At 40.8% G+C, this 72089-nt stretch overlaps 2 protein-coding genes across 2 annotated transcripts; one reads left to right on the forward strand and one right to left on the reverse strand.

The window, feature by feature from the left end:
* The first annotated feature begins 29415 nt into the window (after nucleotides 1-29415).
* On the forward strand, nucleotides 29416-32235 carry LOC130034101 (melanoma antigen preferentially expressed in tumors-like). Its single transcript, XM_056125677.1, has 3 exons — nucleotides 29416-29705; nucleotides 30466-30750; nucleotides 31722-32235. The coding sequence occupies exons 1-3, from the start codon at nucleotides 29416-29418 to the stop codon at nucleotides 32233-32235; spliced, it is 1089 nt and encodes a 362-aa protein (XP_055981652.1).
* Nucleotides 32236-41614: 9379 nt separating this feature from the next.
* LOC130034271 (protein LLP homolog) lies at nucleotides 41615-42103 on the reverse strand. The gene has a single exon (XM_056125830.1). It carries the CDS (start codon nucleotides 42101-42103, stop codon nucleotides 41786-41788), a length of 318 nt encoding a protein of 105 aa, XP_055981805.1. The 3' UTR covers nucleotides 41615-41785.
* Between the last annotated feature and the right edge of the window lie 29986 nt (nucleotides 42104-72089).

Below are 72089 nucleotides of genomic sequence, written 5' to 3' on the forward strand. Positions count from 1 at the left end.
GTTTATTTCTGCTGAATTTGCAGGTGTTAATCCTGGTTCAGTAGAATTTTTCTGGTAATGAGGGATCTTATTACTCACCAGGCCTGAGACCTGACACCTAATGGATGATTAACCCAATGGCAGAAATCTCATGACAAGGAGTTCCTGCATACCCTGTTCAATCTTGAACATGTGTTTCCCGACCAGTGTTTTAAACCACCAGAGAATAACCTTGGGGACATAGCAGTAGTACAGTGGATAGGGCATTTGCTTGCATGCAGTCTACCTGGGTTCTATCTCCAGCACCCCAGAACTGCCAGGAGTAATTCCTGAATACAGAGCCAGGAGTAACCCTTGATCATGTCCGAATGTGACCCAAAAAGTCAATTTTTTTAAAAAAGAGAATAACCCTGAAGGATGAGTTCGCAAACCAAGGGTGATTGCCCTTGCCCTTCTTGGGGGAGCTATAGATAGACATGGAAACCTTTTGAACCACCCTCTGTCAGTTTGCTACAGCAAACTCCCAAGTAAAAGAAGTATCATAGTAAGCAAGTGTCTCACCTCTCAACTGCTCTGAGAAGTAAACTCTTTGGGTGGAGCTAGAGCTGTCTTTAGGCAGTGGAGCCCCAAATGTTGCATCACCTGAGGCATGTGGAACATGGATGTTGTCACAGCCCAATATACATGCATGTTGGGTAACAGTTTTCCCTAACGGTGCCTGGACACGTTGCACACTGGGTCCAGGCTGATGTGAGGTAAAGGGTGATGGGCAAGCAGAGAAACACTCCCTAAGAGCAGCTGATGGCTGTTAACATTACTGCCAAATACACACATATTTTATAGAGGGTATTGGCTTGCAAGAAAGTACAAACACATGAAGTTCAGCATTATTGACCTATTATCTCTCCAACTCTGATTTGCCCTGGTCCAATAACAATCAAGGCTAGATGCTACAGTTAAGATGACTTGCTAAGCATACGTGACAGTTTCTGTGTCTAGGGCTCATGTGACTAGGAGGTTGAGTGAGGCTCAAAGCCAAACACCTGGTGTTGGCTGAAACCCTGTTCTTGCCAACTTTGCCCAGATACTCCCTCTTGTGAAGCTTTGCTTCTGGTCCTCTTTGCAAGTTAACATCTTATCTTCACCATTGTCTGTCGCCATGCTCCACACACGTGTTCAGAAAGCCATTGTTGCCTGGGGCAAATAGGGTTAGGGGGCCTAAATGTCCAAGCTCAGAGCAGTGAAACTGCACAAAGCCAGAAGAAGCTATTCCCTTTTTGTGATGGAAGAATCAAAAGTAAGCATCCCTTGAACAGAACCTGAAAGCTTTAACTTATTTTGCTAGGTTAGAACAATTTTCACATCCTGTGTGAGAGTGAAGTCTAAAATTATCCTCAGTTGTAGCACTGTGGAACTTAAGTCTTTGTCCCTTGAACCAAGGTGGCAGCCACTGTTGACCCCTATTGTGTCAGGGTTGAGCCTATATTTGTCCTTCCCTGTGCCATGATGGAGCCTAAAGCCTTTATCTTTTGCACTACGATGAAACCCGTGGCTGACTTCCATTCAAATAGGGTAGTAATAAAAGTCCTTACCACTTGTCTAATGTTAGAGCCATCTACAGTTGATCCACACTGCACTGCACCAGATTAATGCCCAAACCCCATGCCCACAGTTGACCCTACAGTGTCATGATGGAGTCTTTCTATACACAGTGATGCTGAGAACCCTTACCTATGTACTTATACACGGAACAATAGGTCCTTTCTTATTACTCGAAATACCATCATTTGCAGGTCTGTTTCCAAGGGACGTGACATACAGAATCAGAATTATCAAGCTCAGTAGCATAGGTAGAGTTGGTTTTTGGTTGTTTTGTTTTGTTTTGCTTTTTTATTTTGGGTCACACCCGGCGATGCACAGGGATTACTCCTGGCTCTGCACTCAGGAATCACTCTTACAGGTGCTGAGGGTACCATATGGGATGATGGGAATCGAATCTGGGTTGGCGGTGTGCAAGGCAAATGCCCTACCCACTCTGCTATTGCTCCAGCCCCAGTATAGGTATAGTTGATGCTTAACTAATCATTCTTCTCCATGGGTTTGGTGGATAACTAGGCAGTCATGAGAATTTACTTACAAGAAAGGGAGTATTCAAACTTCTCTACTAATCAAGCCCTGGGGTTGAAACTGAAGTTGTGGGTACTCATCTAACATATAGAGTGAACTTTTAGTCCTTGAGTGAGGGAGGAGGTCAAGCTGCATACTAATAACTCACTGGTAAACATCTACGGGAAGGTTAAAAAGAGACTTTCTCATGAGCAGAACACTTAGATATATATTCATAGTCTGGAGTGAGAGGTATGGCCCAGTATTGAGGTTTTATGGATAAACATTCTAAGACTGGACCAAGAAAGTATGCTCAAGAATGTGACACTTCATCCCAGATTCATATTTTGGAGAGAGTGTTACTGCCAAATATTGAGGCTTTATTATTTTTTATGGTTTTTTAAAACATATATATTTTATTGAATCACCATGAGATAAGCATTAGCCTTTATTATTAAGCACCTGCACTGACTTAGATGGAGTCCGGGGTCTGTCTTTTAACAGGTATAGAGGCACAGGAAATAATTAAGACAGTTTTTCTGGTCCCTTAGGAGAAGGAGTGCTGGTATGGACAAAGAAATACGGAAGTAAAGAGAAAGTGTGTGAAGTGATGGAAGGCCTCTATCCCACAGGTATTGTCTGATTTTATGCTGGACTCTGTTAGCCTTGAGTCCAGGTATGACATGGGATTGGATATATAACCCCAGAAGCTCAATAACCACCCATTTTGCCAGATTCTGCAAGTCCATCATGACAAACTCAGGGGGAAAACTTTCGTTAAAGCAGTTTCACTGAAAGAAAGTAGTAGGTGGGGATAGACAAACAGAGAGAGAGTTATGAAAAGAGTGTGATGAAATGGATGTCATCTATCCTGCAGGGACTTCAACTTTGTGTCCAAATAATGCAGTCTTGGGTGTTTAGCCGCAGAATCTCAATGGCCACCACATAAAACAAGATTACTCAGAATGATTGGTAGAGTCCCAAAAACAAAGCTTCCCTGATGTTTATCCATGAGTTGATTCCATTCCTACCTGGTCCCCGATTTTGTAACAGTAGTTAGAAATATGCTCTATATTCTTGTGTATGGAATGTGAGATTACAGAGTGAGAGAGAGAGAGAAGTAAAATACCCGCCATAGAGACATATGAAAAGAGAGCCAGTGGAAGAATGGGAGGGATAGGTGTTGGAACAGTGTATGACTGAAATCCAATCACGAACAGTCTTGTAACTGTAGATCACATGGTTATTCAATTAAAAATAGGAGCTGGAGTGATAGTACAGCGGGTAGGGCAGTTGTCTTGCACCCAGCCGACCCAGGTTGGATTCCCAGAATCCCATATGGTCCCCTGAGCACCGTCAGGAGTAATTCCCAAATGCAGAGCCAGGAGTAACCTCTGTGCATAACCGAGTGTGACTCAAAAAGCTAAAAATATAGGCTAAAAAGGTGCCAGTGTTTGTCCAATTGGAGTTTACAGTCATTTAGAAAGTAGGTGCCTTTAGTGGAGAATTATCTTATGCTATAGTATTAATTCACATCTCCACGGAATTGTTACAGTAGTTCACACTGCAAGAGTATTTTGCTATTGTAATTTCCCCAAGGTTTATATAAAAAATGGGAACCTTGTCACAAGGACACAACAGAATTGACCAATATCTCAGCCCCATCTTCACAAAATAAGTGAACCAGTTCCACCATTGATTGTATTGTGCACACAGTTTTTTTTTGTTCACTTCATATTTTCCATAAACCCTTATAGTAATTACTGTTGTGTACATTTTAAATATTAATAATCTCATGTTGAAAAGATAACAGTGACAGTCCTAGGGTTATAAATCTGTAAATTTAATAAATCTCTAGAGCCTTTGTCATTAAACTTGTTGTAAACATTGCTTTACTTTTGTTAAAGTTGTTTTACTTTAGATTTTTAGGTAGCTATAACTCTGTTCACTGCCCTGCTCTAATATTTCTTTCTTTGAATAATGTTTCCTTTCTTTCTTTATAGGGCCCAGCAACCTCAATTGGATATACTGATTATACCTTTCTGTGACCTTCCTAATAGAGATCTCACTGTTCTCAGGTCATCCACTTAAAGCACCTAAGCCAGAGTAACTACCGGATATTTTGGCAGCTTATAGGATGTTACAGATGCTGCTGGAGAGGGTCTAAGGGACCCTCCAGTATCCAGAGTTAAGCAGTTGCCAAATAATTGATTATATTCCCTGTAAATCTCTCAAATCTGAACTTCTGTACCCACCTGCATGTCTTTAACTTTGCCTTCAGTCCTATCACAATACCTGCAATCCTGAACTTTGTGCAACACTGAATAGTCTTGATGAAGCTGAGGTATGTAATTTATTCTGTTCCTGTCCATTGGTACACACAATGGAATTTTAATGTTATTTTAGCAACAGAAATTTGCTGCAATGGAGACCCAAAGATGTTGATGCTAAAAGTGACACAGTGGGATGACACAAACTGGTCAGCTACTCCTGAGTGTTTTCACGTTACTATTACTTGCCTCAACACTCATTTACAATCATTAACATGCTGCTGTTGGCTTGTAACAGGAGGGATCACTTGAATATAGGTTAATTAACACAAGTTGAAGCCCCAGAGTCAACCTGGTCAAGCATCATTAATGGGCCTGAGTGAATACATAGCAAATAGAGTCCATGCCGTGTACATGTTGAACCCTGTTTGAGGTTTAATCCTCAGAACTCCATCCATGGTCTCTCAAGCCTCACCAGAAGAGAGCCCCGAGTGCATAGGAAGAAGTAAAAGATGAGCACCTCTGGGTGTGACCCAGAATTTTTTTTAAAAATGTAAGCATTCATTGTTTTTCCTGAATCCAGTCTGAAGAACATTCTACTCTTTATAAAAATTGAACTATATTTTGAAAAAGGTACATAAAATGTAATGGGGAAAAAGTGAATGGTTTTGGAATGTCTTTCCTATTCCTTGCTAGTTACATTTTCTGGTTGCCAACCATAGTGTTGAAAATGTACCATACATTATCCGTGCATAACATATAACTTTCCTGATCATGTTTATTGGTCCTTTTATAAATTAAAAGTGAGCAACATAGGGGCTGGAGCGATAGCACAGCGGGTAGGGCATTTGCTTGCACGTGGCCGACCCGGGTTCAATTCCCAGGATCTCATATGGTCCCCCTAGCACTACCAGGAGTAATTCCTGAGTGCAGAGCCAGGAATAACCCCTGTGCATCGCTGGACGTGACCCAAAAAGGGAAAAAAATGAGCAACATATACTTATTAAATTACTTAAAACTCTTTCCATATACAGTATTTATAGAATCCAGTAAGTTTGCCTTCTAGGATTTTAAAACATCTTTTATTTATGATTGCTTTTGTTTTCTTGATGAGAACCAGTTTTGTGAGTGAAAGGAAACAAACTATGTACTATTGGCATGTTTAACAACACACTGCTATGTGCTTTGTTCTCCCTTATTTTACACACATCTAAGTATCTGTTGTGACATAGGTCCTGTTCCTGGTGATATCAAAGGTAAAGTCCCTGATATGAAGCCACTTGATATAAAGACTTTCCTACGATTGTTTAGTTTCTCCTCTCTTTTTGGAGGGCATTTGAGAAATTTTGCTTCCCCTCTCATGCGCCAGAGTTTTATTTTTAAGTATCTTCTTACAAACTCTGCTTGGTCCATGCTGCCATCCTTATGCTGTTGCATGGCTGCTCATATCTTAAATATTATCTCCTCAGATAGGTTTTCTCTTCTTTACCTACTTTAGTAGTTTTACTTGAATTGTGCTCTCTCTTAACTTGCCAAGTATATTTATTCATGTTACATATCATTCTGGATGTCTTGTCTCCTGTGTTCTTCTACTAGACTTGCACTGCTCACTAAGGTAAACGCTAGACATAAATGGCTAAGGAACACTCAGAGTTTTGCTGCTCCTAAAAATGATATCATCTAAGTGTAAAATACACATTGTCCATCCAAGACTTAATAAGAATCAAAAGATGAGAAGTTTCTAATTGGTAACTTATTGTATTGGTGACATGTGGAAATGATAACAGCACACAAATGATAAAATACCGCGACAAAAACAGTGTGGAAGGGGCTGGAATGATAGCACAGCAGATAGGCCGTTTGCCTTGCATGCGGCCGACCTGGGTTTGATTCCCAGCATCCCATATGGTCCCCTGAGCACCGCCAGGAGTAATTCCTGAGTTCATGAGCCAGGAGTGACCCCTGAGCATTGCTGGGTGACCCAAAAAAACAGTGTGGAAAAAGAATGTTAGCTTGTTTATATATCATGTTCATATTTAAATAAGTGCTAAATTTTAATGGATTAGAAAAGAATCTCTCTGATATAGTGTCTCCTTGTAGAAATAAAACCAGGCTGCACTTTGAAGACTTATAAAGGGATAGTGTCAGCATAAGGACCTACTAATATTGTTTTATGTTGATTGGTAATGGGTACATCCCAAGGATTTGCCAAACAAATCACATTGTATTGTTTATAACTTGGTATCATAATAAACTGCATATCCATGCCTGAAACTAAAGCATAAAAAATAAATTACTATTTAGTAAAATCATTAATAGTTTGGTCTTGTTTTGTGTTTGTTTGGGGCGGTGGGCCATACTCTGTGGTGTTGAGGGCTTACTCTTGCCTCTGCTCACAGGAATCACTATTATCATGGCTTGAAAACCATATGTGGTGCTGAGGATAAAACCCGGGTCAGTCAGGTGTAAATCACATACTAAGCTATACTATCTCTCTGGCTCAATAGTTTCTTAATATTGCTTCTATTTTGGATCAATGCATTGCATTTCCGATTTAGTAAAAAACATTAAAACTAATAATAAAACCAAGGTTTCTCTGCCTGGTATCATATATGGTTCCAAGAACTTCCCAGGTGTGATCCCTGAGCACAGAGCCAGGAATAAGTCCAGAACATTCCCAGGTTATGGACCTTATAATAAAATAAATAATAATTAGCATATAACTTTTTATTTTGTTTCTTGGTTGAAGTAACAACCTTTTTAAATTTTTGTCAGAAAAAAGTAGTATATGATTGGTAATCTTTTTATACTGCTTACATCTTGAAATAATGCTCTGCATTCTAAGATATTGTTAAAAAATATAACTTTATCAGACACAGTCGCCAGGGTGCAGATTGTGGGGTGACAGGGAACCTGCTGGAAGGAAGGGGACATTGGAGGTGAGTCCAGTGTTGAAAAGTTGCATGTCTGAAACAACTCTATTATGAACAACTTTGTAAATAACAGCGTCTTAAAATAAAAAATGAAAAAAATAAATTCATTAGAGAGAATGTAGTCAAAATGTGTCAGGATTTTTATCTCAAAAGTATTTTCAAAAGAATGATTCTAGACAAGTAAACCTCTCGGAAGAGAGCAACACAAGAGCAGCACATCACGGAGATGCCTCTGGCCTTCGTGCCAGGCTGTCTCATCAGGGGCAGCCTGGAAGGCCGGCAGGTGAGTCCTCCCACCACCCCCCAACATAGCCGAAAACCTTCAGAACTCAATTGCTACCATGCTCAGAGCCAATTGTCACAGGTTCAATGATGCTGGTAATGGGAAATGTACACTGGTGAAGGGATGGGTATTAGAATATTGTATGACTGATATCCAATCATAAACAACTTTGCAACTGTGTATTTCATGGTCACTGTCACTGTCCTCCCATTGTTCATTGATTTTTTGCTCGAGCAGGCCAGCAACATTGTGAGACTTGTTACTGTGTTTGGCATATCGAATACGTCACGGGTAGCTTGCCAGGCTTTGCTGTGTGGGGAGATACTCACCGGTAGCTTGCCGGGCTCTTTGAAAGGGAAGGAGGAATCCAACTCGGGTCGGCCATGTTGGCTGTGTGCAAGGCAAACTCCCTACCTGCTGTTTTCTAGCCCGTATTTCATGGTGATTTAATTAAATAAATTTTAAAGGAAACGATAAAATTGAAATATATCCAACTAAATGGGAGAAGATATTTGTACACAATACTCAGCATATATCAAGCTCTCACAAAGCTCACCAACAAAGAAATCAATTATACTATCCAAAAATGGGAAGAGAGGCTGAACAAATACTTGAATGATGAGACCATATCGATAGCTAATAAATATATGAAAATTTTTTCATCATTTCTTGTCTCCAGGTAAATCAAATTAGAACAACAATAAAGTACCATCAAACACTAGGGAGAATAGTGTTTCTCAAAAATAATAGAAAAAACCAGCGGGGATGTGGTAAAAATATAAAAGGAAATCTAATTCATTTTACCAGTGGGAATATTGTCCATTTTAACCCTTCTAGAAAAAGAGTATGGATTTTTCTCAAGATAATAAGACTAGAGTTCCTATTATGCAACAATTCCACAACTTTACATCTATAGCCAAAACACAAGAGCAATAATTTTTTTTAAAAAAAGTATGCACACCTATGTTCATTGCAGCACTTATTACAACAGCCAGGATATTTAAACAACCCAAATTACAGCAACACACATGCCAAGGAAGAAGGAAAATGTTCGAGTGGGAGAGGAGTTGAACTGATGGAAACAGGGAAATATGTCATTAACCTTAGATATTTTAATGGTTTAGAGGTAAAGTAACCATATACATAAAAAACCATAATGGCCTATTATATTATATACACATGAATCAAACTTGAATAATTTAATATTAATTAAATAATTAAACAAAGAGATTTCTAAGGCAACAGGTGAGGAGGAAACTTAGGGACATTGGCAGAGGGATGCTGACAATGCTGGTGTGTAATTGGAGTTGTAATATTGGATGTGTGAAATTAGACTACTAAGTGTATTGTAATCTCCTATGCCTAAGTAGAATTTTTGAGAATACCTTGATTTTTGATTTGAAATATATTCATTTTATATCAAAATTAAAATTGCCTTGGGGGTATGGTGCTGCCAGAAGGTCAATCTGTACCTGTGAGGCAAGTGCATCAGCAGCCTGATGGCATCGTCAGACTTTCAGATACTCCTAAATTACTGCTGTGCCTTTGGCCATACCCCAAAACTTGGGGCAAAGTTTACCAAGAAAGTAAACCGCCAAAAGTTAGGTATGGGGGAGAAACACCCACAAACCACCTCCGACTCAGTTATATAATTGGAGGCATGGCCTCTCTGCTTCCTGATCGAACTGCTTAATGGCCATGATTCCAGAGACTCAGAAACGAATCTCGGAACCCAAAGGCTTTTGGCAGAAATGCGTCCTGTTCCTGCAGTAGGCTACTGGTGCTGGGCCACTCCATGTGGGAATAGGTTTCGTGCCTTGGCCTGTTACCCCTGGCGGCCCGGTGACGGCCATCCTCCAGAGGCCACTGGACAGTCAGGTTTGGGTCTGCAGTGATGAGACACACGGGGCCTCACCAGATGGGGGTAGAACCAGCCCTTTCCTTCCCATCCCAATGAGACCCTGAGTCGCCGCCTACAAAAGGCCTCTGTGGCTCCTGATCAAGCAGATTAATGACCATGATCCCAGACACTCAGAAACAAATCTCAAAACCCAGCGTCTTTTGGCAGAAATGCATCCGGACCACATACAAGGTAGCAGCCACCTCAGAGCTTATTGGAAAGCCAGGTATGGCCGGCGGTGATGGGGCAACTGCAGTCTCATGGGAAGTGGGGCAGTACTGGCTCGTCCTTCATGCCCTACCGAATTCATGAGTTGCCCCCCATGAGCGACTCTCCAGGATGACCATGGCTCCAGAGGCAAAAGAACTTAATCCAGAGCCCGGCAACTTGTGGCAGAAAAGTGAATGGACCATGCGTTAAACGACGGCGCCATGCCTCCCTGGGAGGGAAAGGGTGTTGCTCCCTTCCGCCTTTTTCCCCGCCAGCAGTAAGGTGGTCGCTGCCTCAGAGCTTCTTGGAAAGCCAGGTATGAGATGGCGGTGACGGGGCAACTACAGTCTGATGGGAAACTAGGCGGTACCGGCTCATCCTTCACACCCTACCGAGGTCATGAGTTGCCCCCCACGAGCAGCTCTCCGGCACAGCCATAACACCAGACACACCAAAACCAATCTCATAATTATTTGGCTCTTTGCAGAAATCTAAAATCATTATATGATTCTCATAACCAACTATAGAAAATAAAGTATTTTGCAATGCCTTTTCAGCAATTCTGATTGTTGGGGGTGGAAATTCTAAACAATAATGGTGCATCTCTTGTCGAGATAATGAATGTAATCAATGTAGAGAAGAATTAAGTAGAAATCATTTGCTTCACAGGCATTGGGAGGGGTGGAGGGGGGTATATTGGGGTTCTTGGTGGTGAAAAATGAGTACTGGTGAAGGGAAAGGTGTTTGATTATTGTATGACCGAGACTTAAACCTGAAAGCTTAGTAACTTTTCCCACAGTTATTCAATAGATAAATATATGAAAATCAGATAAATATATTTTTCATTTTTTTTCATCATCCTGTTATTCGTCGATTGCCTCGAGCAGGCCCCAGTAATGTCTCTTTCATCCTAGCCCTGAGATTATATTCAAGGCTGTTTAGGAGAGTGAGACCCATCAATGTTACTGGTATTTGGCATATTTGGTACGCCACAGGGAGTTTGCCAGACTCTGCCCTGTGGGCAGGTTACATTCGATAGCCTGCAAGTTTGTCCAAAGTAGAAATAAGACAATAAGATGTCATAAAAAAAAGTTTTGTTAAGATGTGGTGCGGCCGCAAATGCGGCCGCACGGTTCCAGGATCTGGATTTTATAGTCTCTGAGTCTTGGCCGCTGATGGGATTACACGGCGCCAGGGGGCCAGGTGGTGGGTGTGACCCCCGCCTACTGGAATTTGGTGGATCTGGGTGGAAGATGCTCGACTCCAATTCGAGTAGGCTTGGAGGTAAATATATGAAGAAAAAAATATGGAAAAAAAGTAAGGTGGTGTTCATGCCCAATTCAATCAGCTAATCAGTGGCTGAATAAATAGCAGTACTCCTACATAAAAAATAAAATAAAATAAAATATCCTCTGCCTTGAAAAAATAAATAAAGTAAAATAAAAATTGCTTTTCCAAAAAGAACCAGAAAAATGACTTCAAAAACCCATAGGAAAGGGCTCTGATGTAATCTACTTCAAGTCAGTAACAGAGCAAAGAAAGGAATTAGCATACTCACTTTGGATATGTTAAATTTATTGCAAAAAGATGGTTATAGGATACAAAGATATACACTATGTAATTCAAAGGAACAATGGAGAGATTGAGAGATTTCATATAATTTCTCACCTGAAAGCTTAATACTGATCAGTTTTTATTGAATCACTGTGAATTACAAAGTTACTGATGATTGCGTGTCAGGCATAAAATATTCCAAAACCAATACTTCACGAGTGTCCACTTTCCTCCACTAATGTCCCCAGTTTCCTTCCTGCACCCCCCCTCCAGCGTAATTCAACAGCAGGCAATTTCTTAATTTAGATGCCTTGACTTTGTGTTTTTCTGTTTAGATGCTTATCAACTGCAGACTTAGTTTATTTAGTAAATATAGATGTATACAGATAGCCTATTTTAATATATTTAAGCTGTGAAAATATCTATCAAAGCCATTTTTGCTTTTTTGTATATTTACTTTGAGTTGTAATTCATATATCATGTATTATACCCATTCAAATGATAAAATTCATATGTTTTAATATATTAACCAGAGTGTATTTCACATTTTTATCAGATCATAAGACCCTAACCCTTGGCCTCTCATCACTTATACTTGTATCCCATATATATCACTTAATTACTTCACTTAACTTCCCATTAGTCGTCAATTTGCTCGAGCGGGCGCCAGTATCGTCTCCATTTGTCCCTGTCACGTGCTAGTGTAGCCCAATGGCATCTGTTTGCTCTGGGAACATGAAGAGCCTCAAACCAATCGTTCATGATCTTGATGAAGAAGTCTGACCATCTGGTAGGTGGGCGGCCACGCGGTCTTTTGACCTCCCATGGAATCCAGTCAGTAACAGCTCTAGTCCAGCGGTCGCCTTTAAATCTCATTACGTGACGACCCATATATATATAGCTTTAAGTAATTACTAATCTACATTTCCTTATCTATTTCTCTATTTTGTCATTATATATGCATAAAAGCATGCACTATCTGGATTTTAGTGACTGAATTATTTCACTTAGCATAACATTTTGAATGTTCAATCATGGTGTAATCTCTCAGCAAATCACACTCTTTTATATCTGAGTCTATGGTGTGGGTATATCTTATTTTGTTTATATTCATTAAGAGATGGACATTTGAATTGTTTCCATTTTTGGCTCTTACGAATAATGCTATCTTAAACATCAATTTTTGTGTGAATATATGTTCTCATTTGGGGGTATATATGTCTAAAATTATTGAGAAAGCATGAAGGTTCTGATTTCTCCATATATTTGCTAGTGTCTGATAATATCAGTCTTTGATAGCATTCGTGTTTGTAGTTGAAAATGGTATCTCACTGTAAATATGAATTTCACAAATGAACAATGTTATTTAATATATTCTCATGTCTATTGCCCATTTTGATCATCTTCCTTTTAAAAGGACTTATTTGGAAAATGTGCTCAACATTTACATGACACTGTCCTCCCGTTGTTCATCGATTTGCTCGAACGGGCCCAGTAAGTCTCCATTTTGAGACTTGTTGTTACTGTGTTTGGCATATGGGATGTGTCACGGGTAGCTTGCCAGGCTTTGCTGTGTGGGCGAGATACTCTCGGTAGCTTGCCAGGCTGTCCTAGAGGGGCAAAGGAATCAAACCCAGCTCAGCCGGGCAGGCTGTGCACAAGGCAAGTGCCCCACCGCTGTGCTATCGCTCCAGCCCAACATTTACATATGTTTATAAATATATTTGTCTAAATGATGGAGACATTTCTGGGCCCGCTCGAGCAAATCGATGAACAACGGGAGGACCGTGACCATGACCGTGACCGTGACCGTATGTTTCATTTATTGTCGTAGATAGAAATCCCATACATAGTCTACAATTATTTCCCTCTACTCCCCTTGATTATAATTTCACATTTATTTGGGGGAGGAGGGTCCATTACCTGCATTGCTTTGGAGGAGCAGGGTCAACACTGAGTAAAACTCAGTGAATCAGTCTTGAAGATTCAGTATTTGGGCCCTTCTATATGGCAGTGCTGGGAGCCACCAGAGAAACTTCAGCGTGCTGGAGTGGGGCTGCCAGTCTCATTCCTGGAGGTGACTGAGGGTTTACAGTACTATTTTCAGTGGAGTTAAGGGGGTCATATGGTGCTGGGATTCAAACACAGTCCAGTATATGTCAAGGAATAGAATCAACCTCCTGACCCTGATCTTTGTGTTTTGCTGCTGTTTCTGGAAGCACAAAAGTTTTACTCTTCATAAAACCCTAGATGTCTATGGGGATTTTTTGCTCTAGTTTTTGCTAAATCTAAACATCCTTTTCAAAATTCACAGTCTCAAGATTCATTCCTGTATTTTCTTGTAAGAAGTTTGTTGACTTACTTCTTACATTTAATTTTTGAACCATCTACTCTTAATTTTCATATGGTTAAAAGTGCTATTGGAAGGGAATTAATTGCCTCTTTAGTTGTTTCAACACCATCTGCTGAAAAGATTAATTTTCCTCAATTAATGGACTTGAATCTCTTGTCCAAATTCAGTTAACCAGGTCTGGAGTTATAGTGCAGTGATTAATACCATGTATCACGTGCAGTTGACCAGGTTAAATACCTAAACAAGTGGTCCCTAGGGCTTTTTTAAGCATATCCCCCAAACAGAATAAAAACCCAAATCAGTAACCAAGGACACAATATTTTCATAAAATAATAATTTCAAATAGAAGACTAAGAAGGAATAAGTGTTTATATTATTTTAAATATTTATTTTAATTAATTCTCTGTGAATTACAAAGTATTCATGATTGGGTTTCAGAAATGCAATGCTTCAACACCTTCACCTATGTCCACTTACCTCCACCAGTGCTCCCAGTTTCTTTTCAACCCACCCACTTACCTATTTGGGAAGCACCTTTATTTTTAACTTTTGACACTGTGGTTTATAGTACTGGTGCAAATAGGGTTTTGTCCATAACACTTCACTACTTTTCATCCCGCTTTCTTCCTCCCAGTTGAACACTTCCCACCTCCATTGATTTATTGTTCCCTTCGCTGACCAATTTACCCTTCCCCCTCCCCAAGTGGAATGCTTCCCACTGAAGACCAGATCCCATGCTCCTTGTTTCTGCTGCCTTTGGGCATTTTTTATTTCACCATTATGTTTTATTTATACCTCACATATGAAAGAGAATATGCTATGTCTTTCTCTCTTCTTCTAACTTCACTCATGATACTCTCCAGATCCATCCACATAGCAGCAAATTGCATGATTTTATCTTTTCTTATGATTGAGGAATATTACGTTGTGTATATGTACCATAATTTACTCAGCCATCTGTTCTTGGACACTTGAGTTGTTTCCAGATTTCGACTATCATTGTTAATAACGCAAGAAACATAGAGGTGTAAATGTCTCTTTTCCATAAGAAGTGAAATTGCTGGGTAAAACGGAAGTTCAGTTCCTAGTTTTTTAAAAAGTGTCTGTATTGTTTTCCAGAATGGTTGGTCTAATTGACATTCCCACCAGCAGAGGATCCCTTTGTAACTGCATTCATACCAACACTATTTCATTTTACTCTTTTTGTTGTGTGTCAGTCTCTGTGATGTGAGGTTTTGTTCTGATTTGCATTTTATCAGATTAGTAATGTAGACCTTTTTCTTTTTTTAATTTTTTATAATTTTATTTATTGAATCATCGTGAGAGCAGTTACAAAGCTTTCGGGTCTAAAGTCTCAGTCATACAATGAAACACCCGTGCCTTCATCAGTGCCCATTCTCCAGCACCAAAAACCCCAGTATACCCCCATCCCACACCCTCCCCCCACCTGTGGGGCAGATGATTTCCACATTACTCTATCTCTACTTTGATCACATTCAATATTTCGACACCAGACCCACCATTATTATTTGATATTTTACCCCAACACTCAGATCTGCTGAAAAGGCAACAGTAGACAATTTGTGTTCTATTGCTGGTTATGAATAACATATGATGTCGCGTGGCTGCAGTAGGGCCATGTGATTTTGAAATTCCGAAATTTTAACACTTAAATCTGGAGGGATTTCTGCCAAAAGCCATGGGGTTTCGAGATTTGCTCCTGAGTCTCTGGGATCATAACCATTGAGCAGCTTGATCAGGAGCCAGAAAGGCCGTTCGTGGGCAATGACTTGGGGTCTCGTTGGGATGGGGAGACCAGGACCGGCTCCACCCCCATTCTGTAAGGCCCAACAAGTTTCGTCACTGCAGGCCCAGACCTGACTGTCCAATGGCCTCTGGAGGATGACAGCCACCGAGCCGCCAAGGGGGAGCAGGTGGAGTGACAACACCCTTTCCTCCCTGGGGTGGCCCGGTGACAGTAACGTACTGTGGGGTCCAGACGTATTTCTTCCCAAAGCCACTGAGTTTCGAGATTTGTTTCTGAGTCTCTGCAATCATGGCCATTAAGCAGCTTGATCAGGAGCCAGAGAGGCCGTTCGTGGGCGATGACTTGGGATCTCGTTGGGGTGGGGAGGACAGGACCGGCTCCACCCCCATCCCGTGAGACCCTGCATGTCTCGTCACTGGGGGCCCAAACCTGACTCACCAGTGGCATCTGAAGGATGGCGGCCACTGGGCCGCCAGGGGGAACAGACCAAGGCACAAAACCTAGTCCCACCTGGGTTGGTCCAGCACCAGTAACCTACTGCAGGGACCAGGCGCATTTCTGCCAAAAGCCGCTGGGTTTCGAGATTTGTTTCTGAGTCTCTGGGATCATGGCCATTAAGCATTTCCAACAGGAACCAGAGAGGCCATGCCTCTAATTATATAGCTGAGCCGGAGGTGGTTTCCCACATACCTAACTTTTGGCCGTTTACTTTCTTGGTAAACTTTGCCCCAAGTTTTTGGGATCTGGCCAAAGGCACAGCAGCAATTTTGGGGTATCTGGAAGTCTGAAGGTGCCATCAGGCTGCTGATGCACTCGCCTCACAGGTACAGATTGACCTGCTGGCGGCACCATACCCCCAATTGTAAACCTTTTTCAATGTGCATTTTGCTCATTTGTATGTCTCCTTTGAGGAAGTTTCTGTCCATAAGTTCTTCCCATTTTTTGATACGGTTGGATTTTTTTGTAGTTCTTTCAGTGCTTTATATATTTTTATATTAACCCTTTATCAGATAAGTTATGGGCAAATAAATTTCCCAGTCTGTGGGGTGTCTTACTTTGGTCACTACATATTTTGAGGAGCAGAAACTTCTTAATGTAATGTAGTCCCATTTTTTTCTGTTTGCTTGGATAATGGAGTTGATTCCTTAAAGATGCCTCTAGCTTCAATGTCATGAGAGCTCTGCCTACATTTTTCTTAATATAACTCATGGATTCAGGTCTGATATTGAAGTCTTTATTTTTTACACCAGTTCATTGATTTCTGGTCTGTCTTATTATTTCCTTGCTCCTGCCTGCTTTGGATTCCTTTTTATGGACTTTCTAGTAACATTTTATTTGGCTGAGGGATGGGAGGCACAGCCAATGATGCTCAGGGCTAGCTCCTCATTCTTGCTCAGGAATCACTCCTTGTGTGGCTCAGGGAACCATATGGGATGCCTAGAATTGAAATCATGTCAACTGTGTGCAAGGCAAACACCCTACCGCTGTTTTTTCACTCCAAACCCTTTTCTAGTATCTTATTTATTGAGTCACTATGAAACACACAGTTGCAAAGTTGTTCATGCTTGGGTTTCAGTCATACAATATTCCAACACTTATCCCTGCACCAGTGTATGTTTCTCACCACCAATGTCCACAGTTTCCCTCCGGTCCCCCTCCACCAGCCTGCATCTATGGCAGACACTTTCTCTAAAGTATCTTTTCTTGTATCTTAAGCTATGTGATTAGGTTATTTATGTGGGATCTTTCTTAATTCCTAAAGTGAGCTTGTATTGCTATGTACTTACCTCTTAAAACCAATTTTTCTCTGTCCCACATATTCTGGTAGCTCATTTCTTCATTCTTCTTTGTTTCTAAGAATCTTTTGATATCTTCTTTGATTTCTTCTATTACTCACTGATTGTTCAATAGTGAATTGTTTAATTTCCAGGTGTTTAAATTTTCCCTTACTTCTTTTATTTTTTAATTTTTATTAGTGAGAAACCATGGGGTACAAATGGTGTCTTAAAAATTTTGTAATTTGTAAGACTTACAAATTTTGTGCTTGGGTTTCAATTATACAATGATCAAATACCCATCCCTCCACCAGTGCCCATTTCCCACCACCACGAATCCCAGTTTTCCTCCTACCTCCCCAACCCCCCCCCCCATCCCACCCTGCCTCTGTGGCAGGGCATTTCCCTCTGTTCTCTCTCTCCTTTTGGGTGTTGTGGTCTGCAAAAGAGGCATTGAGTGGCAAACATGTTCAGTCCATAGTCTACTTTCGACATGCATCTCCCCTCCTGGGAGGATCCTCCAAACACCCTTTATTTGGTGCTCCCTTCTCTATCTGAGCTGCCCTTTCCCCTAGAATGCCCAGCTGGCCTCTAAGCTATGCTCCCTTCACTATTTGAGCTGCCTTTTCCCCTAGCATGTGTGGCTGGCCTCCAAGCCATGGAGCAAAATTCCTGGTACTAATCTCGGCCATTCTTGGGTGTTAGTCTCCTATTTTGTTACTTTATGTTCCCCAGATGAATGCAATCTTTCTATGTCTATCCCTCTCTTTCTGACTCATTTCACTTCTCCTCCTTCACTGCTGGTGGGAATACCGACTGGTTCAGCCCTTTTGGAAAACAGTATGGGCGATTCTCAAAAAATTAGAAATTGAGCTCCCATTTGACCCAGCAATACCACTCCTGGGAATATATCCCAGAGATGCAAAAAAGTATAGTCGAAGTGACATCTGCACTTGTTTGTTCATTGCATCACTCTTTACAATAGTCAGAATCTGTAGAAAACCTGAGTGCTCAAGAACAGATGACTGGTTAAAGAAACTTTGGTACATTTACACAATGGAGTACTATGTAGCAGTTAGAAAAGATGAAGTAATGAAATTTACATACAAGTGGTACTACATGGAAAGTATCATGTTAAGTTTTCCCTTACTTCTGCTGGTGATTAATTTTCATTCTAAATGCATTGTGATCTGAGAGGATTGTTGGTGTGATTTCTATCTTCTTCTTTTAACTGGAGGTGTATTTTGTGACACAACACATCCCTTGTGCGTTCGAAAAAATGTATTCAACTTTATTTGGATATAATGCTCTGTATATATCTGCTAAACCCATTTCTTCCTTCAAAGCTGGTATTTCTTTGTTGAGTTTTACTTTGGTTGATATATCCAAAGATGATAAGTCAGTGTTAAAGTCTCTCACTACTACTATATTACTGGCAGTATCTTGCTTCAGGTCTGTTAGTAGTTGTTTTAGGTATTTTGATGATTTATCATTAGGTGCATAAATGTTTAGGACTGTGAGTTCTACATTTTTCAGAAGAAATTTCCCCATGCTTCATTCTTTTCCATTCACTAATGAAGATCATAAACCCCCAAACAGTGGAATCCATAAAGTTAATGAACTATATTTTCACATTTTGAAGATTTTGAAGACTTTGATCTTAATCATGTTATCAAAACAGGATGCCAAACTCTAAATTAAAATAAATGTTTAGCAGTCTACTTCTGAAATTTTGTCATTCATAAATTCTATCAACAAACAAAATGAAGCCTTTTTCTCCCAATTGTAGATAAAATTTAGTTATGAAAAACTTTTCATTTATAATTTACATTTTGCCATTATTAATAGAAACATGTTTAAAAATAATGCTTTCAGTTAAATGAGCATGATGCTTGAATTCTGAAAGCATAGAAAATAAATTTTATCTGCTATATTTCAGAATGTTCTCATCATGTATCATAGTATCTTAGGTATCAGGAATTTCGTGGAGAAATATTTACTGGAAAAAAGGGAGTAGAAAAACAAGATCACTACATTTTCTTAACAAGAAACTTCTCTCCAGTGCAGAGAATGATCAAGCAATTTGGAGATCTTGCTATGCTTAAAGAGATCTCAAAATATTATTCTTCATGTCAGTGTTCTTGAAAGTTTCAGTTCTGTCTTAACTTGTTTAGTCACATTTATCCCAAGAGCCCTCTTTGCACCAAAATACCTAAACATAACATAGCAAAGAATAAAAGAAATTTTATAAAAGGTGACAAAGAAAAGATGGATAAGTTATTTCCCTCAGGATTTGAACAAGGACACAAAGATAGTTTCTTCAGTTTTCATATTACTTCCCAGTTGTGTCAGACAAGGCATGGCAGAAGCCTCTAACCTAGAACCAGCAACATTCACATATAAAAATTCAAAGACTAGAGAGAGGACCGGTATGACAATAATAGTTGAAATGATCATTCTGGACAAGAACTGAGTGTTGAAAGTAAGTAAAAGGATATACATCATAATCTTTAAGTATATTCATTGCAAACCATAATTCCCAAAAGGAGAGAGAGACAGAATAAAAGTTCCTGAGAGAAGAAAGTGCCTGCCATAGAGGCAGAGGGGGCAGGGACAGGAGAGAAACTAGGACAATCGTGTTGGGAAATATACACTGGTGAAGGGTCAGGTGTTGGAACATCATATGAATGAAACCCAATCATGAACAACCTTGTAACTGTATTCACTGTGATTCAATTAAAAATAAATAATTTTTTAATCTCAAAGAAAAGACTGCTCTTCTTGACCAAGACCAAGGAACATGTTGATTTTCTTTAAAAAAAAAAAAAGAATGCAAGAGTACTGCTATTTATTCAGCCATTGATTAAGCTGATTGGATTGGCATGAACTCCACATTACTTTTTTATTTCATTGTATCACCGTGAGATAGAGTTACAAAGCTTTCATGTTTGAGATTCAGCTGTATAATGATGGAACACATATCCCTCCACCAGTGCACATTTTCCACCACCAATGTCCCCAGTATCCCCCCTACACACACACACATTCCCCTGTCCTCACCCTGCCTCTATAACAGACAATTTACCCAATACTCTCTCTCTCTCTCTCTAATTTGTTTTGCTCTATTTTTCCCACCACCATTCAAGCCTACCTGCCAGGGGCAGACGCTAGGTAATTTATTTTCCATTACTCATTTTGAATATCATGAGAACTCGCATGGCCGTGATTGTAAATGTAAATTTCTAGATTGTAAATGGTTGGGTTCCAGAGACATCTCTGTATGGCACTAATCAATTTAGGGATCCAGTTGGGACTCTCTGGGCCAGGGCTGTTGGTGCACTAAGATGGCATCTGGAGGCAAATTGTGGGTGTGACAGCCAGTCTTCTGGGCAGGTGGGAACATGGGGAGGGACAGCTCAGGTCCTCAGCCGCCATACGACCTGGATATTTAGTCCTGAACCCGCACACCTGGGCCTTGCTTGTGGACACTCTTGGTCACCAGGATTCCAACTGGAGTAGGCAAGGAGATTGCACCTGCTCCATCTGGGGTGCCGCAGTAATATTGGCTTGTTATGGGATCCAAAGAGATCTCCAGCACTGTGGTGTCTTTTGGGACACGCTGCTGTGTCTCTGAGCCAGAGCTGTTGGTGTGATAATGTGGCCTGGAGGCAAATTGTGGGCATGACAGCCAGTCTTCTAAGTGGGTGGGGACTGAGGGAAGGACAGCCCCGGGTCCTCCACCGCCATGTGGACTGGATATTTAATACTAGTACTTGCATACCTAGGCCTTGCTTGTGGAAGCTCTTGGTCACCGAAATTCCATCTGGAGTAGGCAAACATGTTGATTTTCAAAAAAGAATGTCTTTCACTCACACGGAACTACTGCTCCCCTCTCACTCCCATTCCATACAAACAAGAAGTAGAAAAAGCTAACCCCAATCCCCTGAGTTTATAACAGAATAACTGAAGACAAGAGGTGAGATGATGATGATGATGATGATGATGATGATGATGATGATGATACAATTCATCATCAGTGTAGCATATATGGTATTAAGTAGCAAGCTGATCATCCACCTCCACTTAACATAAATGGCGCTGGGTAAGGCAGGCTAGGACATTAATAAGCGTTCCGTTTGTTCCCATCTCTAGTGTCAGAGAAATTCAGTGATAACTTGAGCCTCCCCATGTATGCAGCACCAATGAATTGGGGATAGTCAACTTTCCACTGTATCCCTCACCTTTCTGTATAAACTCTATTCATTATGGATACTCTTCTAGCTTCCGTTAAATAGAACCAAGTAGTGGGAAGCAGTGTTGGCTAGAACACTGGTTTCTCTTTCCTTCCCCTGATGTTCACAGATTAGTATATCTTAGCTAAACTTCTTTTCACAAACTTGGAAAAAAATTATGGAGTCAGTAATTCACTTCTCTCTTTCTCGATGTCAGCAGGATCCATGGAGGAGCGAGTGTACAATCTCACTGTGATGTGGGAAAATGTTGTGAACTGTACTTTCTTCATCACTGGAAAGTTATCAATCAAGAGGATTGTTGGAGGAGCTTAGCAGAACTTTCAGTCATCTGCCATGATATAGTATGTCAGTACTCCATTTTATTAGTGGTATCAGAACAAGAATATGAAAATATTTATAACCCACATTTGTCCATGTTACACACAAGACTTCTGCTAAAAGGAGTTGAAATAGTATCTAAAATCTCATCATATATGTGCTATACAAAATGCACAAAGTTGAAAATCACAGCATCAAGAGTCAAAATAAAATTCCATCTGGAATTTAAAAAGACAACCAAATATGCTGGTCTGAGTGAATATTGTGTTTTTTTCTCTTTGGGTCACACCCTGGGATGCACAGAGGTTACTCCTGGCTCTGCACTCAGGAATTACCCCTGGCGTTGCTCAGGGGGCCATATGGGATGCTGGAAATCGAACCCAGGTCTGCCTCGTGCAAGGCAAATGCCCTACTCACTGTGATATCACTCCAACCCCAAAGATTGTGCTTTCAAGTGAGTATTTTGTCAGGGATTTTGAAGTGACCAAAATACAAGGGTTTCAGCAAGCAATTACAAACTCTATCAAAACAAATGGAAGAATAGAATATCTATATGACAAAATAGAAGTTATAAAAAAGTGGAAATGATAGAACTCCAAGTTAAACACCAAAATAAAACTAGTAGAAGGATATATTGTATAATGGAAATTAAAAAGGTAGAATTAATAAATTGGAGATGGAAAAATACAATTAACCCTTTGTCAAAAACAAAGCTAAATGAAACAACAGTGACCATAAGAAAATGATTTAGGTATAAGGGAATTGGGAAACTTAACATTGAAATCACTGGATACTCAGCAACTACAGAACAACAGTGAGGGTTGAAAAAGTAATGTTAACGGAAAATTTCCCAAATGAAGAAACACTGATTGAAACAAAAGGAATACAACTATACCTATTAGCATAAGGTATGCTTATCTACATAAAATACTAAATGGACTTTTTTAAAAATGTTTTATTAAAAAGAAAAAAGGCCTGGGGATAGAGAGATAGCACAGCGGGTAGGGCGTTTGCCTTGCACGCAGTCGACCCGGGTTCAATTCCCAGCATCCCGTATGGTCACTTGAGCACCGCCAGGAGTAACTCTTGAGTGCAGAGTCAGGAGTAACCCCTGTGCATCGCCGGGTGTGACCCCCCCCCCCAAAAAAGGCCTGCCATTCTTGAATTGTATGTTCCAGCATGGAAGTATTGAAGTATGAAAGATTAATTTAAAAATGATAAGGGACTAAATAGAGAGTATAGACAGAAATGCACTTTCTTTGCATGCTACTGACTCTGGCTTGAATCCCCAGCACCCAGTTGATTCCCCAAGCCCTCCCAGGAGGGAATCCCTGAGCACAGAGCCAGGATGTCCTGAGCACTGTTGTCTGTGACCAAAACCAACCAAAAGAAATGAATAATATATATTGTACTTAAAAAATTGTGATAAAAAATAATGGAAACAAACAGAAAGCGGTGGGATGAGGAGTATTGGATGAGTTATGATAAGAGGTTTCACTGCAGATTTCAAGTAATACTTTTCCCCTTTATCTTTTGTGGGACTTGACTTTTTGTTCACACCAGAGACACTTAGGCTGACACTATTTTTTAACAAGTGGCCACCTGATGCATGTCAAATAAATTTGCACATTGGTTGTTTGACTTTGAGAGCCTGGTAGAAACCCTGAAGAAGCTGTAACTGGGCCACAAGGAGAAACATTGTATATTTCTTTCTACCCAAAGAAAACGAAGACCACGGGGCAGTGCTTGTTTCCATCTCGCTTGAGAGAACTTCCGGGGCTGTTTCTCCTGGGGGCCGGCCAGGGGGATGGCCAAGACTCCCAGTAAGAAGTCGGTTGATCAAGCGGTGTCACCAGATGAAGCTGCGCCAATCACGGTGTTCTTCCGGCCAGCTCTACATGGAAAAGGAGTTTTTAAGACTCTGGGTGGGTACGAAGTGTGTGTCTTTGAGCAGATCCTGAGAGGAATTAAACGGCATCTGCTGCTGAAGTTTTGGATGGATTGCCACATTTTTCCCAATTCTTCCAATTAGGTAAACTATAACAGTATCTGTTTATATATCACACCTATCTAGGCATAAATTACTCAGGGTGAGGTTTAGGGTTTTAAAAAGACAATATCCATCGTAAGTTTTTAAAAGTGACAAAGTACCGTGGCTAAAATAAAATTTGCTTTATTCAGCTGGCTTTTAAAAATGTCAGTGCTCTTATTTAAATAAGAATTATATTTATGTATTAAAATAGTAATAATAAAATAGATGTCATTTATAATGAATATAAAAGTGTAAAAAAATGGAATATGTACCAAGGAAGCAGGAAAAAAGAATAAAAGCAATCTTGCTCAGTTGCTCAAGAATCACTTTTACATATCTGTGATCTCTCTGTCTTCAAGTGATAATTGCTTCAGTATTATGCTTTGTCCTTTTACACTATTATTGTTTGATATATCATGATTTAAATGGTAAATGTGGAATTTAATAAAAATATGCATAAGCAGAAACACATTTTATTTCTCTTGTGTGCAATTGTTTTTGTGCTTAAAATGCTTTTGTGATATGAAGAGAAAATATTTACTCATCTGTATCTCAAAGATGACTGCAGTTTGATTTCTTGACAATTTGAATTCATTATAAGTTTTTAAAATGTAATATTATGCATTTTAATTTTCAATAGCTGACAAGCTATGTTGTTTTGTCTTTTACAGGATGAGAGGCCTAAACAATAGTGCAACATTTAGGGCACTTGCCTTGAATGCAGCCCACCCAAGTTCGATCCCTGGCAACTCATATGGTCCTCAAGCACCGTCCGGCATAATTCTTGAGTGCAGAGCCAGGAGTAACCACTGAGCACCTCTGATTGTGAACCGAAAAACAAAAACAAATCACTATTTGCCTTGTCTATTTCAGGACCTCATTCAGGAGACTGAATTGAATCTGGCCCATATTTGTCCATAGTCTCCTGGAGACTGAGAATTGCTCAACATTTCAGCGTCTTCAGAACTCTGATTGCCACATTTGAAGATACTGATCAGGTATTTGAAAAAAATGACTATTAAAAATTTCAATTTGTGTCAATTGAGTTTCATCTGAAGTTGTTCTTATGATTGAAGTTAAACATTTTTGGCAATAGCTGTTTTACTGCTACCCCCACCCTGCCCCCCACACACACACGATCATGGAAGAATTTCCTCCCCAAAGATTTGCAGGTGTCTGAATACATCACACTCAACACTGGACAGAAGAACTCCATAGCCATTTATTAGTAACATTTACTCACAGTCAAGGATAGCCACCTCAGGTAGATCCTCAGAGCTCTGCAGTCTGGAAGAAGTTGAACAAGCAGTGGCTGTGTCTGGGGCAGCAGTATTTAGGTTAAAAGAAGTGACACTATACTTACAAGTAATTGACTGTTTCAGTAATAATATTCATTAATAGGAAACTGAATCCTGCTGTTCAGGGATAAGCAAGCACTGTACATCAGCCCTCTAATCAGAATGATTTTTTGTCTAGTGGATCATATTCATAGGAGGACAATAGAGAGAGGGTTTTGTGCTTAGACCATTTGAGACCTCCTGGTTTTCTCCAGATGTCAAGGAGTATAGTAATTATTGCCTAGTGGTAATTTTGTGTTTTCCTCACTGCCATTACATTTATTCATTGGAATTCTCCTGAAGAGATTTTTCTTCTTATCCACCTTTCTGTACATGTTTGTTATTTATAAAATTATTTATGAAATATACTTTCTGTTTGCTTAAAATAATTTACCGGCTTTATTCATATCATTATCAGCTCATAAAAAATTACTCAATTCTATGAATTGTAATCAAATTATATCACCATCTGTTTGTTGACTTGTATAGCTTTGTTCTCTGAAAGCTCCTTTTGTTTGTTTCAGTGTCTTTCCCATAGGACTCTAATCATTTTTGTATTCTCCTTTCCTTACTAGCACCCTGAAATGTTCACATTCCCTTTTCTTTTCACTGCTTCAGTGTGGTTACAGTATTCATTTCTAATTCAGATTGATTTTATTGTTTGTGGTTGTATTAAAGTTTCTTAGCACCCCATGTCAGTTGATTTTATTTTTCATTAAAATTTGTTGTCTTGAGCCCTCTAGCGGTGATGAGAGGAGGTAACTAACTGTGTACACCAAGAAAATAAACGTTAGCTCTACTGCAAACACATTGCCTTAACTGTAAGGTAAAGGTAAGGTAAAGGCCCTCCCGTTGATCATCGATTTGCTCGAGCGGGCCCAGTAACGTCTCCATTGGAGACTTTGTTGTTACTGTGTCTGGCATATCGAATACGTCACGGGGAGCTTGCCATGCTCTGCTGTGTGGACGAGATACTCTCGGTAGCTTGCTGGGCTCTCCGAGAGGGGCGAAGGAATCGAACTCGGGTCGGCCATGTTGGCTGCGTGCAAGGCAATAGCACAGCGGTAGGGCATTTGCCTTGCACGCAGCCTTAACTGTAATAAGTTGAAAAAACAATCAGTAACCCCTGAGCATCACTGAATATTCACTGACTCCCAAACACACACACACACACACACACACACACACACACACGTAAACAAAAATGAATAAATAAAAAAAAGAAAAAATAATAAAAAGAAGCAAAATTAATTTTGGGAACTTTAATATATCTATTTGATTCAAAGAGTCGAGGAAAACCACCACCACCCACGATTTTAAAAGTTCAATTCTAAGAAGTGTCACTCCCCATTGCTTTTTTTTATTGAATCACTGTGAAATAGACCCTTTCAAAACTGTTCATGGTTAGATTTCAGTCACAGTATTCCAACACCCATCCCTCTACCAGTGTACATTTCCCAGCACCAGTGCCCGCAGGTTCCTTCCCATCACCCCTCCACTCCCCATCCTGCTTTTATCTCTCTCTGATTCCTCACTTCTTTCGATGCCCTTTTCCAACAGTCCTCCTGAAGATAAGCAGGGATTTTACTTTCTGATTTAAAATCTCCTGCATTTGTTTTTTAAATGAACAGATACACATATGATTTCTTTTATTCCCTTGTTTGGTAAATAAAAAACTAAAAATTAATTATATATGGACGTCCTTACACTTTTCTTCTTTTTCCCGTTAACAGAACTGCAGTAAATCCCTCCTTATACTTCTGTAGAGTTTTACATTCCTTTTTTCCCACACTGTTGTGTGGCTGTATCGCTCATATTCAACCACTCCACAATGTCTGAGCATTTAAATGCTTTTCTATATTTTCAGTTACAAACCTTTTGTACTTTTATCTATTGTATCTACTGAAATCACAATTCAAGTAGCTAAGTAGCTGGCATAAATTAAGGTGCACATGTAGTTTTGTTTACTGTTTCTAAAATTCTTTCCCAAAAGGTTGTAACTGGTTTGTATTCCTAGCATCAACGTATGAGAGTGACTGTTTTCACACAGCTTTATCAAGAAAACAGGTTGCCCTTCCTTTTAAATATTTTTGACATAGTAGGTGAAAAATTGTATATAAGTGTTATTTACAAATTTTCAAAGTAAGCTTTGAAATATTGCATTTTAATATGCTCACCATCAGGGCTGCAGTAAAGTTTTTCCTGTCATCACATCTAATGAAAATCCCAACTTATCTTTTAAAGGATGGCTTGGTAAATATTGTGAAAAATTTCATACAGTACATACTGCACATTTCTCAGTCACAAACATTCACCTTTGCCTAGGTAAAAAGCATACCCTGAGAGTAGGTTAATGATCTGCCATGGTCTGGTTCTATTAAAACTTTAGTATATAACCAAGCACTGGAATGGATTTGACCTCGTAGATCACAGTTTGCATTTTTATTGAGATTATGTGATTTACATCACTGTTCATTCACAGTGACGTTAATTCACTGTTAAATCACTGTATCTCATTCACATAATTCCAACACCACACCCAAGATACCTGCCCTCATACTCCCAAAACCCCAAAACCCTTCCCTTTAACACTTTGGCAAGGACATAGTACATAGAATATCCTTATATTTCTTTCTTGAAACCTATTTTCTACAGCCTATGATATTAGGACAGCAAATATGGATTGATAAACATGAACATTTACTTAAGAATTTATGTTTGTCAAAATATTCTGCTTCAAGATAGAGTTTTATGGTTTCATTTATTTTTTGGTGGTTACACCAGGTAGTACTCAGGTTTATTCCTAGCTCTGTGCTCAGGAATCATTCTTGGTGCTGCTCAGGGGATTATGCCTTAATGTGAATATGTATTGTTGACATACAGACTCCTGTCTCACGGTTGTTTAACACACGTGGAACTTTATTTCATCATTATGTTTCCAATTATATCCAACAGACATGTGGAGTATCTGTTGTTTATTTCTATGATATTGGCTTGTTTCAATAATTCCTAGTTTATGGGTCGAAGTGATAGTACAGTTGGTAAGGTGCTTGCCTTGCACAAGGCCGAACTGAATTCAACCCGAAGCATGCTATATGATCCTCCGAGCAACTCCAGGTGTTATTTCTGAATGTAGAACCAGGAGTAACCCCTAAGCATTGCCGAGTGTAACCCCCACCAAAAAAAGAATTCCTAGTTTTTTGGGTTTTCTCTTTTTCTTTTTTTTATTGAATTACCGTGAGAACAGTTACAAAGCTTTCAGGTTTAAGTCTCTGTCATACAATGATCAAACACCCATCCATTCACCAGTGCACATGTTCCACCACCAAGAACCCCAGTATACCCCGCATCCTACCCCTCTCCCTGCCTATGTGGCAGATGACTTTCACTTTACTCTCTCTTTGCTTTGATTACTTTCAAGAATTCCTAGTTTAATAATGTCATTTTCTGTTGTTACATGAAAACCCAGGTCCTTAAGCTTTCTTGATATTTTTGGTGATGGAGTGGGAAGTTGTGAATACATTGATTTTGTGGTTCCTAAATGTTTTTTGTACAAAATTAATTATCCCCTTTCCCTTGTGTTTCTTTTCCCCATTATTATCTCTATGTCACAGGACATTTGTCACTTCTCTTTGCCTTCATGTTCTCTAGAATGTATATTTCTTTCATGTTAGACTTTTACATCAACCCTAACCTTCAATAAATGATTCTTTTTTATTTCCTTTCCTGAAACTCTTGTGCTCACTTTTCATGTCTTTTGTTGTTTTCAGGTTAAATCTGTGCTTAGTCGTTCTAGCTGTAGTTTTATGTCAACTATATGCTCCTCACTATCTTCTTCCCCTCTGTTTTTGCTTCTTTCTTTGATTTGTCCTTGCTCACCACAAAACCATAGTGATGCGGTTGAGATGGATTGTGTGCTATGGTTTCATGATGTTCTCTTTTACTCACAATAATTTTCAAGTTTCTGCAGTATGCACTTTAAAATGATGATAAGGGTGAAATTTTAGTGTAAATTTTCAGTTTCTTTATCCTTTGGGTCACAAATATTGGGAAATAGGTAGATAGGTCATCAATATTGTCTTCTGTTCACATACATCTGTTATCAAATAACAATCTTACACAAAACATACATCTATGTGTATGTATTTATACTTATGTGTGCATACATATATTTAGACACATACATCTCTTTTAATTCTGTCCTGCTAGTAAATGTCTCCTGAGGTGACAATATGATTTATCAAATATTTTTTACAGGATAATTAATTTCTAACTATTTTGACAGCTTGTAAATGTCTTCTCGGGAATTTTAAATATAAATCACCCTGAAGTAAATTTTAAAAGATGGCCCAAAACGCTGTAGACACACTGTTGAATCTTGCTATAAAGAGTTTGCTCAGTAATGAATCTGCAACTATAAGAGCCCTGGAGGAACTCCCAATAGATCTCTTCGTTCCACTGTTCAAGTCTGCCTTCTTGGGCAGACAGAAGAAGATCCTAAAGGCAATGGTGAGAGTTTGGCCTTTTCGATGTCTACATATTGGGACACTGCAACCACAAGAGACAAACTATGACATCTTCGAAGCCATGATAGATGGTCTGCAACTGCCTCCTGACCAAAACTCTTCTTCAGGGTAAGACAAATCCAGTAGAGAAATTGAGAGACAGCAGGAGGGTATTCTGGATGCTGGGCCAAGAGAATACCAAGATAGAAACCAGGGATGCATATTTAGGATAACTGTGAGACAATTGATCCAGCAAATTGGAGTCACCTTAAGTACCTGAAAGTCTTAACAATGCTGATTATAGAATAAAGTTGGTTGAAGATACATGGCTGAGTTTACTTCCTGAATGCGATTGCCTGAAAGGGTGGTGTGCGCATCGAGTCTGGGGAGAATCACAGGCAAAGAAAGTATGGGGGAAACCTTGAAAGATGCTTAAATTTGTTCAGAAAAAAACTCATGTAAGTGACATATGTAGTTAAAACCAGAAACAGTAGAAAATTTACATCATTGGTCTTGCTTTGTTGTAATAAATCATGCTGCCTCTCATATATTCCATCTATTTTTTCCATTACAGTGGCTCCAAATTAAGGATCCTTGATTTAAGACAAGACCCAGAATATGGAATAACATGCTCATACAGGACCAAAATCCCTGTATGTTTTCTATCTTGTGTTTATTCTCAGCACTCCATTATTAGTGTACAAGAAGCACAGCTTAATGCGAGGTGCCATGACAATGTTACAACAGATTCTAGGTCTCTATCAGCCAGGGAACCCATGGAATTATTGGTGGACCTTACCTTCAATTGTGTATTGAGAACAAGGCAATTTATTTCTTTTCTTACTCGTAAGATTGAATGGAGCTCTGGGTCATTGCACCTCTGCTGCAGAAATTTGCAAATCGATAACCTGTCTGCGCATCGAAGTAGCCTGCAGATTGTGGATCTGGTCTGCACTGATCGCCTGGAGTTGGAGAACGCTCACCTGAGGGATGTCAACACCCTTTTATCTCAGTTGATCCATCTGGAAAGCCTCAGCCTGACTGATGTTGAACGTAGATCTTCTAAGGGGAGAAACTTCACAGCTTTTCTTGCCTGTCTTAAGAAACTGGACAACCTCGAGGAGCTGAGTTTCTCTTTCTTCTGTCTCACCAATCAACTGCACAAACTACTCAGGTAAATGGGGGAGCAGGAAAGAACCCATGCTTAAATATTCATAAGACTATTTTTTCTTTTACCTCATCTTAGGCATTGCTGGGGATTAAAATTTGCATATCAGAGAGAGGCACCTTGTAGCGAGGAGAATAACAAGGATAGAATAGGAAACTATGCTCATTCATTTGTTCAGCGAGCCAATCAAACATGTACAGACACTGTGATAAATATGCAGCTATATTGTTGGAAAATTTTTCTTGTCCTATTGCAATTTACATAGAGAGCGCAGGGGGAGAAAGAGCAGAGGTATTCAGATGGAGACATGTATTATACTGTAGCTATGATGCACATCTCCATGCTCTGGCCACAATGTTAACATTCAGATGATTTTGCTCCTATAGTTTCCCAAAGTACAAAGACATTCATCCTGAATGAAGACATTACCTGGGGCCTAGTGAAAGGGAACTCTCACCTGGATACTTTCTCAAATCCATATTTACCAAGTATATGAATATATGACTATGTTCTCTATCCAATTTTTAGTCACTCTGTCTTCCTTATATACATATTAATAATAAATTCATATACATTATGATGGTTAAGAGTCTGACTCTCAGGGCTTGGAGTGATACTACAATGGGTAGGGCATTTGCCTTGCACATGGCTGAAGCAGATTCAATTCCAGTACCCCATGTGGTACCCAGAACATGCTAGAAGTGATCCCTGAATGCAGAGCAAGCAGGAAGCCCTGAGCACTACTGGGTATGGGTCAAAAGCAACAAACAAAAAAGGGTGTGTGTCTCAGGGTGTAAAATAATTGCCCCAAGGTCATAAGTCTGTAAAGTCTAGAGTCAAAGTTCTTTTTGATAACATTAATATTGCAAATTATGAACAAATTGTCTTACGGTCTTAGGTAGCTATAAACCGGGCTTCACTGCTCTGGTTCAATCTCTTATTCTTCTGTAATAATATTCCTATGTTTTTTCCTACAGAGTCCTGCAACCTCAGTTGGATTCGCTGAGTCTGACTTTCTGTGACCTTTCTAACAGAGATATCATTGCTCTATCCCAGAGCACTCAGGCCATCCATTTAAAGCTACTGAAGCTGAGTAACAACCAGTTAGTCTGGGAATTTCATGAGCCCTTGCTAAATCTGCTGGAGAATGTCTCAAGCACCCTGCAGTATCTGGAGATAAACAACTGCCAAATCACTGATTCTGTTCTCTCTTCTATCCTCCCAGCTCTGAGTCACTGTTCACATCTCCGTATCTTTAGCTTTGCTTGCAATCCCATTACTGTGCCTGTACTCATGAACCTTGTGCAGCATTTAACACCCTTGATGGAGCTGAGATATGTGATCTATCCTGTTCCTGTGGATTGCTACGAACAATGGGATTTAAATGGCAGTTTGGATCAAGAAAAACTTGCTGCGGTGAAGGCCCAATTGAATTTGATGCTACAGATGGCACAGCGTGAAGACATGAAGTGGACTACTTTTCCTCGGTGATATTCCCAGTTCAAGTAATTTCTTCAACACTGATGTACATCCATTAACACATTGTTCCTGGGATGTTCCAAGGTGGCTCACACTTGTCTATTGCTTAATTAACACACACCAGGGTCAGTATGTTAAAGTGTCCATTGCTTGATTTTCCTGAAGCCAAAGTTTTCAACTTTAATGAAGTAGAGGCATTTGGAATGTAGAGGCATTTGGAAACTTCTACTGTTTAAGAAACATATTCTGATCACTTATGTTGGCTCTCTTATGCTCTTGGATAACTGCTCAGCCCTCAGCCCAAGGCTTAAATGGTTGTTCCTCAGTTGTTTTTTTTTCTTACCTATTTAAATAGGTTTGCTGTGCTCCTTCTCTCTCTTATCATACCATGCATGTTTTCTTCATGTTGCATATTATTACTTTTGATCTTTTCCCTGTGCTCTTCTGATTGAATTGCACCGTTCTATATGGTACACACTAGCCATAGGCTATTCAAATATGGCGACTTGCATTGCCCCTCTTGAGATGTCTACTTTCATGTTTTCATGTCCAATGCTGGGATGTGTGTAGAGGCTCTCTCTGTCCTTGAAGAAGCCCGCGTTCTCTCCTGAGCACTTTACTCTCTCTCTCTCTCTCTCCTACTCCACACCTTCAAAAACCTTCCAAATAAAATCTATTTACTTCGAAAAAAATATGGCGACTCTGAAAAGTGATGGGACGTATTAAATACATAGTCTATCCAAAATTTATTAAGACACAGGGGATGAGATATACCTATTGGTGACTTACCTATATTGATGACATATTGAAATTATATACTTCATGTCAAAGGCAGTAAAAGAAATGTAACTTGTTTGTATCTCATTTACATGTTGAAATTGAGCTTTGTTTCAAAGATTTACTAAATATTTGCTTGCGTAGATTTTCCTTGTTGAAATGAAAGCTGGCTTCATTTTGAAGATTTAGAAAGTAGAATGTCAAAGTAAGGACATGTTAATATTGTTTTTATTTTGAAATAATAACAAGGCTTTCCATAGACTTGGGAAAGAAATCATACTGTATTGTTTATACCTTTAAATGATAAAAACTGTTATTCAAATCCTGAGACAAAAATTTCAAATCATTTGATACTTAGTATTGAATTTAGTATTTTGTTCTTAACATGTAAAATTTGTAACTGCACACATCATTTCAGACTTAGAAAAGATGTAAAATACTTCATTCATAATTTTTGTTTATGTTCTTTTTCTTTAAATAACACAGGATATTTGAAAGGTTTATCAGTATAAGTCATGCAATATTAATTGATAATCTGTTCATATTGCTTACATTTTGAAATTATACACTGCACTTCAATAATTTAAATTTAAACATGAAATTAAAATATGATTTCATGTTTAAATTATGTGTCTATATACAAACTTTAATTTTGTGCTAAATGAAGTAATTAAAAATTTAGATCACCTTTTCCTTTTATCTTCTACTTTGATTTTTACTTTCTTGTACGGTTTATATTATACATCTATTGCACTACATAGCAGGGGTACGTAAGCTACCTGCAGGCTGAAGTTGTTTTTACTTTGTGTATTAATCATGACTTTTTATTTTCTTTTCTTTATGATTTTTTTCACACCTGGGAACCACTGACACTGGAAATAGTATTTTTCCCAGGATTTGCTAATTACAGCAATGCGATAGCACAGCGGTAGGGCATTCGCCTTACAAGCGGCCAACATGGCCGATTCCTCTGCCCCTCTCGGAGAACTGGGCAAGCTACCAAGAGTATTCGATATGCCAAACACAGTAACAACAAAGTCTCCAATGGAGACGTTACTGGGCCCGCTCGAGCAAATCGACGATCAACGGGAAGGCCTTATAAACCTAGAGGAACTTTTTTATTTGCAAGCCAGCCAATACTATGCCCTTCTCCTCCGTCCCCCTCATAAACCTTCTTTATAAGCTTTCACTGGGCTTTTACTTTCTAGGCCATGCTGCTCATGTCACCTCAGACAGGTAGCAACTAAGGACAAACTCATTGCCCCAGTGCCCAGTGAGAACACCCAAAGTATTCCAACTAATTCTATCCCTGTTTGGCTTCCATTGACTTGCCTATCAAAACTTCATTAAAGTTGAAAACCACTAGAGCATTAAACAATAGTACAATTAAGAATATTGTTTCTGTGAAATTCACAGTATAAGTGATACATTTAGAAATTTTCCACAAGATTAACTGGTACATATTTATAAAATATGTATTATATATCATATATAAATATACAAAAAAGCACAAGTGACTTGTCAGAAGAAATTATTAAAATAATCTTGGCAGACATCATAAGACATTTTAAAATGACTCAGTTTTCAACATCAACATCTTCAATCATCTGTCTGTTAGGGTCCCAAATATAGGCTGAAATAAATCTAGGAATTCATTTTGGTTACTCTTGGAGGACTAATCATGGGAACTCATAAGAAAAAAACATACATTATGAAGAAGTGAGTTGTTATATCACTTCCCATTAAACAATTAATTACTGTAAGTCATTATCAAGGACAAGAACCCTTCAAGGTGAGAAGTCTGTTTTTTCAGATGCTGCAGAAAATTGGAGAGAATTGCCTCTCCCCTATCAAGGATTAAATACTTTACGCCTTTGAACAAGGCAGAATTGTTCCTGAAAAGAAGGTGGCAAGAAATAGAGTCATATTGCCATCAAAAAGGTAATGATAAGGGAATACATTATGCTCATTTACAAAAACATTGATGGAGTGAACTTCAAGATGTATGTTTCCTTTTTTTGCAAACCACAACACCCAAAAGGAGAGAGAGTGCAAAAGGGAATGCCCTACCACAGAGGCAGGGTGGGATGAGGGGACGGGAGGGTGGGGGGAGATACTGGTATTAGTAGTGGTGGATAATGGGCACGGGTGGAGGGATGGGTACTAGATCATTGTATAACTGAAACACAAGCACAAAAATTTATAAGTGTACAACTGTACCTCATGATGTTTCACTAATAAAAAATTTTAAAAAAGAAGTATGTTTCTCAAATCATATTGCATTGTTTATATCTTTAAATGATAAACTATCACGCAGAACCTCGACAAAAATACAAAATGAATTAATACTTCATAATGTATTTAATATCTTTTCTAAAAGTGTTTAATTTATAACAAGCAACAGATCTGGAAATTTGTCATGAAGGATATGGACACTTCTTATGTAGGTATTGGTATCATCAAGGGTAAGGGTTTGTGTAACATAAGGATAAGACATAGACTATAGAGAGCCGGAGTGATAGCACAGAGAGTAGGACGTTTGCTTTGCACGCCGCCGACCTGGGTTCGATTGCCAGCATCCCATATGGTCCCCCGAGCACCACCAGGAATAATTCCTGAGTGCAGAGCTAGGAGTTACCCCTATGCATTGCCGGGTGTGACCCCCCAAAAAAGCAAAAAAAATGGCATTGACTATAGAAACTACGTAGCACTGTAGCACTGTCCTCCCGTTGTTCATCGATTTGCTTGAGCAGGCACCAGTAAAGTCTCCATTGTGAGACTTGTTACTGTTTTTGGCATATCGAATATGTCAGACTTGTTACTGTTTTTGGCATATTGAATATGCCACGGGGAGCTTGACATGCTCTGCTGTGTGGGCGGGATAAATAAATAAAAATTTAAAAAAAGAAGATGGGGCAGAAGAGAGATAGGACAGAGAGGAGGGCATGCATCTGACCCAGGTTCAATCCCTGACACCCCGCAGGGTCCCCGGAGCCCAGCCAACTGTGGGAATTTCCTTCAAAGGGCTGCTAGGTCCTCAGAGAAAAAGGGCCAGAGAAAGACTGGCAAGGTAGTACAGCGGGGAGGGCGCTGGCCTTGCATGCAGCTGACCCAAGTTTGATCCCCGACACCCCCTTGAGTCTCCAGAGCCCACCAGGAGTGATTCCTGAGCACATCGCTAGGAGTCATCCCTGTGAGCTCTGCTGGGTGTGGTCAACAAACCAAAACAAATAAAAAGATGAAACTGAGCTCACCCAAAATTATAACGGCAACTCCGCACTCCAATCTGAAGGGGGGGGGTCCCATGTCCCACCCCAGGGACTGTTTCCTGTGCCTCGTGGGGTCCTTGTAAGCCTTGCCCAAGTGCTATTCCCCGGGACCCAGGCAATTGGGGTCTCCAGCTCAATTTTTGGCTTGTTTTGTTTCACTTGGTGTGGGGGTCGCACCTGCCAAGGCTCAAGGCTTTCTCCTGGCTCTCCATTCAGGGATCACTCCTGGCAGTGCTCAGGGGACCATATGGGATGCTGGGGATAGAAACTACATATGCCTTGAAATTTGTTACCTCTTATTCCAGAATGTTAGGTATGGAAACAGAGGATTGAGGTGACATATTTTTGCCTCAACATCATGCTTTGGTCTCCCACAGTAAATTTTTGCATCATAAAGATCTCTTTATGACTGTAGCCTGTTATCTTTGCTGACTAGGATGTCTCTCTGACTCAACTCATCTAGTTGTCATACTATTGTCTTTGGTTGGAGAGTTTTCTTCATTCTGGTTTCCATATAGACTAATAGACTAATATAGACTTTGGGGGGGGTAAATTTTCTGTGATTGCAGAAAGATAAACAGTGATTCTTCCTATTTGTAGTGTATCCCTGACCCTTTCCTCTTCATCATATTTGTTTTACAAATTTGCAGAAGGAGCTAATTATTACGTGGATGACAGTATCTTTAAGTGTTACAAATGTGACATCATATTGTCTTCTAGCCTGAGCTGTTTCTGTTCAGATGTCTGATGAAAACCTGTTAGAGGTACTTTCTCGTGTCACATTAATTCAACTTTCAATATTTTTATTATTTCCTTTTGATAATTTAATAGTGATATACGTTGGTTTAGATCAGTTTGGATTAAGAATATTAGATGTTATATCTGATTCCTGGAGTTTGGGAATTGGAAGTTCACATTCATCATTGCTTAAATGTTGACTCTACCTGCCATTCCCTCTCTTTAAGATATGGTAGTCCCAGAACTCAGTGTACACTTCTAATGAAATCTAACACTTCCATTAAACTTTCTTTATTTTTCTTGAATCCAGTTTCTCTTCTTCCTTCTTCCATTTGAAACATTCCTATAATTTTATCTCTAATTTCTGAAATTATTTTATATTCAACTTCATTAATATTTCTAATGTTTTTTAATTTTATTTTATTCAATTTTATTTTTTAAACTCTTTAGTTGGATCACTATGAGGTAGGCTCTTACAAAACTGTTCATGATTGGATTTCAGTCATACAGTATTCCAACACCCATCCCGTCACCAGTGTATATTTCCCAGCACCAGTGTCCCCCAAGTTCCCTCCCATCACCCCCCGCTACACCCCCTACCTGCCTCTATGGCAGGCAGTTTTCTTCTCTCTCTCCTCTCTCTTCTTTTGGGCATTGTTGTTTGCAATATTGATACTGAAAAGTTATCAAGAATATCCCTTTACCTACTTTTAAGCCTGAGATCTTGTCCAGCATGATCATTCCCAGCTATTATTGTCATACTGGTCTCTTCTCTATCTTACCTACTCTCAGCCCCACACATAGTTGTGGTTAGCTCCGTTTCTCAAAAAAACTAGAAATTGAGTTTCCATTTGACCCAGCAATACCATTTCTGTAAATATGCCCTGGGTGCCCAAAAATACACAGCAGAAACACCATCTGCACTCCTATGTTCATTGCAGCACTATTCACAATAGCCAGAATCTGGAAACAACTTGAGTGCCCAAGAACAGACGAATGGTTAAAGAAACTATGGCACATCTACACAATGGAATACTACGCAGCTATCAGGGAAAATGAAGTCATGAAATTTGCCTATAAATGAATGGACGTGGAGAGTATCATGCTGAGTTAAATAAGTCAGAAAGAGAGGGACAGATACAGAATGACAGCATTAATTTGTGGTATATAATATTTCTATTCTTAAATAATTAAAAAATTTTACTCCACACCTAGAAGTGCTCAGGGTTTACATCTGGCTGTTCACTCAGAGATTACGCCTGGAAGGTTGCAGGGACCTTGTCAAGTGCTGGATATTAAACTTGGGTCAGCAGTATGCAAGGCAAGTGTGTTACCTAGTGTACCATCTCATTTGCCCTAAAAGGTTTTATTTAATTTTTAATTAAAATACAATATAAAAATAAATTTAAAATACAATAAAGAGAACTGGAGATATTTTATAGTGGGTAGGGCATTTGTCTTGTAAGTGGTCAACCAAGGTTCAATTCCTAGCATCCCATATGGTCCCCTGAACAACTCCATGAATAATACATGAGTGCAGAGCCAGTAGTAAGCCCTGAGCAATGCCATGTGCCCTCCCCCACAAAATATAATAAAGAATACAAATAAACATCAAGACAGAAGAGATGAATAGTCCATGGTCTAGGAGAAGCATTTGGCACTTTCACATCCTGTCTGGGGACACCATTCCCAAATCTACATTTATTAACACTCTGAACATTGTATCTGAGTGTTTGGCCTTTGTGGCACATCTGAGACTACTCCTAGTGGTAGTCAAGGAACCATGGTAGGAGAGTGAACCGAAGTCTCCTGTATATAAAGCAGTTCCATTAACCCTTTGCTGGCCCCATTTTGGTGGGCTATTTTGGTGGGGTCACATTAAAAGTTGACTCCTTCCCTACTCTGGTTTCATGTTGGCTCTTGGTAGTGCTTGGGGAACCATGAGATACCAGGGATCTTAAACATGCCTCCAGGAAACAAATCATATACTTGGAGCTATCTCCCCAGTCTCCATTTGGGTTTATATGAAGCTTCATCACATAAACATTATTGATTAACTCATAGGTCATTGATGAGTTAACTCAATCTTCAGCCTCTCTCCCCAACCAAAAGAGAGAAAAAGAGATTTTTCCAAAGACAGGGATTGAACCTAGGGCCTCACACATTCAAGACAAGTGCTCTACCACTGAGCTGCAATTACAGCCTTCAATTACTGTTATTCTCTCTTTTTTTAAAGATTTCTTTTATTTTTAATGAATCACCATGAGGTACAGTTACAGACTTACAAACTTTCGTGATTATGTTCCAGTTGTACAATAATTGAGTACCCATCCCTCCACCAGTGCCCATTCTCCATCACCAATGTTCCCACTATCCATCCTGCAAGCCCCCTTTCCCCCCTTCACCCCTCCCTACCTCTGTGGCAGGCACATTCTCTTTGACTTTCTCTCCTTTGGGGTGTTATGGTTTGCAATACAGGTACTAAGTGGTTATCATGTTCGGTCCATTGTCTCCTGTCAGCATGTATCTCCCATCCTGAGCGAGCCCTCCAAGCATCATTTACTTGGTGGTTCCTTCTCGATCTCAGCTGCCTTATTCCCCCCTCATTTGAGGCTGATTTCCAAGCCATGGAGTGATCCTCCTGGCCCTATCTCTACTATCCTTGGGTATTAGTCTCCCATTATGTTATATTAAAGTATTATTTAAAGCGAAAACAGAACCTAGATGTCAATCAACCAAAAAACAATTAAATGAGATACATGCAAGGAGGACAGAGAGAGAAGAATGTAGGGGAAGAATGCAGGAACTGGCATGTGGAGATACGAGAGAGCAAGGCTGAGAGAGGTAGCACAGAGAAATGAGCGGGAGAGACAGGAGGAAATGGGAATGAGGGGCAGTGTGAGACTAGAATGGGGAGCTCAGTGAGACTGGAACAGGGGCGTGGGAGAATGGAATAAAGGACAACTGATCACCAACCGGCTTGGCCCTTTTGGGCCGCCCTGGGAGGCGGAGGGGCCCAAGTCCACCGAAGCAGGTGGTGAGAAAGAGACACGTCATTGGATTCTGGTTGTACATTGGTGGGGGAGATTTTCATGTCAGTGTTATCTGTTGTGCCATTTCACTAGATGTCTGTCATATTTTTAGCTTTAATATTTCCAGTGAAAAAGTCTCCTATTCTTGCATTTTTTATGATTTCAATAATATTTTACTGTGTCAGTGTGCATTTCATTGTTTACATAATACTGATATTAGTATAATTTACTGTTAGAATTCTGTGAAAATAAGGTTGATTTCTATTTTTAACAAAAAAAATTTTATTATAGTAGGATTTCTAATAGAAATTTGCGACATTCTGTTCTGGTTTCAAAGAGTTGAAGTTAGTTAAATGGGTTTCTTTATTCCAGAACTCTCTAAGAACATACTAAGATAATATTTTTTTGAGAATTTTAGTAAATAGTATTTCCCCAAATTACATGTTCATAAAGCTATTTTGCCACCTGATGTCTAGAAAATTTATATCTGAGGAACATATATTCATATGATTCTTTGGGATATAAATGAGATACATTTCTGGAAAATGTATTAGCAAACATAATATATTAGCAAACACAACAAAATGGTGAACATAAATTAATCCTTCAGAATAAAGCACATGGATTTGTACATGTAAATGTAATATCTACAAATTTACAATAAAAACATACATTAAAGAATTTGGTATTTTCTGCTATTGGAAACCTTAAAAGTTTATTAAAGAAAATCTCTTCAAATACCATACATAAAACATCTTTTATTTTGAACTAGAGGACATCAAAGCTCCAAAATATTACTACTTACAAGATCCAGAGTGGGGGAGGGAGACATACCTGACAGTGCTGGGTAGTAAGGGGACCATCATACGTGACGCTAGAATTCAAAGCAGGTCACAGACACACTTAAAATTCGTACTCTTCAGCTCCAAGAGCCAAGAATTTTTTGTGCCACACTATGCTCAAGGATCACTCCTGGCAGGTTTGGGGGACTATCTGGGGCACATGGGATTGAACCCAGGTCAGCTGAGAGTAAGGCAAGCACCCTACTTACTGTACTTTCTGACCCAGAAAAAAATATTTTTATATTTTAAAACTGTAGCACTGTCCTCCCGTTGTTCATCGATTTGCTCGAGCGGGCCCAGTAATGTCTCCGTTGTGAGAGCTGTTGTTAGTGTGTTTTGGCATATTGAATACGTCGTGGGTAGCTTGCCAGGCTTTGCTGTGCAAGCGAGATACTCTCGTTAGATTGATACTCTCGTTAGCTCGTTAGTCCGAGAGGGGTGGAGGAATTGAACCGGACTCGACTGAGCCGGCCCCGCACAAGGCAAACCCCCTACTGCTGTGCTATCACTCCAGCCATTTTAAAACTAAGTTTTAAAATTTTAGTTAGCTCAAATCTGTTGGTATGATATGTTTTATCTGTACTAAGAATTAAAAAAGTCACACTAATACAGGATAGAATTTTGATGACTGATAATCCTTATATATTGGACAGCATCTACAATATCAATATAGATTTCATAACCAAAGAAAATATTTTATTCAAGTTTTTAAAAAGTGGAAAATTGTGAACTGAAGAAAAAGGTCAAGTTAAAACCAGAGTTTTCATTTGGTAGAGGTTGAAATCAGTGTACACATTTATCAAAAAACTGTCTATATAATATTTTTCAATACTTTAAGAGGCTACCAGGCCAAACCCTTAGCTGCTTTTGCTGGTTTTGCTCTGCTTTTGCCTTTCTTTTTCTCTCACTTTGCCTTCAGTCTTTTCCTCGGCCTCTGGTTCATCCAGATAGGATACTGTCCATGCTGGTCTAGAAGACTCTTCTTATTTCTCTTAATGTTAGTCTCCATTTTCATGCCATCTTTTTCATCTTTTACTGCACATTCAATCTTGTGGCAACTTTGGAGTTCCACCACGGTTGCTCTCCCTTGAACATCTTTCGTTATAACATCGGTGTCTACATTAAGAATAAATTTAAGTCTGCTGAGTTCCTTTGGGGCATTCTTTTTTTCTTTTTCAGCCCGCATTTTCCTTTTCCACTTACTCCACAAGCTCTTAGCCATATTTAATCGAAGAGAAACTCACAAACTCTGACCACACGCCACTCACGCCACAGAAGTTAAAATTGATTTCTAAGGCTATTTCTTTTTCATCCCTTCTGTCATTGGATTGAACCTTTTTGGCATTTTCTTCATTTTCCCACTAGGAAGCACTGAAGCTCATGGCTGAATGGCCATTTGTTTTACAGGACCCAGTGTATGGGATAGAGATGGTAGTAGGAGGGGTGTGAGTGTCCATCTGTAAGGGTTATCCCCCTTCAATTACTGTCTCGGGTGAGAAGTATGAAATTTCTTTCTATTCCCTCTCATGATCTAACCATTCTTTGAACTCAATAGACTTTTCTTCTAGGTTCAGCCTGGAAGTCTGCTACTTTTGGTATTGACAGAATTACTCTGGAAAAGGAACTGCAGGATTTCCAATAAAGTGGGGGAGAGGTCTCAATCTTCCAAGCTTTGCCAGATCTTTCACAGCAGGACCTGAGCTATGGGGTATGCTTTTGTTGCTTAAGAATCTGAAGATCGCAGATTCTTAGCAGTAGAAACTTAGCAGTAGACCTAGGGGAAGGCAGTTTCACGTGCTAGGTTATGTGTGCTGGGCTTGATCATACTTTCATCTAGCCACAGATTCACCTAAGCAACTTTCTTAATCCTCCTGTCTATGAAGGAGCTTGCTCCCAGATATAGATAGATAGATAGATAGATAGATAGATAGATAGATAGATAGATATCTCCAATATCTAAGCATTTTTTCTGGTTTGGATTGCTAGCAATGTAACTCCTTTCTGCTGGGTCAGGAAATAAAGCCTCAAGGTAGGAAGGCAGTGGTAAAAATTACTCAGAAGTGGGGGTCAACCTGTACCTGTGGGGCCAGTTCATCAGCAGCCTGATGGTACCTTCAGACTTCCTGATACCCCCAAATTGCCACTGTGCCTTTGGCTGAACCCTAACAACTTGGGGCCAAGTTTACCAGGAAATTAAACAACTAAAAGTTAGGTATGTCATATCAAGAAAAGAAAAGATAAAAATCATATGATCATATCAATAGATGCAGAGAAAGCATTTGACAAGATCCAGCACCCATTTATGATGAAAACCCTAGCCAAAATGAGGATAGAGGGGACATTTCTCAATACAGTTAAAGCCATCTACCACAAGCCTACAGCAAGCATCGTCCTCAATGGCGAAAAACTGAGAGCCTTCCCTCTAAGATCAGGGACAAGACAAGGATGTCCACTCTCTCCACTGCTGTTCAATATAGTACTGGAAGTACTTGCAGTATCGATTAGGCAAGAAAAAGATATTAGGGGCATCCAGGTAGGAAAGGAAGAAATCAAGCTCTCACTATTCGCAGATAATATGATACTATACTTAGAAAATCCTAAAACCTCTACCAAGAAACTTCTAGAAACAATAGGCTTGTATAAAGTTGCAGGCTATAAAATCAATACCCAAAAGTCCATGGCTTTCCTATAAGCAAATAGTGAAAGAGAAGAAAGTGACATCAAGAAAACAATCCCATTCACAATTGTGCCCCAGAAAATCAAGTACCTAGGAATCACCTTAAATAAGGAAGTAAAGGACCTGTACAAAGAAAACTACAAAACGCTACTTAAGGAAATAAAAGAGGATTCGAGGAAATGGAAAAATATCCCCTGTTCATGGATCAGGAGAACTAACATTGTCAAAATGGCAATACTTCCCAAAGCACTGTATAAATTCAACGCAATCCCTATTAGGATACCCATGACATTCTTCAAAGAAGTGGAGCAAACACTCCTAAAATTTATATGGAACAATAAGCCCCCACGAATAGCTAAAGCAATTCTTGGGAAAAAGAAAATGGGAGGCATCAACCTCCCTAACTTCAAACTCTACTACAAGGCAGTAATAATTAAAACAGCATGGTACTGGAACAAAGGAAGAGCTATAGACCAATGGAACAGGGTTGAATATACTGAAATCTACCCCCAAGCATACGAGCATCTAATCTTCAATAAGGGGGCAAGAAAAGTGAAATGAGCAGGGAAAGCCTCTTTAACAAATTATGCTGGCAAAACTGGACGGCTACATCAAAAAAATGGGCTCAGATCTCTGCCTAACTCCATGTACAAAAGTAAGATCTAAGTGGGTTAAAGACCTCAACATCAGACAGGAATCTATAAGGTACATTGAGGGAAAAGTTGGCAAAACCCTTCATGACATAGAAGCTCATGGTGTCTTCAAAGATGTCACACCGCTGGCCAAACAAGTGAAAACAGAGATAGACAAATGGGACTATCTTAAACTAAGAAGCTTCTGCACCTCAAAAGAAACAGTGGCCAAAATACAAAGACAGTCTACAGAATGGGAAAGGATATTCGGCAACTATACATCTGATAAGGGGTTAATTTCAAGAATATACAAAGTACTGGTTGAACTCCACAAAAATAAAACATTCAACCCCAACAAAAAATGGGGAGATGAAATGAATAGAAACTTTCACAAAGAAGAAATCTGAATGGCTAAAAGGCACATGAGAAAATGTTCGACATCATTAATCATCAGGGAGATGCAGATCAAAACCACAATGAGATATCACTTCACACCACAGAGACTGGCCCATATCCACAAGAACAAAAGCAACCAGTGCTGGCGCGGATGTGGTGAGAAAGGGACACTCCTTCACTGTTGGTGGGAATGCCGACTGGTTCAGCCCTTTTGGAAAACAGTATGGACGACTCTCAAAAAATTAGAAATTGAGCTCCCATTTGACCCAGTAATACCACTCCTGGGAATATATCCCAGAGAGGCAAAAAAGTATAGTCGAAGTGACATCTGCAATTGTCTGTTCATTGCAGCACTCTTTACAATAACCAGAATCTGGAAAAAAACCTGAGTGCCCAAGAACAGATGACTGGTTAAAGAAACTTTGGTACATTTACACAATGGAGTACTATGTAGCTGTTAGAAAAGATGAAGTCATGAAATTTACATACAAGTGGTACTACATGGAAAGTATTATGTTAAGCAAAATGACACAGAAGGAAAGGGATAGACATAGAAAGATTGCATTCATCTGGGGAACATAAAGTAACAGAATAGGAAACTAACACCCAAGAATGGCCGAGATTAGTACCAGGAATTTTACTCCTTGACTTGGAGGCCAACCACACATACGAGGGGAAAAGGGAGCTCAGATAAAGAGGGGAACACCAAATAAAGGTGTTGGGAGGATACTCCCAGGATGGGAGAAGCATGCTGAAAATAGACTATAAACCAAACATGATTGCCACTCAATGTTTCTTTTGCAAACCACAACACCCAAGAGGAGATAGAGAACAGAGGGGAATGCCCTGCCACAGAGACAGGGTGGGATAGGGGAGACGGGGGGTGGGAGGGATACTAGGATCTGTGGTGGTGGTGGTGGGAAATGGGCACTGGTGGAGGGATGGGTGTTTGATCATTGTATAAGTGAAACCCAAGCACAAAAATGTGTAAGTCTGCAACTGTACCTCATGATCTCTCACTATTAAAAAATTTTATAATAAAAAAAAACTAGGTATGGGGGAGCCACACCTACAAACCACCTCTGGCTCAGCTATACAAGCTCATTTATTAACCTTATTTCAGAGACCCATAAATCTTGAAAAAGATCAAAAGCCGCAGTTAGGGCCAGCAATGCAGTGTGATGAAGGCAAGCGGATGCACCCTGCAGGACATATGCCAATAGTTTATATCTCTGGAAAAGATGAAAACAAGGGCCATGATCCAGAGACATACAAAAGAATCTCCAAACTGAGGAGCTCGCTACAGAGATGCAGTGCCTCTGGACTTTAAGCCAGGATGATTTCACAGAGGTGCCTCAGACAGTGGCAGGCATTGTCCCTCCACCTGACCCCTAAAAACCCTGGCGGCCACCACCTTCCAGAACCCAATGAGAAGTGCAGGTATGCAGGTTCAGTGACGGCAAACTCCAGATCACAAGGCATAAGAGATGGGCTGGTCCTTCTCTTTCCCCCTACCCCCCACCATTCCCATGGAACCCTGGAGGTCATGCCCACAAACTGCTCTGGCTGCTACTTAAGCTCCTTAACGGCCATGATCCAGAGACACACAAAGAATCTCTGAACCGAGCAGCTCACTGCAGAGATTTCTCCAGACCCTAATTATCTAAAAATTTAGAATTCCAGGATCTATCTTATGCTATTCATAACAAGCAATACAAAAAAAGAGTATGGGGTGATTGTCTGCCATAGTGGCGGGGGGAGGGCTGGAATAGGGATGGGTGCTGGGGACCTTGGTGGTGGAAGATGTACACTGGTGGAGGGTTGTATGAGCGATCATTGTATGACTGAAACTCAAAGAGGAAAGCTTTGTAACTGTATCTCACAATGATGATGGTGGTGGTGATGATGATGATGATGATGATAATAATAATAATAATAAAATTACTCAGAAGATGGTTATAGCTGACATTCTTGTGATTCTCGCTAGTTACCAGCTTCTGATCAGTGAAATCAGGAGAACTGTTTCTAATGTGGTTATCAATACATGCTCAATGGAAAGATGCTTAACTCTTTTGCTTCATTAAGGTTGAAATACATCTTACCTCATGTGCTTCCCTAGCTGTATAATGAGATGTTAATGCAATCTCAGTATTTGTTGCCACCACAGCACCCTTAAGACTAACACAACACCTTATTTTGCCCCTTAGCTAAATCACCCTATTAAATTCTTACTCCAAAACTCAGCAAGCAAGATTCCCCTGAGTGTGCCAGCACCCATTTCTGGGGTAGGTATTTTTTTAACAAATCTTCTTACTTTCTAGATCCACTCTCATTCTTTTTTTCCTTAAATTTTTATTAGTGAAACACCATGAGGTACAGTTGTAGACTTACAAACTTTCGTGCTTGGGTTTCAGTTATACAATGATCGAATACCCATCCCTCCACCAGTGCCCATTCTCCACCACCACCAGTCCCAGTATCCCTCCCACTCCCTTTCCCCCCATCCCACCCTACCACTGGATCCACTCTCTCTCATCCTAAAATTCTATCTCTAACTAAGACAAAGAACTTCAGATTGAGGTCCTTTGCTTCTTTCTCCTTCTGTGGCCCTAAAAGAGTAAAATCTTAACCAGACTGTGTCAGTGGCCAAAAATGAGTGACTCCTCTTTAACTTCTGCAGCCCCGAGGAAACCTGCTCTCTGGTTGAGGCTCTGAATTGGAGTCTTGGTATTGATGGTTTGAGAAAGGGGCTCTAAGTGCAACACTCTTTCTGGAAAATTATCAGAATTTAGAGCTTAGTCACAGCACACAGCCTCTATGGCTAAGTTGTCATACATAAAGCCTTTCCCTTAAGGGGTTCACTAAAGTCTTGGAGCATTGGTTACCTTCATCATCCTGAGTCTGCTCTGTTTCTTTTTCAGTTCTTCAGAGACCTAATTTCCTTTAACTACTCAGAAATACCTTCAACTCCCCTCACCCTATTCTGCCAACACTACATGTTACCAGCCTTCCACTTAAAAATATACAGGTGTTGTGATTTTCATTACCATGATAATAAGTGAGGATGAAAACATCTAAATATACTTAATGACCATCCATATGTCTTCTGTGGGAAGTTTCTGCTCACTTCCTCCTTCCCTATTTTTCTGAGATTATTGGATTTTTTTTGTTGAGCTTTGCACATGCATTATATATCTTTGCTAATAACACAATCACGAAATTCTTCACTTCCCTTTCTACTTTGGAAAACAATAAGACTTTCCACCTCAATTCTCCACATCCTGAATCCAAACACTAACCCCTATTCTAGTCCTAACCCTTACTTCTAGCAGACCTGATATGTAGTAAAGCCTCAAACTACCAAATTTCCAAAGCTTAATTACCTCTATACATTTAACATTCATTTTTCTGGAAACAACACTGAAAAAAATAAGACCAAAACCTCCAGAAAATTAAATGCCAACATTGTCCCAGGATTTTCTTTATCCTTCAAAAAAAAGTGCACCCTTGAATAGGCCAAATCCTACCAATTGGCCCTAACCTAAAAATCACAAAAATATTTCATTTCCTTTTCCTATTCTAATATGGAATACAACAAGACTTTATACCTAAATACTCCACATCTGTAAGGCTGACCCTAGGACTGATTATAACCTAACCTTAAGTTCTGGTAGGCCTGATATCTAGTGATGCCAAAGCCTAGCAAATTTACAAAGTTTAGTGATCTCTTGACAGTTAACATTTGTATTTCTGAAATGATGTAGAGAAAGATAAGACCTAAATCTTCCAGGAACTTAACTGCAAATCTTGCCCCAAGCTATTGCAATCCTTCAAAGATATTGGAATCTAGGATAGGCACCATCCTACAATTTGTCCAAATAAAAAGACAAAACATTCCTGAAATTTATATGGAACAATAAACACCCACGAATAACTAAAGCAATCTTTTGGAAAAAGATGAAAGGCATCCCCTTCCCCATCTTCAAACTGTACTACAAAGTGTTTATAATTAAAACAGCATGATATTAAAATAAAGACAGACCTGCAAACCAATTGAATGGAATCAAATATCTTGACACAGACCTTCATGAATATTATCATTTAATCTTTGATAAAGAAGCAAGAAATCTGAAGTGGAGCAAGGAAAGTTTCTTCAACAAATGGTGCTGGGAAAACTGAGCAGCTACATGAAAAAATTTGAACTCAGATCTCTACCCAATGCCTTGCACAAAAATCAGGTAAGAATGAATTAAAGACCTCAACATCAGAACTAAGTCCGTGTGGTATATGATAGAAAACATAGGTAAAACCCTCCATGACAGTGAAGCTAAAGGCATCTTCAAAAATAAAACACCACTGCACAAGCAAGTGGAAGCAAAGATAAACAAATGGGACTACATTAAACTAAGAAGCTTCTGCACCTCAAAAGAAAGTGACCAAGATACAGTGACAGCCCACAGAATGGGAAAAACTATTTAGCCAATACTCATCTGATAAGGGGTTAATATGGCATTGGTTAGAACTTTACAAGAAAAACATCCAAATCTATCAAAAAATGGAAAGAAGAAATGAACAGAAACTCCCTCGAGGACGAAATTCAATGACCAAAAGACACATGATAATGTTCTACATCAGTAATCATCAGGGAGATGCAAATCAAAATAACAATGAGATATTGTATCATATTACAGAAACTGTCACACATCAAAAAGTACAATAACAAACAGTGCTGGTGCAGATGTGGGGAGAAAGGGACTCTCATTCTTTGCCGGTGGGAATGCCAACTGGTTCAGTCTTTTTGGAAAACAATACAGACATTCCTCAAAAAACTAGAAATTGATAAGTACCAAGAGGATTACTCCATGGCTTTGAGGCCAGCCACACACGCTAGGGGGAAAGGCAGCTCAGATAGAGAAGAGAGCACCAAATAAAGGGTGTTGGGAGGTTCCTCTTAGGATGGGAGATGCGTGATGAGAGTAGACTACAGACCGAACATGATTGCCACTCAATGTCTCTTTTGCAAACCACAGCACTCAAAAGGAGAGAGATAACAAAAGGGAATGCCCTGCCACAGAGGTAGGGTGGGGATGGGGGTATGGGGGTGGGAGGGATACTGGGATCAGTGGTGGTGGAAAATGGGCACTGGTGGACGGATGGGTATTTGATCATTGTATAACTGAAACCCAAGCACAAAAATTTGTAAGTCTACAACTGTACCTCATGGTGTTTCACTAATAAAAATTTAAGGGAAAAGAAACTAGAAATTGAGCTCCCATTTGACCCAGCAAAACCATTTCTGTAAATATACCCTGGGGGCCCAAAACTACACAGCAGAAATATCATCTGCACTTCTTTGTTCATTGCAGCACTAATCATAATAGCCAGAATCTGGAAACAACCCGAGTTCCCAAGAACAGACATCTGGAAAATCAAACATCTACACATTGGAATACTACACAGCTGTTAGGGAAAATGAAGTCATGAAATTTGCATATAAATGGATGGACATGGAGAGTATCATGCTGAGTGAAATGACTCAGAAGTAGAGGAACAGATATAGAATGACTCCATTGATTTGTGGGATATGAAAAAATAGTAAGAGACTAATATGGCCAGGGAAAACATGGGCTAGGAGGACTGGTCAATGGTTGGAAGCTTGCCACAAGTGTATGTTTGGGGGGGGGGGGGGCAAAGGGCAGTTAGGATAGAAAAAGGAGCAGTATGAAAATAATAGTTGGAAATGATCACTTTGGACAGGATCTTCGTGTTGAACATGGGTAAAGGGATATACTTTATAACTTTCCAGTATCTATACTGCAAACCATAACGTCCAAACAGAGAGAAAAGAGAGAGACAGAAAAAGAGAGAGAGAGAGGAGAGAGAGGAAAGTACTTGCCCTAGAGGCAGGCTGTGGGGGGAAGGGAAACTGGGTACATTGTGTTGGGAAATGTACACTGATGAAGGGACATGTGTTGGAACATTATATGAATGAAACCCAATCATAAACAACTTTGTAACTGTGTGTCTCACTCTTATTCAAATATATATATATATATTAATCTTATCCTAAAAAAATCTTACCCCAAGCTATTCCCATCTTCCAAAGAAAATGGATACTAAAATAGTCACAATCATTCCAATTGGCACTGTAGCACTATATCACTGTCCTCCTGTTGTTCATCAATTTGCTTGAGCGGGCACCAGTAATGTCTCCACCATGAGACTTGTTGCTACTGTTTTTGGCATATAGAATACACCACAGGGAGCTTGCCAGGCTCTGCCATACAGGTGGGACACTCTCAGTAGCTTGCCAGGCTCTCCAAGAGGGACAAAGGACTCAAACTCTCGTCGGCCGCGTGCAAGGGAAATGCCCTACCCGCTGTGCTATAACTCCACCCCAGATTCTCACAACTTTGACAAAGTTAAATCAGGATGTTATCAAATCATGTCTAATTTCTTGGGAGTTCTCATGATATTGACTCCTAGCCCAGGGTTCCTTAAACTTTTCCCTTGCACAACGCATTTTTGCATGAGACATGAAACATGAAAGAGTGCTACCAGAAACACCTTGGATTTACACCACGAGTAACTTTGAAGTCACTGATTGGTCACTGTCCATTTAGAAAACTTTTTCTGTTGTCAAAGTTTCCACACATCTCCCACACACATTCACATATGTGACCCCATACGGGTCACATCCCACAGGTGGGGTTTTTTTAGGGAGCCACACCTGGTGCTCAAGGCTTACTCCTGGCTCTGCAATCAGCAATCATTCCTGCTGGGAATGGGGAATAATATAGGGTGCCGGGTTTTGAATCTGGGCCAGCTGAGTGTAAGGCAAATGCCCAATCCACTCTACTACCACTCCAGCCCTGACACCGCACAGTTTAAGAAACTAGGTTTGGGGGTTTGAAAATTGAGGTTAAAAGAGTGACTGTAACTTTGCTACAAGAGACCCATAATTTCTGGCATCCCATGCTCCCATGAGCACTACCAAAAGTGATACCCGCACAAATAAAATCAGTAGCTATGTTCTAGTTGAATCTTTAATAAAACCTCAATTCCTAATTTAGGTAACTCAGTTTCCTGAAACAACAAATGAATAGGGAGGTAGAGAGCTAGTACAGCAAGTAAGGTGCTTGTCTTAACACAGAAACCTGCGTTCAACCCCAACCTGGGTTCAATTCCAGGCACTGTACCTAGTCCCCCAAGCTCTGCCAAGAGTGATCACTGAGAACAGAGCTAGGTGTAAGACCTGGCTCTACCAAACAAATGAAAGAATTAAAATGAAAAGCCCATTCAGCTTAGGATGGGTTTTTCAGTTTGGTTTGGTTTGGTTTGGTTTGGTTTGGTTTGGTTTGGTTTGGTTTGGAGGGTTCCATACCTGGAGGTGCTCAGGGTGTTCTCTTGGCTCTCCACTCAGGGATCATTAATGTGGCTCTCAAGGGACCATATTGGGTGCAGGGGATCAAACCCAGGTTGGCTGGGTACAAGGCTGAGTAAATTACACACTGTATTATTTCTCTGGATTCATTATTTTATTATATTTCAACAGGTTTAATTATTTGTTTCTCTGGTTTTATTATTTATTATTTCTCCATTTTTATTTCTCTTGGATTTTCCTGGTGTACTAGTATAACATCTTACAGAAATGCTTTTGTTCATAACCATCTCTTTATCTAAAATACATATATCTTGTGTTAGCACTGGGACCAGAGAGATAGGATAATGGTTAAGGTACTTGATCTGCATGCAGTTGACACAGCTTTTATCCCTGGCACTGCACAGGGTACCCAAACACCACCAAGAGACACACCTTATCACCACTCGCTATGCCCTAAAACAGAAAAACAAATATCAACTTTGATTAGCGCTTCCAGGACAATATGAAATAAAAGTGGAATAAATGAGCAGCTTTCCTTGGTGTGTGACCAAGATAGGAATGTACTATGTTAGTATGGGCACCTTGAGCATCTTGCTGGTTTCCATCTGAAATTTATTTGATCAAGAAATTATTTAGGGGTCAGGATAGGCTGCTTCCCTTGCATGTGGCCCATCCATGTTTGTTTCCCAAAGTTTCATATTTTTCCCTAAGCCAGCCAGGTATGTTACCTGAATATAGAGTTATGTTTAACATCTGAGCATCATCAAATGTGCCCCTCCCAAAAAAAAAATCGCTGTATCACTGTCATCCCACTGATTGTCGAATTACTCAAGCAGGCGCCAGTAACATCTCTATTCCTCCCAGCCCTGAGATTTTAGCAGCCTCTTCTTACTCATCTTTTCCCAACAATTGGTGGCTCTTTCAGGTTCAGGAAAATGAGACCTATTGTCGTTACTGTATTTGGCATATCGAACACGCCACGGGGAGCTTGCCAGGCTCTGCCTGCGTGGACGGAATACTCCCGGTAGCTTGCCAGGCTCTCTGAGAGGCATAAATGGGTAGGAAGTGTCTTATAATGCGTCGTGCAGTGGCTTTGCAGCTGCACAGTCCAGAAAGCAGCCTGGAGCGTGGCGGTGGTTGGGCAGTGGAGGTCGGCTGCCGGGGCTGGGTCCCTTGGGGTGAGGAGGACTCTCACACGCCCCACAGCCTGGTGCAGAAAGCCAAAAAAAAGGAAATTACTTAGGGAAATCAATTGGGCAGGTTACATGAAAATCCCCCCTCCCCACTGCCCTCTGTGCACTGGCTGCTTTTCTTTTGTCCATCAGAACCACCCTTTCTCATCTCCTCCCACAGCTGTCCTTGAAGTCTGTCCCAACAGCCATAGATCCAGGCTATTCATTCCCTCTGGCTTACAGGATGTTCTCCACAATGGCAACTTCAAACTGAAGATGATGTAGAGACATCTGATCCCTGGGGAACTCTTCCTCCTCTAGGTTACCTGCATGATGAAGGCCCTCACTTCTCCCAGGATAATCTTTCATGACATTGGTCTGTCTGATACGGGTAGCTCTTCTCTCTGCTGATTAGCCCCTAACTTTCTTTATTTTTAATTCTATTGAATTACCGTGAGATAGTTACAAGCTTTCATGTTTAGGTTACAATCACACAATGGTCAAATACCCATCCCTCCACCAGTGCACATTCCCCATCACCAATATCCCCAGTATACCCTTCCCTTTCCCACCCTCCCCCTGCCTCCATGGCAGACATGATTCCCCATAATCTCTCTCTACTTTGGGGCATTATGGTTTGCAATACAGACACTGAGAGGCTATAATGTTTGGTCCTTTATCCACTTTCTGCACACATCTCCCATCCCGACCATTTTCTCCAGCCATCTTTTTCTTAGTGATCCCTTCTCCATTCCAGCTGCCTTCTCCCCTTTGCTCATGAGGCAGGCTTCCAGTTATGAAGCAATCTATCTGTCCCATGTATTTACTATCCTTAGGTGTCAGTCTCATGTTATGTTGTTTTATACTCCACAAATGAGTGCAGTCCTTCTATGTCTGTCCCTCTCTTTCTAACTCATTTCACTTAGCATGATACTCTCCATGTCTATTAATTTATAAGTGAAGTTCATGATTTCGTCTCTCCTGACAGCTTAATAGTATTCCATTGTGTAGATGTACCAAAGTTTCTTTAACCAGTCATCTGTTCTAGGGCACTTGGGTTGTAGCCCCTAACTTTCTGGCACCAAACACTGTAAGAAGCCTTACTCTCACTTCCTGTCAGAGTACACCTTTGCTTCTTTGGAGACCACACCCAGTGGTGTTCAGGGGCTATTTCTGATTCTGCACTAAGGGATCACTCCAAAGGGGGCTTGGGAGACCATATGGGTTATTAGGGATGGAAACCAGATCAGTCACATACAAGACAAGTGACTTGCCTGCTGGGGCCCAACTCCCAATGGATCACCCACCAAAATGTATCCAATCAAAGTAGATGATGAGATAGCTGAGGGTGGAACAAAGCTAGAGAATATAAGAAGAACCCAGCCAGGCAATGCTCTCACGTGCTCATTTACACTCTCTTTACCTGTCACCTATGCCTCGAGGGCAGAACCATGTCAGGCTCTTATGCCCAGATAAAAAGTAGGACATCAGGGGACTGGAGCAATAGTACAGAGGGTAGGGCATTTGCCTTGTATGCGGCCAACCAGGGTTCTATTTCCAGCATCCCATACGGTCCCTCTGAGCACTGACAGGAGTAATTCCCAAGTGCATAGCTAGGAGTAAACCTTGTACATCTCTGGGTGTGACCCAAAGAAGCAAAAAAATAAAAATAAAAATAAAGTAGGACAGCAGGGATCTCACTCACAGGCACGTTGTTGTGGCTGGAGATTAAGGAAAGCCAGAATGACAGTAAACCACTGTGGTAGAGTCCTAGAAAGGCCGAGAGAAGAACAGAACACAGGGATATCCCACATGCAGCCACATGTAGCCACAATTTGAGACTAAAGGAAGGGGAGGGGCCAGGGTTCCATTGGGTTATAATCTGAGAGAAGCACGGCAATGTTTTAGACTAGGAAAGCTGGAACAAGACCAATGTATGATAGAGCAAAACACGGGGACAACACCAAATCATCATATACAGGAGATACGCACACAGGAGCTAGGACATCATACACTGGACCATGCATCAAAGGACAGGAAGAGTGATATCGCAAAGATAAAAGGAGAGACCTAGACAGTGGACAGAGCAGGACCCATCTACATAACTGTACAACATACTCTAACTTCTAAGTTGGAGCAATAGTGCATCAGGTATTGCTCTTACCTTGCACAAGACCAACACAATTTCTATCTCCAGCACCCCAAATGATCCCCAAACCCTTCCAGGAGTTATCTCTGAGCAAAGGTCAAGGGGTAATCCCTGTATTCCACCAAAAATGTGTATCCCCAAAATTAAAATATCATTGTAGTAAATATCATTGTCATAGTGGTCCCTTCTCTGTCTTAACTTCCCTCAAAAGTAGGTAAAGAGATACACATCAATAACCTTTCAATACCTGTACTGCAAGCCTTAATGTCCAAAAGGCAAGTGAGAGAGAGTGAAACAAAGAGAAAGAGAAGTGCCTGCTGTAAAGCAGACGGGATGAGGGTTGAAAGGAGATAAATTGGGGTCATTAGACTTCTGTGAAATTTTTGATGTTGAATATTGAAGTAATTGATGACTGGGTTTCAGGCATAAAAGGTTTCCAAACTGATTCACTTCCATCCACCAGTAACCTTCTTTTGTGTATATTTTGACCTTGCAATTGGACTCAGAGACTTTTGCCTAGGTCTGTCCAATGTTGGAACTTAACACGATTCCTTCTCACCTTCCGGGTTAGTACTCTCTTGTGCTCTAACTTGGTTATCAAAGAAAACTTTCATTTATTTATTTATTTGTTTGTTTGTTTGTTTGTTCTTAGGCCACACCAGGACTTACTCCTAGCTCTGCACTCAGGAATCACTCTTGACAGTGATGCTTGGAATCAAACTTGGATCAGCTCCATGCAAGGCAAGAGCACACCTGCTATTACATCTCCAGCCCCATCCTTCTTTATTTATTCATTTTTTATTTTAATTTTTGTGTTTTTTGGCCACACCTGACAGTGCTCTGGAGTTACTCTAACTGTGTAATCACAACTACTCCTGGTGGTGTTTGGTGGATTAGATGGATTGCCAGAAATCTAAGCCAGGTCACCCATGTGCAAGGCAAGCACCATACCCACTGTACCATCGCTCCCATATTTCTTAATTTCTTTTATTTTGATTTTAGGTCCACACACAGGACTTCTCAGGATTTATTTCTGGCTCTGATCTTATGGATTACCCGCTGAGGTTTAATTTTCAAGCATATCACCTGCAAAGCAAGGGAGAAACCACTTCAAGGGCAGGAGACACTTAGGTATATTCTCCAGTTACTAAGATTAAAAAATGAGACTCTGATCATCATAAGGACATGCTAAATACATTCCCTGGCTATGCCATGTTGCCCTGACTTGGCTGCCCCTTGGTTCTATTCTCTGATATTAGCCTGTTTCAAATGTGGTCAGGGCTTGGGGCAGCATGGAGGGCACTAGCCTTTCACACAGCCCACCAAGATTTAGTCCTTGGCATCCCATAGAATCCCTCGAGCCTGGTAAGATTATGCCTGAGTGCCGAGCCCAGAATAAGCCCTGAGCACCACTGGGTGTGATATTGAAATAAACAAAAAGTGTGGGCAGGGCTTGACTTTCCTCATCACAGCAGGTAAGGTGCTATCCTTGCACTTGCCTATCTGGGGTTGATCCCCAGCATTGAATAGAGACCCCTCCACAGCACTACTAAGAATGACCCCTGATCATATTTGAGTGTGGCCAAAGAGTACATGGGCACACACAAAAGAATTGTTCAGCATAGGTAAGTGTTCGACTGGATTGAATTTTTTTCAGGTTTCCAAACAGTGCTCAGGAGACCAGGGAGCTCCATTAGCAATTCTCACTCAGCTGAGTAAACGTTCAATGCAAGAGTACTGGAAGTGATTCTGCTCGAACCTTGCAGTGTGGGAGATCATCTGGGACCACCCAGTAATGCATGTGGTTCTGTGTGGTGCCAGGAATCAAATCAGGGTGGATTCTAGACATACTAGAATAGGATCTTACCAGAGCGATAGTACAGAGGATAGGAGTGTACCTAGCATTCAGTCGACCCAGGTCTCAATCCCTGGTATCCCACATGGTCCCCCAAGTACTACGGGAGTAATTCCTGCGTGAAAGGCAGGAGAAACCCCTGAACATCACCAGGTGTATCCCAAAAACAAACAAAAAAATAGAACATCAACCTAACCATGTGTACTATCTCCCAGGCCTAATTTGATTAACTTTATTAATACATGAAATCCAGCCAATAAACAAGTTTGCTGGATGGTGTAACCTCTTTATATGGGTGGAAATGCTAAACTCACTCACTGCCTGGAAGACACAACCCATGCTGGTATGGCCTGAGGTCTACACACAGATTGTGAGAGAAAAGCAGTCAGATTTAGCTGGAAGGAGCTAGCCCTGTCCGCCACCTAGTGGAGAGTCACTTCCTTCACATCGAGTCACCTATGCCCGCAGGCTGATTCAGGAAAGCAGAGAGTGGACAGTTAGTGGATGCTTCTCATGGTGAAAAAACGCATGGCGAAATGAACTTCAAACCTGAGCAATATCAGGCTTGATATTGCTGTTGTTTTATCCAGCTTGGTGGGGAGGGAAAGGGTAGATACAGACATAAAAAGCAACCAAATAAAGGACTTATGAAGCTTCTGAAAATAATTTTGGAGTGCTAGTCTGTAATAACTAAGTAGTTGGGGCTGGAGCAATAGCACAGCGGGTAGGGCATTTGCCTTGCACACAGCCAACCCTGGTTCGAATCCCAGCATCCCATATGGTCCCCTGAGCACAGCCAGGAGTAATTCCTGAGTGCAGAGCCAGGAGTAGCCCCTGTGCATCGCCGGGCATGACCCAAAAAAGCAAAAATAATTAAATAAATACATAAAATTAAAATAACTAGGCAATTTTCACTTGAGGAGGCTGGCAAGAATAGTAAAAATCTAAAGTCGTGGACAGGAGCAATATGAAAGTGGGTAGAGCATTTTTGTTGTACTTGACACACTCGGGTATGATCCCTGGCTCCACATATGGTCCAGCGAGCCCACCATGAGTAATCTCTGAGCGCAGAGCCAAGAGTAAGCCCTGAGCACAGCCAGGAATGACCCCAAAACCAAATAATAATAATAATAATAATAACAATAATAATAATAAACTATAAAATGTAAGGTCTTTATTTTTCAGAGCAGTTGGATTTTTTTAATCTTTTTTGTTTCTTTCTTTCTTTTTTTTTACTTTTTTGGCCACACTTGGTGGTGCTAAAGTATTAAAACTGGTTCTACATTCAGGAATCACTCAATGAGCTTCTTGGGGGACCATGTGGGATAGCAGGGATTGACCCCTGGTAGACCGCATGCAAAGCAAACACCCTATCTGCTGAACTTTGGCTCTGGCCTCTTTGTTATTTTTAGTGGGGACACAGCCAGTGGTGCTCAGAGTATACTTCTGGCTGCACTCAGGGATCAATCCCCACGGGTTGGGAAGGTGCGGGGCATCAACCCCGTGTCAACCACAAGCAAGGCAACCACCCTGCCTGCTGTACTATTTCTCTGTCCCTCAAAATGTCTCATTAATTTTTAAAATAGAAACAACGGAAAAATTAAGCAAACGACTCACAGCCGAGTCAGTATTTTGAAGAAACTCAAAACTGAGGGAATCCGAGTTGAGTAGAGCCTCCCAAATCCCCAGGCAGGGAGCACGGACCTGGTGCATCAGGGTGTAGGGAGTGGTCGATGGTATGGTATGTGGGTGGAGGGGGCGCTCCTGCTGGGTGGTCCCCATGTTCCACAGCCAAACCCACAAGATCCTGCGTCCAGTCTGCGACCAGAGCCCAGGAAGAGGCCAACCCGGCCCTCACTGTTCTTGTTTCTACTCTCACAGGGTCCAGCAGCTGGGGAACCGGCCATTACTGGCAAATCCAACTGGATCCCTAGTCATGCCATCCACCACGCATCAATGGGAGGCGAAAGAGGTTGAGAGGGCACAGGGACTGCACATGCCTTGTGGTGGGAGCTGAATTGCTCCCTCAGGCAACTAGAGACAAGAGCCTCAAGAGGCTGAGGGAGCTGGAGCCAGAACAATAGCACTATGGCGCTTTGGACGTTAACCTTGCTCAAGGCTGACCCAGGCTAGATTCTGGGCACCCAATGTGATCCCAATCCTGCCAAGTGTGATCCATGTGCACAGGGCCAGTATGCCCTGAGCACCACAGGTGTGGTCCAGAAACAAAAGAAACAGCAGGGAGCAGGGCACAAAACTGCAGTTAAGAAAAGACCCAAAATATTTGATCATTGGGGGGATGGGGGGATGGGGGGGATATTATCCATGGTGGTGGAAAATGGGCACTGGTGGAGGGATGGGTATCTGATCATTGTATAATCAAACCCAAGCACAAAAAATTGTAAATCTACAGCTGTACCTCATGGTGTTTCACTAATAAAAAAATTTTTTTTTTAAAATAAGTTAAAAGAATAAACAAATCAAGAGCATATAAGATTTGAAAAAAAAAGAATGAAATTTTCTTAGAATATGGTCTTATAGCAATGACTTATATATAACTATTTACTATTACTTATACTATCTGGATTCTTTTCTTCATTAAGACCCTAAGTTCTTCCATGGTAGAAGGACTTCAGGACCATGAACGGGATGTTCCTAAAACCACATTCTTCTGCCTTCTAATAACTGTGGACTGGCACCTGTTTTCATATCAGTACTTGGACCAGAAATTATAACCACTACAGTAGATCATTGTTTTTCAATGGGCTATATGGTTTAATTATAACTTAATATTTTCAACAGTGTACTTTCAAACCTAATTACAAACCTAATTACCTTAAAAAAATTTGATCATTGTATAATTGAAACCCAAGCACAAAAATGTGTAAGTCTGCAACTGTACCTCATGATGTCCCACTATTAAAAGATTTTTTAATAAAAAAAAGACCCAAAAGGAGGGAGAGAACAAAAGTGAATGAATGCCCTGCCACAGAGGCAGGGTGGGATGGGGGAAGAGGGGTAGGAGGGATACTGGGATCAGTGGTGGTGGAAAATGGGCACTAGTGGAGGGATGGGTACTCGAACATTGTATAATTGAAACCCAAGCACAAAAATTTGTAAGTCTACAACTGTACCTCACGGTGTTTTACTAATAAAAATTTTAAAAAAAGAAAAAAGAAAAGTCCTAAGACACTGGTGAAGGGACAGGTGTTTCATTGTATGACCGAGACTTAAACCTGAAAGCTTTGTAACTGTTCTCATGGTAATTCAATAAATAAAATTATAAAAAAGGGAAAAAAGAAGAAAAGACCCAAGAAAGGGGATTTGTTGGAGGGTGGGGAGCATGTGATCCAAACCAGCAAGTCTTTCCATGGCATGGACATTCATCTGTGGGTCATATGTGGCCCAAGTACTAACAATTATTTTATATAAATGAAAGAAGAAAATAGTACTTTGTTATGCATGCTGCATTAAAACTTGTCTTTTAAACTTATAAACACAGTTCCAACTGCTCTTGAATTTATGTTGAAATTCAAGCGAACATTACTCCATTTTGTTAAAATGAGCAGACATAATTGTTCAATATTTGTCATTTTGAAATGTACCTCGAAGACACTAAATGTTATCAAAGACAAATAGTGCTTTCAACCATGACATTCCCAGTAACATTAAATTCACCTTGGAAGTCACATTAATATACAGTGTACTAATGTAAAAAACATAACAGAAGTATACCAAATGTGGAAAATTATTTGCTATTAGTAGTTGAGATATGCAGTTATTTTTCTCACAAAAATATGCAAATGAGCCTTTCCTTAGTTGACATCAAAAACAAATGTTTCCTATTGATTTGACAAATGTGTTGTGACAAAAATTCCAATGTGTAATCCTAAATAGTTACACTGATGATCAAAAAGATTTTGTTTTTAGCACAGCAGTAGGGCATTTGCCTTGCGCTCAGCCAGCTCGGCCGAGCCGGGTTCGATTCCTCTGCCCCTCTCGGAGACATCAGCAAGCTACTGAGAATATCTCGAGTATCTCGCCCACATGGCAAAGCCCAAACACTGTAACAATAAGTCTCAAAATGGAGACATTACTGGGCCCGCTCAAGCAAATCGACAAACAACGGGAGGACAGTGTTTGTTTGTTTGTTTTGTTTTGTTGATTAATTTGGCCACTCTCATCAGTGCTCTGTACTTCTGACTCTGCCCTCAGGGATCATTCCTGGTAGTGCCTGGAGGACAATATGGGGTGCCAGGGATTGAACCCGTGTAGGCCATGTGCAAGGCAAGAACTCTACCTGCTGTACAATCTCCACAGCTCCTCTACAGAATTTTTTTAATTTTTATTTTTATTGAATCACCATGAGATTGAGCATTACAAAATTGTTCACAATTGTGTTTCAGTCATACAATATTCCAACACCCATCCCTCTACCAGTGTAATCTTCAAGCACCAGTGTCCCCACAGTTTCCTTCGCATCCCTTCAAGCCATCCAAGACCCCAGCCTGTCTCTTTGGCAGACAGTTTTCTTCTCTCGCTCTCTCTCTCTCTCTCATTTTAGACATTATGGTTAGTGATACAGATGCTGAAAGGTTATCATGTATATCCCTTTACCTGCTTTCAACACCCAGTTCTTGTCCAGAGTGATCATTTCCAAGTAGTATTGTCATCATGGACCTTCCTCTACCTTTACTACCCTCCACCTCCCAACTATTGACCCACCTTTTTGACCAGTCCTCCTGGCCCATTTTCCCTGGCTTTGGATATTAGTTTCATACTGTTTTTTTATATCCCACAAATGAATGCAGTCATTCTATATCTTTCCTGCTCCTTCCTAATTTCACTCAACATAATACTCTCCAAGTCTATCCATTTATAGACAAATTTCATGATTTCATTTTTTCCTAACAGCTTTGTAGTATTTCATTGTGTAGATGTAACATAACTTCTTTATCCGTATGTCTGTTCTTGGGCACATAGGTTGTTTCCAGATTCTGGCTATTGTGAATAGTGCTGTAATGAACATAGGAATGCAGATGGTGTTTCTTCTGTGTGTTTCTGGGCTCCTGGAATATATTCCCAGAAGTTGTATTGCTGGATCGAATGGGAGTTCAATTTCTAGTTTTTTGAGGAATGTCCAGATTGTTTTCCAAAAAGGCTGGACCAGTCAACATTCCCAGCAACAATTAAGTAGATTCTCTTTCTCCCCACATCCACGCCAGCACTGGTTGCTCTTGGTCTGTTTAATGTGTGCCAGTATCTGTAGTGCGATATGATATCTCATTGTTCTTTTGATTTGCATTTTCCTGATGATTATTGATGCAGATCATTTTTTCATGTGTGTTTTGGCCATTTGTAATTCTTCTTTGAGGAAGTTTCTGTTCATTTCTTCTCCCTATTTTTTGATGGGGTTGGAAAGTTCCTTATATATTTTGGATATATCAGAGGGTATTGGTTGAATACTTTTCCCAATCTGTGGACTGTCTTTTTATCTTGATCACCGTTTCTTTTGAGGTGCAGACACTTCTTAGTTTAATGTAGTTCCATTTGTTTGTCTTTGCTTCCACTTTCTTGGTCAGTAATGTGTCACCCTTGAAGACTCCTTTAGCTTCATTGTTATAGGGGATTCTGCCCACATTTTCTTCCATATACCTTATGTATTTAGGTCTGATATTGAGATCTTTTAATCAAATTTTATCTGACTCTTGTCATTGACATTAGAAAGAGGTTTGAGTTCAGTTTTTTGCAAGTAGCTGCCCAGTTTTCCCAGCACCACTTGTTGAAGAGGCTTTCCTTGCTCCACTTCATATTTTTATTCCTTAATCAAAGATTAGGTGATTATATACTTAAGGGTCAGTGCCAGACTATTCAGCTCTATTTCATTTGATCTGTGGGTCTGTCTTTATTCAGCCTGGCTCTTCTCCCTCCTCCCTTACCTGGAGACAACCACTTCCTGTCTTGTGAGTCTTCCTGGGATCCTCTGCTCTGATCTAAATAGAGCCTTGCTTACCCAGTAGATACTGGCTAACAGTCCTATTTTTTGCTCCAGGCCAGAGAAAATGAGTGCATGTAAAATGGTGACATTTGTGGAGTCATTAGAGATGCATGGAAGTTATACATTAGCCATGAGAAGAAAGAAAAAGGAAAAAGATACGTTGAATGAATTTCCTGTGGAGTTTGTTATGAAAATCTTGGATTTTGTGACCTTGCATATCACAGGTAGTAGTCATCTTCAGGTGTGTCTGATGATGTAATGCTACAGCACATGGTTCTGAATTATTCCACACTTTTTTGCAGTAATGAGAAGGCATGTTAGATGCCTATGAAGACTCACACAGAGGGAATTCTCTCAAGAAACTGGCCTTAATCCTATTAATGAGTTGGTGAGGGTAAGTGAATTTCCCACTCTAGCTTGACACACAAGGGTGCAGAACAATAACTCGATGCCTAATTTGAAGTCTTCCAGGGGCCACGCATGTGGCCAATCTCCAGCACTGCATAGGATCCCCTGAGCACCAGCAGGTGTCACTCCTGAACACTTCTTCGTGCATTAGTGTGCCCCTCGACCCCCACTCACCCTCTGAAAAAGAAAAGTTGGAAGCCCATGAAGCCTAGGGGAGTCCAGAGTGATAGCAGAATGAGGAACATACTTGCCTTGCAAACAGCTGATCCAAGTTTGATCCCACACCCTATATGGTCCCTCAAGCCCTTCCAGGATTGTCCCTAAACTGAGGTAGAATTAAGTCTTGAGCACAGATGTTGTGGCCCAAAAGCAAGCAAAATAATTTCCAAAAGTCCACCTTAAGAAATAAGATCAAAGGCAACTAGAATAGTAATTGTGCCCATCTGGATTCCATGATCAACATTATGTTTTAGTCTTTCAATGTGAAAAGCATATTTGGTTTTTCCAGTGCTTGTTATATTCTAACCTTCTATTTTTTTCTTTCTTCCTTTTACCTTTTTGCATCACACCAGGCAATGCTTGGGGACTATTCCTTGCTCTCAGGAATTACTCCTGGCAATGATTGGGGAATAATATGTGATGCTTATTGAATATCTATAGCATTCAAAGTGTAGTGCAAGGACTCCGATCTACTTCAGGCCATCTGTGGGCCTAGACACTAGTAAGCTGTGTGCATTGCCAGTGGAAGCTTCTCAAAGGGTGTGACCAGGGAATGTGAGGAATCTGGCCCATTCTATTGCCTGACTCATTCCTTTTCTGACTTTTTTCAAAGTAAGCTGTTTATTGATAACACATTGTTTTGTTGTGTTTTTGGTTTTAGGTTACACATGGCTATGTCCAGTTTATAGACCTCCTTTGGCCACTCTGGGGGTGAGGGCTGGGTTAATATTCATAAATAATTTATGGAATTTGCCTCATTTACCTTCTAGCCACATCACTGGGGCTCCTGCACTGGGGTGAGCAGAACATAAGCTGTCATCATTTTTTTGTATCTTGAACCACCTGGTAGTGCTTAGGGCTTATTCCTGATTCTGGACTCAGTGATCACTGGCAGGATACAGGAACCAGAGTGACAGGGATCGAACACTAGTCAGCCACATACAATGCAAATTCCCCTCTTGTTGTACTATTGCTCCAGCCCCTGTTGTCACTTTCTTCTATTTCCAATTGATTCACATTTGCCTCCTAAAGAAGGACTTGATAAGAGGCTCATAAGTACATGTCTGTCATGTGTTTGGAAGCAATAAAAACAACTGCTAATCATAATTTTCCACAATCCCAAAGCCTGACCTCCAGTGATGTCTGTTTCTTCCTTGTTTCATTTAAGCAACTTTACCTGTGGAGGTGACCAGGCCCTGGCTCTAGTCTGATCCCAGTTAAAGAGGAGAGGATACAGTGGTTTAGGTAATTGCCTTGCATGCAGCTGATCCAGTTTTGGTTCCTGGCACTGCATAGGGTTGCCCAAGCCCCACCAGGAGTGACCCCTGAGCACAGAGCAAGGAGAAAGCCAGAACACAGCTGAGTGTGGTTCCAGCACCCACAAACACTAGAAATGATTTTAGTAGCAGGTGAGTAAACACTCCTGTTGGTGTTGCTTCATCTAGAGCAGCATTTCTCTGCCTGGTGAGAATTGCATCTCACCTGGAAGCTGAGGTAAGAGATAAAGGGGTCAACTGTTAAAACGTTGGTGGGGGCACAGAACAGAAACAAGGTCAGATGGGGGACCTGGTGTGAAAAAAATTTTAGGAACTGCTCCATCCAAACTACTGCTCATGTTTCCTTCTTTTGACTTTGTTTTCTTCCTGCGCCTCGCCTTGTCCTACCACTTGGCCCATGATTCTCAAGGTGATACCACTCCTTCCCTCTGTGATTTTTTGGAACACACCTAGCAGTACTCAGCGCTTACTCTAGGTTCTGCACTAAAGGTTCACTCCTAGCAACGCTTTGAAATCAAATGAGTATCTGGTGGTGGAAATTGGCTTTGCTGTGTGCAAGGCAAGCACCTTACTTGCTGTACTATATCTCTGACCCTAACTCTCCCCTCCTTGATGTGATTGCCACTTTTGGCCACCCCAGTACAATCCTGCCTCCCCACCTTTGCCAAACACTGCACTGGAGGACCAGAACAAATGCCTGACTCTCTTTGTCTAAATGCACTTTATTTTTGTCTCTGAGACAGATGTGGAATCACAACTCGGACTGCGTGCATTATACAGAATTCCAGGGGATAAAAGACTTGAGCCACTGCTTTCTCTACCTCTTCTGTGTGTACTGAAGCATGCCAACTGCTAAGATACCCATACCCAAAATCAAAACCTCAATGGACTTCACCATCAAGTTCAACAAAAACAAACCTTTGGTAACTCCTCCTTGGTTGCCTGCTTCTCTTTGGGCAAATGAGGCAGGTAACATAGTGATGGGTGCTTTAGTTTTTATTTTTGGGTTTAGGGGATAACACCTGAACATTCATTGCTGAATGATTGCTCCTGGCTCTGCACTCAGGAATCATGCCTGGTGACATTCAGGTCACCATATTTGATGCCAGGGATTGAACCCACGTTTGACTGCGTATGAGGCAAGTGCCCTACCCACTGTACTATCTCTAGCTCTCCACCTACTTTACACTATGTACATTCAAGAGAAGAAAGGGCTTATAATACTGAAGCCAGAATTACACGTCCCTGGGTCTTTTGTATTTATCCTTGTCACATTTTAATGAACAAAACAGCCAAATCACTGTCCCCTGCCCCTTTACTTTTTTTTCATTTCACAACTAAAGCGAAAGAGTAAGAAAAAAAGGGATAGAAAGAGAGAGAGAAAGAAAGACAGACAGAAAGAAAGAGAAAGAAAGAAAGAAAGAAAGAAAGAAAGAAAGAAAGAAAGAAAGAAAGAAAGAAAGAGAGAAAGAAAGAACGTGTTCTCTGGGTCCCAGAGTTTTCCATGTCTCTCAACTGTCAAATCAATGGTAGCCATAAAAACGTGATAAACTGAAAAGGTTCCATCACGATCACAATCATCCTGTTGTTCGTCGATTGCCTCGAGCATGCCCCAGTAACGTCTCCTTCATCCTAGCCCAAGATTTTTAAAAAGTGCCATATTGAAGGCTCTTTCAGGGTTAGGAGAATGAGACCCATCATTGTTACTGGTATTTGGCATATTGAGTACACCACAGGGAGTTTGCCAGACTCTGCCATGTGGGCAGGTTACATTCGGTAGCCTGCCAGGTTGTCCAAAGTAAGAATGAGATAATAAGATGTCGATCCCGAGAGCTGGGTTTTATAGTCTCTGGGTCTTGGCCGTTGATGGGATTACACAACGCTGGGGGTCAGTTGGTGTATGTGACACCTGCCTACTGGAAGATGGAGGATCTGGGTGGAGGATGCTCAGCCCTGGTCCGAGCAGGCTTGGAGATCTCAGCCCCGGGACCCACATGCCTTTGTTCCTCTGCCAGTACCTTCATGCGTGTGGAGAGTGGTCTCAGGTAACATACAAACTAAAAAATTAATTGAATATGAAAGTCACGGTCCTCCCATTGTTCATCGATTTGCTCGAGCGGGCCCAGTAATGTCTCCATCATGAGACTTGTTGTTACTGTGTTTGGCGTATCGAATACGTCACGGGTAGCTTGCCAGGCTCTGCCGTATGGGCGAGAAACTCTTGGTAGCTTGCCGGGCTCTCCAAGAGGGGCAGAGGAATCAAACTCGGGTCGGCCATGTTGGCCGCTTGTAAGGCAAATGCCCTACCACTGTGCTATCGCTCCAGACAGACTATAAAAATTAAGCGAAAAAGTTTAATAACACTTAGAATATCCTATTACATAAAGCGCACACTTAAAAGCATTCAACAACATTTTAGATTCACCATTATTCAACAACTAAGGTAAAGCAAATATTCATGCTATTTCTCCATAATAAACTCCTCATCTTAGATGATTCTTTCTTTTTTTTATTTTTCTTTTTTGCTTTTTGGGTCACACCCGGCGATGTACAGGGGTTATTCCTGGCTCTGCACTCAGGAATTACTCATGGCGGTGCTCAGGGGACGATATGGGATGCTGGGAATCGAACCCGGGTCGGCCACGTGCAAGGCAAACGCCCTATCCGCTGTGCTATTGCTCCAGCCCCAATGATTCTCTTTCTTTTTAATATTCAAATAAAGATTTAAATGTTTCTCTTTGAGAGAAATAAATAATGGACTGACACTCCACACGAATTGATCTGACTAGGATTTCCAAAAACAAACATTCACATTTACCATGCAACAAGTCTGTGAGTTAGCTCATCTTTTGGTTTGAAGATTGGCTTTGGAGCAGAGGATGTGATGCCACAAAAAAAAATTATTTCTGGACATATATACAGTGTATTTTTTGTCTCGAATTCCATAGTTTTTGTTATTTACCAGTGCCTTCATTTTGGTAACAAAAGTGGAGTCTTGTAGGCTTTGATCAAGTCCACCTATAACACTTTCCACATGGAGAGTTGGTAACTGCCTAGAAGTCTGGTTATGGGAATGGTGGCAGGTATCACAGAGGGATAAGGGTGGCCCTGTGCCATGATCTGAGAATTAAATTTTTCACTTCACCGACACTATCTCTAAATACCTCTTCCCCAGCATGGTAGGGGGCAAGTGGTAGTTCCTTCAGAATTTCGAGTTTTAAAACAGATAGTACCCACGTTACTATCAGTCCAGCCCCTCAACTATATCCTTTGATTCCTTTCTAGTACTTAAATAATGATCTCTGGTGTTCTGCCAAAAAAGAGGTGGTTATTATTTCAAAGAATGCAGGTCTACATCTAATCCTGTTTCTTGACAACCAAGTTCACTTAGACAAAGAGAGTCAGGTATTTGCTCTTGTCCTCCAGTGCAGTGTTTGGCAAAGGTAGGGAGGCAGGATTGTCCTGGGGTGGCCAAAAGTGGCAATCATGTCAAGGAGGGGAGAGTCAGGGCCAGAAATATAGGCAATTTATTAACATCCCTAAGTGATATATGGCTTTTGCTTTTGTAGAATTGTAGTTGTATGGTTAAATTACTGAAGTTTTCAGGAATAAAGAGAAAGTACAGTAGGAAAGATGATTGCCCTACATGCGGCTAACTGCAATTCAAATCCTGGCCCCCTGATCAACACCAGAAGTGATCTCTGAACACAGAGTCAAGGTTTGTCCCCCCAAACAAACAAAAATCAATCAAATCCTGACATAAGTTGTCATAAATCAAGTGGAACTTCTTTATGGTTCTCATTTATTATACAGACAGCTGAAAAAATAATCGATTCTAAGGGGGTATGGTGCCGCCAGCAGGTCAATCTGTAACTGTGAAGCGAGTGCATCAGCAGCCTGATGGCGCCTTCAGACTTTTAGATACCCCAAAATTGCTGCTGTGCCTTTGGTCAGATGCCAAAACTTGGGAGAAAGTTTACCAAGAAAGTAAACCGCCAAAAGTTAGGTATGTGGGAAACACACCCACAAACTACCTCCGGTTCGGCTATATAATTGGAGGCATGGCCTCTCTGGATCCTGATTAAACTGCTTAATGGCCATGATCCCAGAGACTCAGAAACAAATCTTGAAACCCGGCAGCTTTTGGCAGAAATGTATCTGGTCCCTGCAGTAGGTTAACGGTGCTGGGCCAAACCAGGTGGAAATAGGTTTCGTGCCTTGGCCTGTTCCCCCTAGAGGCCCAGTGGCCGCCATCCTCCAAAGGCCATGGGACAGTCAGGTTTGGGCCCGCAGTGACGAGACACGCAGGGTCTCACGGGATGGGGGTAGAGCCGGTCCTGTCCTCCCCACCCCAACGAGACCCCAAGTTATCGCCCACGAACGGCCTCTCTGGCTCCTGATCAAGCTGCTTAATGGCCATGATCCCAGAGACTCAGAAACAAATCTCGAAACCCAGTGGCTTTTGGCAGAAATACGTCCTGACCCCACAGTAGGTTACTGTCACCGGGCCACCCCAGGGAGGAAAGGGTGTTGACACTCCGCTTGCTCCCCCTTAGCGTCTCGGTGGCCGCCATCCTCCAGAGGCCATTGGACAGTCAGGCTTGAGCCCACAGTGACAAAACTTGTTGGGCCTCACGGGATGGGGGTGCAGCCGGTCCTGTCCTCCCCGTCCCAACGAGACCCCAAGTCATCGCCCATGAACGGCCTCTCTGGCTCCTGATCAAGCTGCTTAATGGCCATGATTCCAGAGACTCAGAAACAAATCTTGAAACCCAGTGGCTTTTGGCAGAAATACGTCTGAACCACGCAGTAGGTTACTGTCCCCGGGCCACCCCAGGGGGGAAAGGGTGTTGTCACTCCACCTGCTTCCCCCTGGCGGCTCGGTGGCCGTTATCCTCCAGACGCCATTGTACAGTCAGGTTTGGGCCCGCAGTGACGAGACATTTTGGGCCTCACGGGATGGGGGTGGAGCCGATCCTGTCCTCCCCACCCCAACGAGACCCCAAGTCATTGCCCACGAACGGCCTCTCTGGATCCTGATCAAGCTGCTTAATGGCCATGATCCCAGAGACTCAGGAGCAAATCTCGGAACCCAGCAGGTTTTGGAAGAAATCCCTCCAGATTTAAGTGTTAAAATTTCAGAATTTCAAAATCACATGGCCACTACTGCAGCCACGCGACATCATATGTTATTCATAACCAGCAATAGAACACAAATTGTCTACTGTTGCCTTTTCAGCCGATCTGAGTGTTGGGGTAAAATCTCAAATAATAATGGTGGGTCTGGTGTCAAAATATTGAATGTAATCAAAGTAGAGAGAGAGTAATGTGGAAATCATCTGCCTCACAGGTAGGGGGAGGGTGTGGGATGGGGGTATACTGGAGCTGTTGGGGGTGGAGAATGGGCACTGGTGAAGGTACGGGTATTTCATTATATGAACGAGACTTAGACCCGAAAGCTTTGTAACTGCTCTCACGGTGATTCAATATATAAAATTATAAAAAAAAAAAAGAATCGATTCTCTGATCTACAATTAAAACTGTTAAGTGAGGACCCGAGCAATAGTACAGCGGGCAATGCAGTTGTCTTGCTTGCAATTGACCTGGGTTCCATCCCCAGAAACCCATATGTTTTCCCAAGCCTGCCAAGATTATCCTTGAGTACTGCTGAGCTCTGAGTACCACTGCATTTGTCCCCCAAATCAAGGAAAAAACCCAATGATGCACAGAAACACTTTTGAGGGATGAAGCACAATGGATAAGGTTTGCCTTGCATATGGTTGAACGGCTTCAATACCTAGCACTCCTCCATATGGATCCCCGGACCCCAAATCAGGAATAAGCCCTGAGTACAGCCTAGTTTGGCCCCAAAACAAACAAACAAAAACATTTTTATGAGTTTTGTGAGTGCATATAACTTCCTTAGAATACAGAAACTGCTCAAAAATAAAGTTAGCACATGGGTCAAATCAGAACGCATATGGGTAGAGATAAACTAGTAATCAACTTTAAACAGTCTTTTCTGGGGTGCCCCCAACTGATGGTGCTCATGGGTTACCCCTGGCTGTGCATTTAAGAATCATTCCTGGTAATGGTCGGGGCACCATATGGGGTGCTGAGGATCAAACTTGGGTCAAGTAATCCCAAAGTACTTTACCAAATGTAATCCTTGAGCACTGTTGTCGATGGCCCAACTGCCCCACCTCACCAATAAATGGGAGAAATTCAATTTTAGAATAAAAGTTAGGTCAAGAACACCAGTGAGACTTCAATAATAATCTACTTCCCAAATTTTCCAGAACAATTAGGCAGAACATCAACTGGCAAGACAACTTTAACAATAATACAATCCAATTAGACTATCTATATGACAATTACATAATAGTAGCCTGATATATATTTTGTAATGGCACATGGAATACTCCTCAGAAAAGATTATATTCTAGGACACAAAACAAACCAATTCTTCTAAGGAATGGAAATTAAATAAAGTTAATTATCTGAGTATAATATAATGAAATTAGCAAACAATGAATATTGGAAAACAGACGTGAATTTTTTTCTTTTTGGGTCACGCCCGGCAATGCACAGGGATTACTCCTGGTTCATGCACTCAGAAACTCTAGTCCTGGCGGAGCTCAGGGGACCATATGGGATGCTGGGAATCGAAACTGGGTTGGTTGCATGCAAGGCAAATGCCCTACCCTCTGTGCTCCAGTCCTCAGATGTGAAAATTAAGCAGCACACTCTTGAAAAACTAATAGGAAAAGACCACCCTCCCTTGAAGTGGATAACGAGGGAGAAGTCTGCTTAGTGGTCTTGGCTCCACTCAGGTCTGGGTCTGGGAAAATGTGAAAGGTCAGATGTCAGAGGCCCTGCATTTTACTCAGGGTCACTGTTTTGCCTCCCAGGTCAGGACTGCCTGCACCCGTGAAGAGTACAACAGCTCTACTACACACTACAGCTGCTCAGTTCCTCACCTCTCCATGACTCATCATAAACATACAAAGACATCCTCACTGTAGGCACCTAACCACACAG

Source organism: Sorex fumeus, unplaced genomic scaffold, assembly GCF_029834395.1.
Source record: "Sorex fumeus unplaced genomic scaffold, SorFum_2.1 ptg000058l, whole genome shotgun sequence".
NCBI lineage: Eukaryota > Metazoa > Chordata > Mammalia > Eulipotyphla > Soricidae > Sorex > Sorex fumeus.

Excerpts from the sequence above, each read along its gene's own strand:
- LOC130034271 (XM_056125830.1), bottom strand. The coding sequence starts at position 42,103 with ATGGCTAAGAGCTTGTGGAGTAAGTGGAAAAGGAAAATGCGGGCTGAA.
- LOC130034101 (XM_056125677.1), top strand. The coding sequence starts at position 29,416 with ATGGCCCAAAACGCTGTAGACACACTGTTGAATCTTGCTATAAAGAGT. Across the intron at positions 29,706-30,465 it reads GACCAAAACTCTTCTTCAGG|AAATTTGCAAATCGATAACC; the intron begins GTAAGACAAATC and ends CCTCTGCTGCAG. Across the intron at positions 30,751-31,721 it reads CAACTGCACAAACTACTCAG|AGTCCTGCAACCTCAGTTGG; the intron begins GTAAATGGGGGA and ends TTTTTCCTACAG.